The following is a 70,020-nucleotide window of genomic DNA, read 5'->3' as shown; positions in this document are numbered from 1 at the left end:
GGAGTAAGAGAAGAGGAACCATCGTACAATGAACTGTATTTTCCCTGAAACTGAGAGCGGAGCTGTATGAAGCATGGAGTCGTATTTTCATGAAAATCTATAGCCTGAAGCTGCATCTAAACACAATGGTCTTTAAAGCATGGAAGTGATGCAACCCCTCCCTCACCCAGGCATGTTTACTTAGAGACCTGGTTTTAAACAGCCTGCTAAGGGTTTGCAGTTGCAAAGTCAAACAAGATTTTAAACTGGCTTGGACTGTACCCCTAGACTGTGAGTAAGTGCATAGCAGAGTTGGTAAGACAGGGCAGTGCTGCTGTGGAGAATTGCAGCCTTGATCTTCCAGGAGAGGGCGGTTCAGCTTTCAAAAGCTTACAGGACCATGGATTCACAGCAGTGTGAGCAGCCAGCTTCTGCCTAGCACCCCTCTTTCCTTGGTTTTCCCCCCCCACCCCGTTTGGCCTGACGCTGCATTCAACTTTGCTCTGAGGTCCCACTTTGGGGTCCTAGAGCGCGGTTGAAGGGTCAGCACGTGCTGAAGTGCTTTGAGTCAAGCTTTGTAGAGGATGCAGCGTCCCAGGGAGTCCCTGGAGAAGGGGCTCAGCACACAACATGTGTGTATGTGAATGACAAGAGGCAGCTTTCTCTCTCAAAGGTGACGGTTGTCTCTGCGAGACCAAATCCTTGTTGCTTTAGCCTTGTCTTCGCACGCCTGGAGAAGTCCCTTCCCCAGGCGCTGCTGTGCAGGCAGTCCCAGTGCCCCTCACTGGCAGCGGAGCTGGGAAGGCTGCCTGTGCTTGCTTTTGCGGGGATTGATTCCTTGGGCTCTTATTTGCATTGCTGCTGATCTCCTCCTTAGCAATGACAATGACTTGAAAATTATTTCCTTTTAATTCCCTCAAATGGCTCCAACTGTTGAAGTTTTCTTTTTTCTTTATCCCCCTGCTGATCTGAACTCCTTGCATCCTCCTCTGTCTATCTGGCATCTGGAAGGGAGAGATAAGTAAATATGGCATGCCAAGACTTAATAAGGCACGCAGATTTCAATTGGATTTACAATGCCTTTGTTACAGTAGTGTGGCCAAAATAACAAAAAAAATGTAAATAGGATTCTTTATTTGCTAATGCAGTTTCTGAGGATCTAAACAGTCCAGGATGTGAAGTACCCAGCTAATAGGTGCTTTAAATTCACATGGACTGCCCATAGCTTTTATTTTAGAGGGCTTAGGCTGCAAGGTTGAGTACAAAATTGCTAATTCAGAAGGACTTGCTGAAGATGAAATGCATTCCTGAAATGTGATCTTCCAGTCTGTAGGTCATTTGCTGCAGTTCCTTTCCTGGTATTTTGCCTTCCAAATATGAGAAGCAAAAGCCCTTCTGCAATATCCAGTGTGAATATTTGAGATACCCAGAATAAAAGATCCTTCTTGATTCTTTTTCCACCTTGGATGTGACCGCGTCTGTTACTGCAACCTTAAACCCCAGCCAAACAGGCGGTTGGTAAGCGCTGGGTGTTAACTTTTGTGCTAAAGCTGTAGCTCTGTGTCTGTGCCTCGTCTGGCTGCTGTAGGTCCCTTGCAGGCTTGGAGAGGGTGGGTATGGGAGCAGGAAATCCCAAGGGCAGAGGAATCCGAATCTTGTCTGGTTGAGGGGGTTTGCTGCTGTGTGCAAATCCTAAATTGTCTGCTTGCTGCTTCAACAATTATAAAAATACCAAACGAGATAAAAGCACTGAGTGGAAAAAAGATCAGGAGAACAAGTGAGTGATAAGAGGCAGAGCTTTTATCAACTGGTCACTAAGAGCTGCTGGAGGTAATGGCTCCTGGCCCTACGAATCAGTTTTACCACTGCTTTCAGCGGGGGGCAAGGTGATACTTCCAGCCCAGCTATGCCACACTGTAGATCTGGAGATTGATCTGCTCAACCCTACAGCAGAATAATTTTGGTGATTTGATTCACCTCCCTACTGCTAAATGCCAGACAGCTTGAGGGGGGGGTCTGTCTGTCTCTTTTCTGAGCAAGCCAATGACTGGGAATAGCAGAGCTGAGTTTGCTCTGGTCGGGATGTCTGACCTGCCTCAGGGAGGCATGCTAGCAAGGCAGCAAGTCGCTTATTCTGGAGACTGTACAAAAGAGAGGTGATGAAGACATCAGCCATGCAGCGGAGAGGAAGCAAAGCTGTTTGCTGCCTCCCCTGAGGCTAGGAGGAGATGTAAAGGGAAATTGAGATTAGACAGAGGAAGAGCTCTCTTTAAGCCTAGGGCAGAGCTGGAACAGGCTGCTGAGGGCAGGGGTGGAGTTGTTAGTGCTTTCAAGTACTTGTCAAACATCTCTTGAGTAGTGTGGGTACAGAGCTGAGCCAGTTCTGGGGTGGGGAGGTGGATCAGATAACCTTTTAAGGGTGTGTGTCCCCAGCTTTGTCTCCATAATGCTATGGGAAGGGGTGGGAAATACACCTGTACCCTACACTCAGCTGATATAAACCAATTATTGTGTCCAACTTGTTAAGTATTTCACCAGACTGACTCTTGATTGTGCATGTGGCAAAGTCCTTCTGAAAGTGTACCTGAGCATCCCCTGCCAAGCTTCAAGGAGGTCACTGCATTGCTGGGATTGGAGTTGGCCCTGTGGCACAACTGGGTTCTTAGTGGTGCCTTTAATAGTCTGCAGTGGCGATCAAGGCAGGTTCTTGTTACTGCTGTAATCCCGTACATGAAATGACTCTATTTTGGTGCCTCAGAATCCAAGTGTCAGATGATTTTGTCTGGATCTGGCAGCTTGCTGAGAAAGCAGGTGACTCAAGGGGGTTGTTCCTTCTTTGCGAGTTAGCAGCCCTGTTCAAGTCGTGCTCCTGGACTGAAAGGTCATTAAGGCAAAAAGGACTATTATATTATTGAATGCCCCTGTTGGAGTCCTAGAAAACAGCAGCTTTCCTTCTGCCGTGGGGATGGTACTAAACGGACTGTGCTGAGATTGCTTCTTTCCCTGCAGGATTACTTCCACCAGGTCACCTGCATCACGGAAAGGGAAAAGTTCGTTGTGCCGATCCGAGCTATAGGTGCCCGAGCCATCCTGGACTTCCCTGACCAGCTGAACTTCGGTGTCTGTCCAGTCAAGTACAGCACCCAGAAAACACTGCTGGTTCGCAACATCGGGAACCGGGAGGCCCGCTACCGCATGAGCACTCAGAGGTAAAGGAACTCAACATCTTGCTTGTGCAAAACACTGTTGCGTGATAATAGATTTGGTAAGCAGTAACAAAAAAGAACCAGAGCATCTGAGCTGCTGTATTGCAGGCATAGCTGGAACTGGGCAGGACATGTGGGTCTGGCAGTTGCTTACAGTGTTTTAAGCATGATACAACCTTCGATGAAACTCGGCAAGCTGCAGGGAAGTTTCATACTGCAGTGGTGTCTCCAGCACAGCATCTCACAAGACCACTTCTGTTAGTTTGAAAGAGCAAGTAAAGGAAGGCAACCTGACCGCCCTTGGGCTGTATGGGATAGTGCGTGGCAGATGACAACTCTAGGAGCTCAGTTCGTGTAGACCAAATGAGTGTTAGAAAATGACCAGCTATGAGCTGGTGGAAGAGACATTGAAGAGTTGATCAGCAGCTGTGTCTCTATTGGCAAGTAATTCTGAGCAATTGGAGATCAGTCGATCAAAGCTGAGGGTACTGAGGTCCTGACAGTAACAATGTGTGGTCCAGGAACTTTGTTTTCCGGTAGGTTTGGTCTGGTCCCTGGGTGCAAATATTCTTACGTAGAATGAGCTCTTAAGTGGAGACGAGCAGACACGGGCTTCAAGACTGCACTACAGCCCCCAAGCAGAATGCTACTGAGGGCACAGGCAAAAAATGCAGCAACTCTGTGGTGCAGGGGTTGGGGGCATTTTCTCCTAGAGCTTTATCTCTCCTAGGTTTCCTGGAGAGTGCTAGAATGTTAGTAGCTAGCTTGCAACCTGCTGATGGTAAGTACCTTCTGAAATGGTTGCATACCACTCTCAGCCAAATACACCCGTGCTCTGGGAGGCCACAGCACAGGGTATTCCGGTGGTCCCCTATCAAATGCCTGATGTGAGTGGTGTTGCAGTCAGCCTGTGCTGTTCCTTTTGGTCTCAGAAGGTAGTCACCCGTTTTGGGGTTTGCTGAATTGGAGAGGGTAATGCGTTTTTGACACCGCATCTGCAAGGAAACCAGTTCAGTTGGTTGATAACGGGCTGAGAGTTGTTTGGTCCCAGAGGTCTTGGTGTAGGAGCCGAGGTCAAGAATGCAGCAAAGACCCACTGTCTGACTTGGTGCACCTGAGTAGCCTCAATTTCTTCCCCAGGAAAGCAGGGCTCGAAAGAAGACTTCTTACTTTTGTCCTGTGAAACGTGAGGGTCCAAGAGGAGCTTCCACCAAAGCCTGGCAAAGCTATTTAAGCAGGCCTCCAGGATGCTATTTCAGCAGGCTGCTGCTTATCGCTGTGGAGAATACATAAGCAGGAACTTGCAAATCGGTGTACAGTTTTCCTCGGGGCTGTCCAGATCTAGTTGTCACCACCAAACTAAATACCCAGTAAAGTCAGGCATGTTTTTGCAGTGTCCTTGCCAACTGCTCTATTGAGTGCAATGTCATCAGCTGTCACTACTTAGGTGAGCAAAGTTCAGCTGGCGCATGGCTCCAGTTGTCCTCATTATTTTGGTGTGCGCATTGCGTCCTCTAATCATGGTAAAACTCTCCAGAACGTGGTTTTAAGGTGACGAATTGACCACCAGCAAAGCACTAAACCCAGTAACTTTTGTTTTCTAAGTGTGGCTGTACAAGAGCCATGAAGCGCAGCTGCCATTGTGCAGAAGCATGTTTTATCTGACTTAGCCCTAAGCAGCATTAAAGCATCGAGTTTTGTTTCTATCAGCCAAGAGCTGTTTACCTGGTGACAAATCATAACTGCTCATCTTAAATCCACAGTATGCCAACACATTTTCATAATTATTTCCAAGACATTGCACAGACTTTGTCTGGTGGGCCAGGCAAACAGTTACCGAGCTTGGAGTACAACCCGGAGTCCCAGATTGCATTGCTTGTGAACAGAGAGAAGACCTCCTGTTAAACTCGCCTTGATATGCTCCTGTTAATGGCACTTCATTTCGCTAGGGATTTAATTGTTCAGGCTGTAAATGATATACTCCTTTTGTGTTTTGTTTCCATGCTGTGGTATCACTCCATTCTGCATTTGCATTCAGATTTTTCCTGTTGTTCTTTTCTTCTTAGAGCAGCTTTCATTGAAATGCCGATAAAACTTGCCCTTTCTTAGGCTAAACCAGGATGCTTTCAAGGTAAAAAAAAAAAGGATTCTGCAAATTGAACCATAACTAGTCCCGGGTCTTCAAAAAGACTTTTATTCTCTGTCTGATTTCTAGGCTGTGATCTCATTGCAACAGGTATTGCCTTGACATTTGCATCTCTTGAGGTGAGGTTTCTGGGTGGCAGGAAAAGACAGATTCCTGAGGAAATCAGCATCAGGTTGTGCATGCGAATAGCTGTTACCATTTCTGTGCTCTTCACAAGCCGTTCTCTGATGGTATTGCTAGCAGTTGGACTCCTGAGGCTGCAGAGAATCGGACGCAGAGCATGGGGGAGATGAGGTCATTTTATGCCATGGGATCTTCTGAGGGCTGGATCTCTGCAGAAGCGGGAGTCAGTCGCTCTGTTTCTGATCCTGTATGTTGTGTTTGTCTTCTGCTGGCTGTGGTTTGTTTGCTCCTTGCTTGCGCAAGTGAGCTGAAGGGAACTAGACTGCCAAAGGAATACAGTCCCCAAATCTCCCGCAATAGTCCTGATAGCTCTCTTTGCCTTGCAGCCCTTTCTCTGTCGATCCCTCCGTCGGGACTCTTGGGATTGGTGACGCCATGCAAGTGACAGTGGAGTTTCACCCACTGAAGACGGGGCACCATTCTAGGTCCTTGGTAGTTCACTACGACACAGGTAAGTGCTGGGCGCTGCGTGGTGCACGCTCTCTGCGTCCTTCAAAGCAGAGCCCTTTCTAAGCAGAATAATGTTAAGTTTGCTTTGTGGGCAACTTCTAAAACATTTTTTTCCAAAAGCTCTGCATGTTTCAGTGCTTAGAAGTGAGCAGATAAGGGGCAGAGGCTGAGCCTGTCCTTGTTCTGTATGTCCTGTGCACTGGTCCCTCGCTGGGGGACCCTGGTGTCAGCATGGTGTTCTGCACCCAGCACCTTCTCGTGACAGTCTTCTGCCATCCTTCCCCGTTGTCCCAGCCACCTCAATTCCCTCTCCAGGTGTACCTGCCCTGCCCCAGCTTTACCTTGGATAAAAGTGAAGAGTAGTTGGTGTTGAGGGGGTTGTTAAAGTAGATCCCCTCAAATGGGAATGAGATTTTGGAATGCTGTTTTTCTGGGAGTTGCTGAGTGGAGGAAGGAGAAACCTTGACTCACCATTGCAGCCTGCATATGTATGCGTGAGGTTTTATTCCTAGACAATGCTATGTTTGAAGTGTAACACAGGGAACACATGTCTCTGTTAGACTCTCTCCAGTGCCTGCTGTCTCTTACACACCTCTGTCCCATGTACTGCTTCTCCATCGTCTTGCCACAGACCTTTTTTTCCATGTTGCCCTCTACCCATCTACAGCCCATGCTTCCCAACATCATGACTAAAGTAGCCAGGAGTTGAGGACTCTTGGGATTTGGCAGGAAGTGCTCAGTGCCTCCCGAGATAGGTGTAAAATGTATGCTAGGGTACGAGAAGCCAAGATCAGGCCACAGAAATACCGTCAGCTTTATAAGTCGCTTTAGGAGTGAGTGGGGAAAACTCAAGAAAAAGGTGCGACATGTTAAAATGCTTCTGTCGGCCTTGGTTCAGCAGAGGTATCTTGTGATGCTGAACGAGACGCTTTCTCTGTTGCGTGTATGCATTTGGTGTGCGTTTTCTCTTGCTTGAAAGAGAGGTTTGTTTTGTCCCTATTCCTGACTGTTGGTCCTGGGGAGCATGATGTCCTAATCCAGGTGATAGTGTGATGCTTTAGCCCAGCAGTGAACATTTTAGTTGTCTCGAGTTTGTAGGGGTTACAGAAATGCTCCTGTATCTTCCAAATGCTCTTTGTGGCTTTATGAGTTGTCACAGCTTTGTTCAATATTTGTCAGTTAATGACATATTCCCAGAGAATGGTTTATGCTCACTCTGAGAAGCTCATGGGATGGGTAGTGCTTTCTTGAAAGAACTACTGAAATTTTGGGTAGAGAAGCACAAAAAAGTGCCTCATTTGTTTGCATCTAGAGAATCTATAGGATAAAATTCCGAGGGCTAGATCTATCTTTGACTCTTGTTCTTACTGACAAAGAGTACTGGAAAAGTACTACTTTTTCCCTGGAAAAGTACTAGTACTTTTGTGTAATTTCTGACTAATAAGATTATTTCAGGCCCTCAGGTTCCTGTTTTGTGACAAATCATGACAAGTCTTTCCTTATTCACATTTCTTGGGCCATTCGTGCTTTTACAAACCTCGCCCATCTATCTCCCATACGGATTCCTCAACCGAGAAATCTGTTCAGTCTTCATATAGAAGCTGCTCCATACTTTTAATCGTACTTTCTGCCCTTCTCTATTAATTTCAAATGCTTCAGCTAGTTTTTTTGAGATCAGAACTATACCCAATACTTCAAGACCCACGTGGCCATGGGTTTAGACAGTGAGGTGACAGTTTTCACGGTGTTTATTTTGTAGTAGTTTGTCTTGATCGTTGTGGAGGATTAGCTTGTGTTTCCATAAACCTGAGTTGTGCATGCTCAAAGCACTGGGCCTGTCTCCCATTTCTTGGGTCCTGGCTCATCTGCTTGCCAACGTATGCCGAGGATTCAGCGCAGGGGAAAGGTAATGCTTATAAAGCATACCTGCCTCTAACTCCTCTGAACTTCAGTGATTTTTATATGCTAAATTGTCCATTCTAGGAGGCAGATTGTCCAGTCCTTGGAAACATTGCTGGTGTGTTCTCCCAACGTAACTCAGCTCTGGCCACAAATCCCTGCCACTCCAGACTCCCTTAAGAGCAAAGAAATGGAGGATTGTACAGGCATGAAGGCTGAATTCTCCATGTGCAGAGATGAATGACTGACCGTAGAGATCTACTGTTTTAAGGGCGAGTCTTGCCTCATTCCCCAACCCGGCTCCCAGAATGAATGTGATTCTGCTGTGTTGCCTGGCTTAGGATTTAAGGAGACCATCCAGCTCTCCCCTTGTGGTGTGGCATGGCAGCCTTTTAAAGGCAGGTCCATCCCCTGGCTGCCTTGCTGTAAGCCCTGCAGTGAGGAGAAGGCTCTGCCTTTGCAGACGGATGCCCTCCAGGCCATGGCCGGGCTGCTGCGCTTGTCAGTTGGGGCTGGCTCAGAGGCTTTAAGCACCACTCCCTAGAAATGCCATTTCTGGAGAGCATGTCTGATGTTTGCTGTTTGCATCTCACCTGGGAAACACTCACCCACAACAGGAAGAGTGGGCTTGGTAGTGACGTTTGAGCTCGGTTGACTCCCAGGAGTTCCTTGGTTGGGAAGAATGAAGGTTTGAAAACTCTGGGAATGAGGGAGCCTTTGGTGGGAGTCTGTTCTGGAGGGTGAAATGCTGGCAGGTACCCCAGCAAGACTCCAGCCATTAATCAGTTGATGTGCACAGGCAAGGCTCTCTCCTCTTCAGCTTGGTCTGAGTTGGAAAGCAAAGATGTCCTCACTCTGGTCGTTGAACAGCTTGGGAATATTCAGCGTAGACTTGCACCCTCAGGCATAAGCAACAGGATCCAGGCTGAAGAAATGGGCTTGCAGGACTGTAATGGGCGGTCTGGTGTGGACCGTGCCCTGCCAGTCTCATTGACATATCTTCACAAACAGCAAGTTGAGGGTACTGCTTCTACAACACAGTGAAGTTCTCTTCTGCGTGCCATCCTGCGGTGGGCTGTCCTTTCACTTGTTCCTCTGAACCTCCCTTTTCTGCCCACATGCCCCCAGGCATCTTTGCTTGCCAGCAACAAGGGATCCTCAGGAGAGACCCACCACTAGTGGTGTGCCTGCAGGAGACCCTGGTCAAGCTATGACTGTGGTGGGACTCCTCAGAGTCACCTGAATGACTTTGATGCAGAATTCCCCGTGACCTGAGTGGGATGGCAACCCAAAGGCCACCTGGGCACGTCTGAAAAATCTCACTGTAAATGCTGTCACCTTGGGGATAAACCTCTACAAACACACCCAGAAATAAGGTGGTTTAGATGGTGTCCAGGACATCCTTGTGCTGTACACAGGCAGCTCCTAGGATGAGATAAATGTGCTGATCCGTGGAACTGCTAATACAGCTAAAAGCTGTAACGCTTTCTTCTGTTACCTGTGGTTTGCTCTCTTCCTGGTACTTCCATCAGCAAGTGAGGTGAGCAAAGACTGCCCTTTGCTTTGTTGCAGGTGAAGATACCCACACGAGCCTTTATGGAGCAGCTGGAGATGTCAACATCAGGCTAGACAGGAACTCCTTGGCAGTTGAGAAGACTTACCTCTCGCTGTCAAACCACGGATCCGTGGTCATCCACAATCGGAGTGAAATCATAGCCCACTTCCAGTGGAAGGCTTTTGCTACACAGGAAGAGGAGGATCAGCGGAAGCTGAGGTGCGTTTGAGAGATTCGCTTCCATAAGATACGCTGCCCAAGGGTAAAACTGACGTGTGGGCTCAGGGGTGTTGGTGCTTTTGAATGGTTTAGGACAAGTAAACCATCCCCAGCGTCAGGGTGCGTGTCACTGAGCTTCAGGGTACTGGAGCTCAGCACTTCCCATTCCAGTTCCACCCATACTCCAGCTGAGGAAGATGTTTTGGAGAGGAAAGGTTGGTTGCAATGACTGGATAGCAAATTGGTGGTTTGTGGGAGCACAAAGCACTGAGGTCCAGACATCCCTGGGCTACAGAGGGTCCATGAGGCTGAGGAAAGTGTCAGCACTCGTTACCTGGGACGTAATGTAGCTGCAGATACCGTAACTATTACGATAGTCACTGCAGTTTCTTCCCCTCCAGCTTTGATAAGGTGGCAGGCTCCTTTTCCAGCAATGTGCAGGGTAGGGTGGAAGTTGAGGCCACCCTGCTGTAGGGTGTTAATTGCCTCACGCTGCCCTGGTTTCCAGCACAAGGAGCTATTTGTGCCCTTCCTTCGAGGCTGGGGAGAGTTTGGAGGTGGAGGGTTGTGCAGGGAAGGTAGGGCAGCACAGGACCTGGAAGTGCATTTGGGCTTCAGCCACCCATGTCTTCATGGTGGTGAGAGATGGGGCAGGTTCTTGAAAGTGTGTCTTTGCTCAAGCTTTGAAATTCCCATTTCAGGCAGCAGAGAAATACTTGCAGCCCGGGGGGGTGAATTGGAAATGACACTTCAAAGCTTGGGTGATTTAGGGAATCCTTGTGTGACTTTTCAGACTTGGATGGATGTAGGTATATAGGAGTTAGTGTGAACCCATAGCTGATCAGGAAACTGCCTTAAAGTGGAGCACTTTCTAAGAGCCTCTGAGTAAATAAAGTGCAACGTAATTAGGTCAGAAATGCCTTGAAGGCCAAAACTCGTTTTCCACCGTTCTCTCTTTTTAATGACACAGTGTGTGACTTCTGTGCAAGCTCAGTGTGTTGAAAGGAAACCTCCTGACCTTCTCTTGGTACTTCCCTGGCTCATTCCTTTACCATCTCTTCCCAGCTGCCTGTCTCAGCCTGGACCCTGAGTGTTCCTCTTTCCCCTCAGAAGCAACCAGGTTTCCCCACAGTAGACTTCAACCGGATTTTTTTTTTCTTTTTTTCCAATTACATTTGATCTCGTGCCAGTTTGTGTCTTAGAGTCTGAGCAGGAGGTTTTGTTCTTCCTTACTTGGAAGTCTTAGGGATGGTCATAGCTCTAAGGCCACTGTCCTGCTGTCAGAGAAGCAGGGATCCCCTGGTGGAAGGCAGTATAGGGAACTGGGAGCAGGCTTTGTTTGCTTATCCCCGCAGGTCCAAAAAGAAGGAAAAAGAGTGATGCTCGTAACCTGCAGCTGAACCCCAGGTGCTTCTCCCCTTGCCAGTGAAGCCCTGCAGTGGGTGCTCCTTGATCTTTATCTGCCTCCCCTGAGCAGCTCTATGGTGGGAAAAGGCAGTTGAGGTTGGTGGATTCTCCATCAGTTGTGGCAGTGGCTTTGAGCCAGGAGGCTCTCTTGAGGGCTGCTAGCTTTCCAAAACCTCTTCTTAACTTGTGAATGTGGAGTAAAACTACCTGCCACGCCAGGGAGCAACAAGTGATCATCTGATCCATTTGGGACCCCATGGCTCGGGGTCAGCCCCTTGCTGAGCTGCTGCTGGTGCTGCTGTTCCTCCCCGAGTGCATTGCTGCTCCTGCACTTACCTGACAGTCTCTGCAAATATGTTGCTTATTGAATTATCTGTTTGGTTTGTCTCTCCCCATGGCCGCAGGCTGTGTTGCAGGCTGCAGAGGCAGGAAGAGGACAAGACGGATTGCTTCCTCAAGGAGTGCACGGTGGACCCCGCTCTCCGAGAACGCCTTTCCCTTCTCTCCCGCACCTTCCGGAACCAGAGGGCAAAGGTGCAAGGAGACTCCATGCTTTTCTCCGATGATGTCTTCACCATTGAGCCGATGGTAAGCTGTAGCTGAGAACCTCCCCTCCTCCTCCTCCTGCTCCTCCCTGAATGAGGTCACTTGGCAGACCCCTGCATCAGCTGCCTTGACGTGCCGAGAGAAAACATCAGGTTTCTAGCGAGGCTGGGAGAGCTTGTTACAAAAACCACTTCTGAACTGCGGGCTCCTGACAGGCAGCGAGAGCCTGCCTAAAGCTGAGCTACTGCAAGGGCTATAAATAAGTGTTCTTAGAGTGCTCAGAGGTATTGATTATTATATGTAAGGGCACACCTGACGCATACTGTATGGGCAGTAACAAAGGGTATTAGAGCATTGTCAGTTCACATATTGACCTGAAGAATGAAATGGTCCTGTGTGGAAAGGAGGCCAAATTCAGCCCAAGTTTAGTCATGGAAACACCAATCCCTTTGTATAAGCTGGACTTACACCATGTCGGAATCTCCCTTCCAATGGCATCTGTGAGCCTGGACACAAGACTGGCAGGTTTTTTTTGAGTTGTATGGCACATAGGTACAGAAAAATCTTTGCTTTTCTGTTTCTGCAAGCAAAACCCCATGTCCTTCAATCAACCAGAGCTCTGATTCTGAGTATTTGCATGGTCTGAGACGAAGAATGCCTGCTGCCTGAGCAGTGCAAAATCCCTTCTCATCTTGGAGTGAACCCTAGAATAAGCCCAACCTCTTCTTTTTTTTAAAATAGGTGAAACTAATTTTTTTTTTTAACCAAGGAAGGGGATCATGTTCTCTTCTTGGTTGCTCCTTTAGCCCATCGAAGGCTGAGAGCCAGCAATGTCAGCACAACTGCAGTTTCACACCACTGTAGCTGACAGCAGCATGGTGTGACCAAGAGACTGTGTCAGAGCAGTAGGAGTATTGTAGAGTGGGAGCTGATGAGCTGAGCCTGAAGGGCATCGTGCGATGCATTAGTGTTGATTTTGGAGTGTGTCCCAGGGCTCCTGCTTCGTTACAGTTGGAGTATGACTCCAGAACTAGCTCAACCCCGCCTTGAGCTCCTGAAGTGCATTAAGGTGAGGTGCAGAAGTCTGGCTGCCCACAGTACTGCGTGCTGGTACTCCATGTAATGATGTACAGACATGAAGTGTAGCCAGGTCCCTTTTCCTTAGACTGGCTGGTACCTCTGAAGAAATCCTGCTTGATTTGCTGGAATTTGTTTGCCAGTTGGGTTGCTTCGTTGTAGCCCTAATTTAACAAAATGCCTCTCCCGGGTGCCAGTAAAGGTAAGGGACTTGGGACAGTTTTTTGCAACTGCTTCCAGACTCTTTTATAAATGTTGTTGGCAAGTGTTGCTTGCTCCTTGCTCTTCACTGATGCTCTAAATATAGGCTACAGGGCTGTGGTTGAAAACAAGACATGTAACGTTTAAAGATAAATGGTTTTCTGTCTGCTTCTGTTTTAGGAGGGAGATGTCTGGCCAAATTCTTCGGCTGAAATCAAGGTGATCTTTAAACCCCGAGAAGCCAGAGTGTATCAACAAGCGGTCTACTGTGAAATCTCAGGTACAGCTCCTTTCTCCTGCTTCTGTTACCCATGGTGAAGGCGAGGCACAAATAGTCTTCCAGCCCCCTCGGTTCTCGTGTAGTTGCTGGGAAGGGTGGGTGGTCAGCAGGTCAGGGCTGGCACATGCCCGCTGTCCCTGCGCTTTCCAGGTGATCTCCTGTCCAAGGCCAGCCCTCGCGATGCCTGGCTACAAGCTTGGATCACTGATCCCAGACCAACCAAGGCAGTGAAGGGATAAGCTTTCATGCCATGGGTTTGCCAGCATTTGCTCTGCTGCAAGGTGCCTGGAAAGGCCAAAGAATGACACAGCAGAACAGCTTTCGTGGACGAGCACTAAGCTCCTATAGACTATATACTTCCAAGATGAATCTTTATTACATGGATGCATCATCAGACGCCTGAGGCAGCAGGAGCTGAGTTACAAATGTGCTCCCAGATCCTGGCTCACCTCCCGCTCCCCAGATGCTGTCAGACCTCAGGTGACTGAGCCCCGCTGAGTGCGGGGTGTCTGCGAAAAGACCACTTCTGGCCAGCACGTGCTTCTCTCCCTGTGTGGGAATTGTCACCTCGTGGCTCAGAGTCTATGGTGCATACGGGTAGCGTTGCACAGGCCTTGCTGTACTGAGCAGGGTGAACGTCCTCCCTGGGAATCGGAATCCGAGCAGTCCGCTAGACAAGCTTTATGCCCATCCTGTCTTAACGGAAGTGCTGTCAAGTCTTCTTCTGGGAGCGGTTACTGTTGATGTGCGTATGGCCGTTAGCAGGGAGCTTCGCCTTGCTTGGGCTCGTACTTCTCGGCTCCTGTGCTGTTGTCTCTGATTGCATCAGTATAGATGGCAGATTTTTATCTTCAGTTCTGTTTTGTGAGCTTTGTGCCTTCACTGCATGGATTTCAAAGCTCATCTAAGTGTGTGGGAAGAAATTCAGAGATCGTGTTTTAAACTCAGCATCCCGTTTTCAGGGTGCAAACTGATCACTAAATTAGAAACCAGCCCAAGGGCATATGTCCTGAGGGAGGAGAAGGGTCCTGTACCTTCTCCCTGGAGCATCTAGAGCTGGTCCCATCCATCGCGGAGTCAGGGACTGGCATTGAGGCAGGCTGGAAAATCCAGGGCAACAGAGGGAATTACTGTACTGAAACGGCAATCTCTCCCCAGGCCGAGAGGCCAGGCTGCCCCTGCACATCAAAGGTGAAGGCATAGGGCCCCGGCTCCGCTTCAACTTTGACCAGCTGGACATCGGGAAGGTTTTCATTGGATCAGCCCACAGGTATGAGGTGAGCAGGAGGGGTTCGCAGGGGTTGGGCTGGATCCTCACAGCTCCCGGGGCAACGCTGAGCCTCGTGGACCTGGGGGATTCCTGGCAACTGAGGCAGTTGTGAGCAGGGAATATTTGACATACTAGTCAAGTTTGGGGGGTTTCACAGAATCTGGATACTTTTGGTGGGGTCTGAAAGGTGTATATTTTCGTGAAGCCCTAGTCCCCGCTTTTTGGCAATGTCCATTTGAGATCAGCTGGGAGGCTTCATGCAAAAAATCCCCCCTTGACACATGAAAGCAGCACTGGGTCAAAAAGAGAAGTATCCAGAGGCTTTTGTTTCAGCCCTAGATGCAAAGCACCTTTGTACTCTGGCTCTTAAAAAGCAGCTGGAACAAATTTACTGTGTTTGAACTCAAGTCCCTTGCAAAGAGTTTTCAGTTAAGTGCATCCTACCGATTCCTGGGAGTCAGAGGAAAGCCATCCAGCCTCCTGGCTCCAAGCTGTCCCTAGGAAAGAAATTGGGAGTGCTTCCCCTCGCTGACGAGCCCCTCACCACGCTTCGGGCTTGGTGCACCTCTGGCTCTATGAAGAGCAAAGCATTTCTGGAAATGAAGCAAAGGCACTTTCTACATATTTGCCTCCCCCCAATGGTCTTCTGCAAAAAAAAAGATAGAGCAAGTGAAAGAGGTAGAAGACGAGGCAATACATCATGCCAGACACTTTCAAAACCTTGACTGTGGCAGGGAAGGACAGATTAAGGTGTTTTCTTACGGAAATATTGTGTGCTCTGTGCATTTTTAATGCTGATACTTTATTGATTCTCTCTCTATCAATTTATGATTTTCATTACTTGAGAAAATGTGATGAAGTAGATGAAGCTGTTAGTGCTTTCCTAAGCAGCTAGACTGGAGGTAAACCTCAGCTCAGCGTAGGATCCCTAAGTGCAATTTGTAACGAAGGTGTAAAACACACAAGAGGCGAGAGTAGTGTTCAAGTTACCATTGTGGAGTTTGAATACATGCCTATTTTCAGCAGCAGCTGCAAAGTTGAAAAACAAAGGATGTTTCTATGCTTCTGTCTCAGTTTTTCTGACAGGTTTTGCAAGGACAAAAATTAGGGAAAAGAAATTCAAAGCAGATAGCTAAGTCCACGGAGATGGCAGGATTTCACCCTGCAGCAATCAGAAACTACAGCTTTGCTTTGGGTAGGTTTGTTGGTGATTGACAGCGTGCCGGTACTCACAGGCAGATGTGGGCATTTCTCGCCCAACATGAAAAGAGCTGAATTTCAACAAACGCTGCGGGATTGTGTCACTTGTTCGAGGCAGTAGATCTCTCGAGCATTCAACAAAATATGGCTTGGTTCTAAATTTGCAGTTTATTCCAGTAATGGTAAAATCTTAGATGGTGGCTGTGTATATTTAGGAAAGAGAACTTCTTTGGAATAGATGGAGCTGCTATGCACGTCACGCTCATTCTTTCCTGACATGTCTGTTGGAGCAAAGACTAAGAAAGTATCACCTTGAAGAAAAAAGAAGAGAAACCTAACTTCTATACTGTAGCAGAGTTGGGGAGTGCTTCTGAAGTTGGTTATAGTGCTAGCCTGAGGGGTCTTCTACATGCAGTGAACTTGTTGGCTGCAATGGAAGCTGCCCATGTTCTGCCCTTGGCAGGACCAGGCTCATCAGGAGCAGAAGCAGTTGTGTGATGATCCACTAGTAACTGCCCTTCGTTGCCCTTAGGGACGGGTCTGAATCAACTCGCTGATGCTGAGCAGGTCCTCTGCACTGCAAGTCAGAGTGGACTGCTCTGTATCAGTAGAGTAAACCCAGCGTGACTCTGTTTAGATGAAGTTATCACTGCTTTGCATGTAAAAACCCAAAGGCAGAACTTGTCCTGTTGCATATTCTTTGGCTTCTGCCAAGCAGCAGCACACGGCATCTTCTGTCTTTTTACAGATGTTACTTGTTTAATGGGAAAACAAGTCAGCCTTGTGTAAGAAAGGAAGATTCCTTATGTATTTCCATTTTGCTTTCTTGCTGCTGCAGGCGGTCCTGTTTAACAAAGGAGCCATCGATGCTTTCTTCCGGTTGGTCCCTCCAGCTACAGCTCTGGGCTCCTGCTTCACCTTTCTGCCCCAGGAGGGCACCATTTTGCCAGACGGGCTCCAGGTCATCCGGATCTCCTTCAGTTCCACCATCCTGGGGCAGTTCACAGAAGAATTCAAGTTCAGTGTGAATGGATCCCCTGAGCCTGTGACCTTGACTATCAGGTGAGGAGGGTTATAGGAGCTTGGTGGGCACATCTGTAGCTCTCTCTGGGTAATCAGCTCCCCCCTACCTCATTTTATGATGGAGCAGAGAAAAAAGGGGTTGTCTAAGGTCTTTGTCTTGGCTCAGATCCTAGCATCCCCCCAGTAAGAGCCAAGACTTTTTAACCTTGACTCCAGTTTGAACCTTGCAATTGCAGCAGCCAAGAAAGTGTAATTGTCTGCGAGAGGAAATCATAGAATGGTTTGGGTTGGAAGGGACCTTTAAAGGTCATCTAGTCCAACCCCCCTGCAGTGAGCAGGGACATCTTCAAGTAGACCAGGTTGTTCAGAGCCCCGTCCAGCCTGACCTTGAATGTTTCCATCTACCACCTCTCTGGGCAACCTGTGCCAGTGCCTCACCACCCTCATTGTAAAATATTTCTTCCTTATGTCTAGTCTAAATCTACCCTCTTTCAGTTTAAAGCTATTACCCCTTGTCCTATCGCTACAGGCCCTGCTAAAAAGTCTGTCCCAGTCTTTCTTATAAGCCCCCTTTAAGTATTGAAAGGCCACAAGAAGGTCTCCCCGGAGCCTTCTCTTCTCCAGGCTGACCAACCCCAACTCTCTCAGCCTTTCTTCATAGGAGAGGTGTTGCATCGCTCTGATAGTTTTCGTGTCCCTTGTCTGGACCTGCCTCAACAGGTCCATGTCTTTCCTGTGCTGAGGACTCCAGAGCTGGACCCAGTCCTGCAGGTGGGGTCTCACCAGAGCCGAGTAGAGGGGCAGGATCACCTCCCTTGAGCTGCTGGCCACCTGTGACCATGCCTCCTCTGCTCTCAATAAGCAGTTTAACTTTCAAAGTCTTGGGTTCCTCTGGGAAGCAGCTTTGCCTTCATGGTTGAGCCAGGGTGGCTCTGTGACTTTCTAGGACACTGCTTGCCCAGAATTTGGCAGCAGCAGATTCCTTTTGTGACCCTTTGACATCTCTGTGTGAGGACCGTGGGGCTTTAAGTGACTACCCATGCTGGAAAAAAGTTTGACTGGAGGCCGTACGGGAAAGGTGTGGAGATGCCTGCTGCTCTGTTCCGGTACCCAGGAGCTGAAGTGACTCCTTGCTACAGGTAGCTCATTCCCCCTTGGGCCATGGCAGACAGTGTGATGGTATCAGCTTTGGGCAGTAGATGGTCTGGGATGTCCCCCTGAACACCCAGCAGGGCCAAGAGGGCTTTGGAGAGGGGCCAGCCTGGGTGATTCTGCAGCCAGAAGCAGTGTTTTTAAAATCCTCTGTTAACATTCCATACAAAATGGGTAGCAGCAGCATCAACATCATCTCTCATGCTAATGCGTTGGGACAAGCTGTCCTCCCGGCTCTTGTGCAGCGAGTGCTACAGTACCTCCTTTCTGCAGCCAGAAATGTGCTGATGCAGGAGACAGGAAGCTCTGCAGCAAGTACTGTCACAAGGACTCGGGCATCATCCCCTGGGCTGGTGCCATTGCAAAAGATAATCCTCACCGAGCAAGAAGGGAGAAGGGGGAAAAAAAAAAGCTGATGAAAGGAGAGGCAAAGCTCATTTCTCAGGACCACAGCAGCATGCGAACTTGTCCCAGCAAGTCTTAACCACGAGCTGCTGGGCTCATGTGGTGTAGGCAGGGAAGCTGATGCTGGGTGCTCTGGAGCTTTGGGGCTGGTTGAAGTGGTCCTTTTTTCCCCACTGGTGCCCTGGCTGCCAGTGCCCAGCACGTCCTCCCCTTCTCTGTGGCCGCTCTGCCCTGTTCTGCCAGCATGGCCCTGAGCTCGGTGCAGACCTTATGTCTCAGTGAAAGAGGATTGCTGGTCCATTTTTATTTATTTCTTCCCCATCCTTGTATTCCTCCTTTCTAGGTGGTGGCTCCTATGCAGCCCATCTGAGGGTACCCCAGCATGCCCACCTGCTCCGGTACAGCTGTCCCTCAGCAGTAATTCCCATTGCAGTCCACTCTGCTCTGAGATGTCATCTGCCTCCTTGATTTCTGCCTTGCCTTAGTTTCAAGGATCCCTATCCAGTCCTTATCTCTCATTCTCCAGCCCCACAGCTCAAGCTGTTTGTTTTCAAAGGCCTTTGAGATGTCCACCCACCAGGTGAAGCTGAGCCTCCCTCGTCGGGAAGTTTTAAGCATTGGATTTCGTCCTCCATGGAGAAAAACTCCCAGCTCTTTTGAATGGAGGCGAGCTGGCTGGTGGGAGACTGGGCTGCAAAGGAAGGAAGGAATGGGGATGAGTGTTGAAGCGGTTCCTCTCCCACCTTGCGTTATCCTTCGTGCTCTGCAAGGACCCTGATCTCCCTTCACAAGTGCATTATCTAATGCTCCTGTAAAACGCGGTAGTTGCCAAAACCACTGCCTTTTCCCCCATTTTTTTGCGAACTGTACTGTTGTGAGCTGTGGTGCACAGGGCTCTGGTTGGCTCCTTGCTCAAGCCTTCTGGGCAGTCATTCAGGTTTAACTTCCCTGAGCACAGATACGGTGCACTCAGCAGAAATGGCAGTCATTTCTCCGCTTGCCTGGCAAGGCTCATCCTTGGCAGTTTCCCAGTGTGATCCCCAGTCATGGTTGGTTTGGAGGTAGTTTTCCATCGTCTCGTGGCAAGTGCTGTGACGGAAAGCATGCCTGCTCCCTTTGCTGTGTCCAAAGCAAGGTGTTAGGGCTTGGGCAGTTAGGTCTGGTTATGTGAGGTCCTTGGAGAGGGAACTTCATCATCATCATCAGGGATTTGCTCCCTGACTTAGTCTCAGGAGCTGCTTCAGCTCCAAGAATCGAGAATTAGTATTGGATTGCAACTCCTGAAAGTCAGTTTTTGAGTGCTTTTTGGCTATGCAATCAGAAGATGCCCAAACCATAGGTGATTCTTCTTGGGAAGGAACCCAACCTTACAAGGTCCTGAATGCTTGTTTCTTTGGTGTTTAGACAGGGATGCTGGAAATGGGACACCACAGATGAACGCAGGTCCCTCCTGCGGGATGCTGGGGTCTGTTCATGTGCCGAACAGAGCCAGTGGCAGTCCTGTGACTAAAACTAGAAGGCAGCGTTCACTGTGGTCCTTGATTTTTAACTAAGAGGCAGAGCTGGCATTGATTGGCATCAACCATGAAATAAATTAATGGCTGTTGTGCAGCTCCAAGTGCTGATTTCAGGGGATTTTGGTGAGTTTTGGAGTTTGGAGCCTGGCTGCTGAATTTAAGGACAGGTGAGGAGGTGTGGTGGGTTCAGGACACCCGTGTTCGGTGGTTGGAGACGTGTGTTGCTCTTGGATGTGTCAGCTGGTGCACTGGTGACAAGCTGATCCTTTCCCCCAAGATTCAGCTGTCTGCTGTGTAGAACTGTTGCTGCTGTTGTTGTGGCCAGTGGGTGTCTGGGAGCTCCCCTGGCATCATGCCTCCAAATCCTGCATGCCTCATGATTGCATGGGTCAAGATGATCTGAGGACAAGATGTTCATATACTCCATGGGAATACCAGTTCCAGCAAAGAAATACCAAAGCAGAGAACCTGCAGCTGGCAAAGCTAGTACAGTGGGTCCACTTTTGTGTGGAGACCTCTGTGTCAGCACGTTACAGATGGGGAAACTGAGGCACGGAGCCATCACTTGTTCAGGGTCCTTCATCAGGCCAGCAGCAACTTGGGGGCATACCCTGCCTGACATGGTGCCCTAAGGCACATCAGCAGCTATCAGCTGCTGACCACTTTGCTTTGGCTGTCTCCTGTCCACATGGATGCCATGCTGAGCAGAAAGGCGACAGGTTGATTTGAAACCCGCTGTGGTTCTGAGACCAGCTTTTATCTCTCCGAGCAGTAACGAAAGCTGAACACTTTGCATTTCTCTTTAACCAAACCAATGCCTCCTCTGCCTGTCTTTGTCCTCACAGGGGCTGTGTCATCGGACCGACTTTTCATTTCAACGTACCTTCCCTCCGCTTCGGTGACGTCTCCTTCGGTGAGTGTTCCCTGGGCTTGGAGCATAGGTTGAGAGGTCTGTGCATCACCAAAACAGAGCACCTGAACAGAAGAGCACCTGTCACTTGTGTTCCTCCGTAGCAGCCTTCGAGGTGTTAAAACCAGGGCTGCTGGTGGCTTAGGCAGTGTTGTGCCATCATGAGGTCAGGTAGGACCAAAGGAACAGAAAGTCAGTGTTTTCTGGTGTCCCTCATAGTCTGTTCAGCCCCAACCTCCCAATGCTTGGCAGCAGAATGGCTGTGAAAGTCCTTGTGCCAGAAGGGCCCAGGGGATGGGACTGCAGGAGAAGGGAGTTGAAGCCCCATGCTAGCCTGTAGCTGCTCTGGGTGAATGTGCGTGTTGCAAGGGGAGGACACCATTTCCCCACCTGACCTTCAGTGTGAGATGTTGATGAGTGCTGTGAGGGCACCTCATTCTCACCTCCCAGGTAATATGCCCAAGCAATAGCTCGGCATCGGGCACTGATGTCCTCTGAGATCTGGGCTCCTTCTCCTTCCCTGCCAAAAGCCCAGGTCTGCTGATGGAGCCAGTGGCTGAGCGTCCAGAGCATCTCCATTAAAGTGCAGATTCTCATTCTCCACCTCCATCTCACAAAAGGCTTTTTACTGAGATGTTCTAAAGTTGAATTGTGAAATCAATTGTGATTGAAGGGCCATTATCATTCTGTACCCAGGATGCCTCTGTGTTTTCATGCTGCTCATGGACTTTCTAAGAAAACTCATTACCTTTCCTGAGCTGCTTCCTCCCCTCCCTACATCACCACTCTGCCATTTCTTTATTTCCTTTTGAATAAATAAAACCAGAAACGCACCAGGCAGAAATATGGTTATGTAATAGGAGCTTCATCCTACTTAATCTGATTTCGTTAATAAGGCCTTTTGAGCTGAAGGCAGCTACTGTATTTTTGCTTCTTTTAGCTCTGCTGCTGACTGTTACCTGCATCTGGAGACTTCGGTCTCCTTTGGGACTGTGAAGTCTGTGTTTGTCCTTTCTGTGCGCCTCCTGCCTCCCTGCTGGAGTAGTTGCTGGAGGTGGGCAGTGGTCACTGTCGATGGGCATGGATGAACTACCTGCTGTGTCTGCAGTTGGTTTTCCTCCCCATTTGTGTTCAAGTAACACTTGGTAAGCAGGCCATGGGAGATGTCTCCTTCTCACAGAGCTGGCCATCCAAGGCAGATGTCCACTCCAGAGCAGGCTGTGGGCTGATGTCCTGTCTCTGCAGCACATCCCCACCAGGTGTGGTTGTATCACTGCTTTTCCATTATGGAAAGCAAGTATCAAAGGTAAAGTGATGTAAACCCTTGCAGGCAGTAACCAAAGCCAGTGTGCAGCATGGATGTGATGTCCCTGTTTGTTAGGTAAGGTGAGACACGGTTCCTGCTAATTTCTAAGCAAGCATCAGGCTTGCCTCCTGTGAAGTGGGCTGCAGGTTGTCACGAGCTGAGTCTGATTGCCCCCAAACAGGAGATGCCTTGAGGATGCTGCCTAGAGAAACTGCATTAGAGTGCTTTGCATCGTGCTGTAGTAGCCAATTGCATCCATCCTTTCTTTTACTGGAGCTTCTCCTCGATGACAATACACTGCTTTTATATATTGAAAACTGGGGGAGTGTTCGTGGAGTTAACAGGGAATGTTACGGACTGAATTTTCAGAAAAAATGGTCTGTCTGGATGTACGCTCATAAGCGAGAAATAACTGATGCTGGTTTTGGGGCATGTGAGAGTGCTCCTCAGGTAAAGAGAGACAAAATTCTGGTGTTCAGCATCGCTAAGAGTGGGCATTGCCAAGGAAACAATCTCTGTGATCAGCATAAAAGAGAGCTTAAGTGACGATGAATTCCTTGCTTAGCTTCTCAACTAGCTGTGGTTCAGATTGAAAAGAGCTGAACTCCAGGCACAGTTTTATCCTAACAGGATATTCACACCAGGAATCAGGGGGATAACTGGGGTGTAAATTCATATTTGTGTCATTTCCTAGGCTTTCCTCGCACGTTGTCGTGTCGCCTCACTAACACCTCCTTGGTGCCCATGACCTTCAACCTTCGCATTCCTGGGGACGGCTCGGGAGAGCCCAGTGTTACCAGTTTTGTTCCTTTGTCGGACAACACTCACTCATCCTGGAGAAGGGGAGCCCAAGGTCTTGTGAAGCCAACCGAATTTACCATCACGCCATGCAGAGGGACCATCCGCTCCCAGGGGGTCGTGGATATCCAGGTATGGGAAGAGTCCGGCCATACGTGCTTCAGCAGGTGGAGCTGAAGCTTCACTGATGCATGAGAGGGCTTTAGTGCTGCCAGCATAATGCAAGTAAGATATATGCATTAGTGTTAGGCTTTTGTTGGCTGGGTTACTCTGGGACATTTCAGAAGGAGCACCGTTTTGTTTCCAAAATCCTAAGCGGAAGGTCTTGTACCGTATAGTCAGGTACAGAAGCCACTCCTGTGTTTTTGAGAGCTGCTTAGAGCGATCTCTTGGATTTAAAGTGGTCAGAGGAAGGATGAGGACAGAAGGTGGCTGTTAAAAAGAGAGATGTCATTGGATAAAGCAGTTTGCCTTTCTTCCCAGTCTAATTTCTCCTGTCTTGTTGAGCAGGAGGAGCTGTATTCACTGCAGCGATCCCCAAGGGGGACTGCAAAAGCTCTGGCAGCCGTGAACTGCACAGCATCTGCTGGGCCACGTTTTGCTCTCAGCTTCCCCCTGTAAAGCTGAACTCATTCTGTTCAAGTCAGCAGATTTCCTCTGGATTTATGCTATTCTAGTCGAGATTACAAACTGGTCCCTTAATTTTAATACAGTGGTGAGTAGAGCATTAGTCTAATTGTGCTTTAATTTAGCTTGCATATACCCTGATAACTGCACGGTGTATTTAACAGAGCAGATCTTGTCAGAAGACTTTTATTACTCGCAGAGCCTGTGCTCTGTACATGGACCAGCAGAAGAATTAGGGCAAAATCCTCCCTTTCCTTACTGTGGAAGGAGAACCGGAGGACACCACACAGGGACGATGGCTTTTGGGAGCGATGAAGTATTTGATGGTCTTCTCTTCCGCCAGGTCACCCTGTGTTCCAACACCGTGAAGAGATACGAGCTGGCACTGGTGGTGGACGTGGACGGTGTTGGCAAGGAGGTGTTGGCATTGCCTCTCACAGCCAGGTATCGCCGCTTCCCTTGCAGCTCATTGTCTCTCCTCGTGCACCCCCCACCAGCACACTGCCTTGCACGCGGTTTTCTGGCTCCATCTCCAAATGAGAAGCGTTGCTTAATGAGCTAGTTCTACCCAGCTAGCTAGGAGAACAGCAGTGCTTTGAAAGCAGCCCACGTTGAGAAGCACCTGTGCTCAACGGACAGGCCTGGGTCTGAGCCTTTTTCTAAAGGGAACAGTAATTATATTCATGTTTGGCCTGGCTTTTGGTGCTTGAAGTGTAAGAAATTTCCAAAGGGCTGCCTCTCCTTCTTCCTGCAAGTGGTGGACTTGTGCTGGGTTGTGACCAAAACGCAACATTTGTTTGGGACGCAGCGATCAGCCAGCTGAAAGCTGGTGTCTGGTTCAGTTAATGAAGGCATGTGCAAATGGGGAAGGGGCTTGTGTCAGGATTGGTGAGGGGAAGTAGAGGCAAGATCTTAGGACGGAGAAAATAGTCTTTGATGTGGAAGGTGAGCTCAGGTTTCTCTGCTTTCCTCTGGTTCTTCTGAGACGTAATGTTCTCCAATTTAAGCCAAAAGCTGTTCTTGCTGCAGCCAGATTCGATGCTGTCGTGCTGCAGTGGGTGTCAGTTGAATTGCAAGAGGCAGAGTCTTCCAGTCAGTGCCTGGGCTGCAATTCCGTAAAAGAAGTGCAAATGGGAGCAGACAGTGTATGGACCCGTGAGGGTCAAGGAGCAAGGTGGCTACAGAAGTGGGGAAGGGGTGGCCAGCCACTGCGTGAGGCAGGTGGTGGCTTGTGCCCTCTGCTGCTGGGGTAAATGGCTGAGTTTTCAGGCAGGGCAAGAGAGGTATGGGAGAGGAGGGAGTAATTTTTACTGAGATTGTGGGGTCTTGTGTTCCCTGAGGCTTGGTGAGCCCTGGTCATGGGTGGGAAGGCTCCCCTGGAGCTCATGCCTTGCTGGGAGCGTCAGGAGGGTGCAAGGTGTCTTTGCAAGCCTCCTGGGGCAAAGGTGCCCATCAGACAGCTCTGGGACAGGGCACAGTGCTCTGCCTGGGCACTTGGCAGCCTCTACAGTGCTGAGACTCAGGGTTTGCTCCTCCTTTACAAGAGGTTGTTGTATAAAAAGAAATTAAAGGCAATTTATTGCTGTAGGGGTCTTAAGCGTCCATTTGACAGTGACACGTGTTATGCTCCATTTCATGCTATTTGGGGAGTAAACAAATTCTACGTTCTCTCAGTATCTCCAATTCCCTTTTGGTCATCTCTTTGCCTAGATGCGTCGTTCCTCGGCTGCGAGTGCTCAACCCGGTCATGACATTTGGACGGTGCTTTCTAAAGTACCCGTATCGGCAGATGCTGACGCTTGAGAACGACAGCAATCTCCCAGGCTGCTATGCAGTTCTTCCTCAGGTTTGGCATCGCATCTACCTCCTTTCCTCAAATGTTGTCAAGGGGTATATTCGGAAAAAAGGAGTTTTGGAGAAGACCTTGCTGGTTTATAGTCAAACCTAAAGGTTTGCTGAGAACAGGAACCTACCTGGATAGAAACTTTAGAAAGCAGTTAAATAGGAACCTGCCTGAATATAAACTTTAGGAAGCAGTTTATAGTCTAGTCTTTGGGGTGCTTTCATGTAGGAGAACTTAGAAGGTCATGAAAGGCTGCTGCAAGGAGGCTGCCAGCACAGGAGCAGGTGTTTGTGCATGCAGCAGCTCTCGGACCCCTCAAGATGCTAAGCCCATACTAGTCTTGCATCTGGTTTTGTGCCTTTCTGCTTTCTCCTAGGGATTTTTAAAAATGTGTGTGAATTGTCATTGTGGCAGATGTTCAGGAGTTCAGAGTGACCTTTGAGGAAGCTTTAAAGTTGGTTTTGATTGTGTGCCTTATAGGAACACAAGAAGGATGCTCCTGTGTGGTACTCCAGCCCCACGCCATGCGGGATTATCCAGCCTCGCAGCTTGGTGGAGGTCCCGGTTACACTGGAAGCCCAGGTGACGGGAGCACAGGACCCAGTGGCTCGTGTCGCGGTGTTTGGGAGCGAAGGATCCCCGCTGGTGAGTGCTAGGGGAGATGTGTGCCTTTGTGCGACTCATCTTGGTGGGGCATAAAGTGTACAGGGATTCTTCCTGGGAAAACATGAACTTGTAATATATGGCTGGTGTGGACAAGGAAAGAAGGGATCCATGGCATAAGCAATGGCTCATGCCCAGAGAAGAGGAAGGATGGTATTCTCTTAGGTGGTAATCCAAGTGTCTGACACAGCATTTCATTATGGATATGTGAGATGGGATAACAAGCCCAGTCTAAAATGCAGCACGATCCCTGCCTCTCCTACTCTGCTGTATTATTAGATGAGCAGCAACCGCTGCTTCATTAGGACTTTTGCTCAGGAGCTCACAGGGACCTCCCTGAATCCTGCTAAAGCAAGCACATAAGAAAACATGCTGAAGTGATGTTTTGTGCAAAGCTGGATTTAAGCTTTTCTGAAGTCAGGCCCATCATGTTTGAGAAATATCCATCAAATCTCTTTGCCAAAACTCCCAGCCAAAGACACGTGAGTCTCCACACCATCTGCATACACAACAGCAGCAGCGACAACAAAATGTAGTCGAGAGAACATTGTATGTAGTGTCCTGGCTTCATCTAGCTGAAATCTAGATGAAATTTAGTTACACTTTAAATGAAAATGATACTAACTTTTGAAGCTTTTGAGAACTTTTGAACTTTTGAGAGGGTAGTGAAACATTGGAATAGGGTGCCCAGGGAGGTGGTAGAGTCACCCTCCCTGGAGGTATTCAAGGAGCGTGTGGATGTGGCATTGTGGGATGTAGCTTGATGGACATGGTGCTGTGTGGTGTTGGGTGGGTTGGTTTTTGGTGTGTTGTGCCTTGTTGTTGTTGTGTGGTGGTTGGCTTGCTTTTTTTTTTTTTTTTTTTTTTCCCCAGGTTGGACTTGATGATCTTACAGGTCTTTTCCAACCGTAGTGATTCTGTGATTCTGTAAATATAAGGCATGCTTCCCTTCAAAAGAAGGGTTTCCCCCCACTAGAATTTATGTCTGTTATTCATATAATACCAGGAATACACACAAGCACAAATCAGAGGCAAGTAACTTGCATGATCTGTACTCTGAAGAGCCTGCTTTGCTTCTGACTTGTGCTGGTTGTCACAGGTGTTGCTTTGGGAGTGTTAACGAAGTTAGTCTCCAAGTGGGGCTGTGCAGCAGCAGAAGTCAGGGAGGGTGGTTTGGGGCAAGACTGAGCAGGAAAAGGGGTGGGAGCAGGCACAGGGTACAGGGAAGAGAGCTAACAGTGTGGAGGAGGTGTGAAAAAGCAAGCGTGGGAAACTGGGTTTCTTTACCCCCTGATACCGGGAGCTTGTGGCTTTCAGATGGGATGGCTCCAGATCCCACACGTGCTCCAGGCCTTCTGTTTCAGTCTTACCACACTGGAAATTTCAAACCACCCTAATTATCCCTCAGTCTAGGAGTACCCTTAGAGCTGTCTAATCTTTTTAAACTTTCCCTGTTCTTCTTGATCTTTCCTACCTGCTTCCTGGAGCAGAAGATCCATTTAGTGAGCGTTGGAGAAGGACCAGTTGTCTCCGTGCACCCGAGTAAAATAAATTTTGGCCGTATCCAAGTTTTACAAGATGCTTCCCAAACTCTCCGCCTCTGCAATCAGACTGTCATCCCTGCATCCTTCTGGGCAGAGATGGTAAGTATCTGTGGGGCTCTTTTCCAGCAAAAATGGTCCATAGCAGCCTGTGACTTGACCTTTCTATGCAACATTTCCATATCGCTCCCTGAGGGAGAAAGGGAGATATTCCATCACAACGTGGCAAGAGGAGCCTGGCTCTGGGGGCAGTTTTCTCTGGGGAACCCCTCAGTAAAATAGAAAGTTTGCGTAGATGTTTGAGCAGAAATGAGTCTGGATCACTTTTACAAGTTGTCCCTTTGTTTTGTGGAAGGTATTTAGCTCTGAGAGTCATGCTTTTGGAGCTCTAGGCGATGAAGGGAACCCTGTGGCCCTTTGCTCCTGAAAGGGCATGGGTTTCCCTGTGGTTTCCCTGTTCCCTCTGCATCTGCTTTGCCTCAACCTCCAGCTGACGACAGAGACTAGGGTGTGAGGTCTGTCCTCCAACTGCTGGTGGTGAGGCGAGTTTCACACTTATAGGGGGTCACCCCAGCTGGATTGTTGCCCAAAAATATGCTTGTAAGGGTGGTGTAGTGACGGAGTCTGTAGACTCCGTAGGGTTGCAGAGCATCTCTGGAGACTAGCTGCAGAAGAAGGTTATTTAATTCATGGAGGCTGCCTAGTGTGACAAGCTGCGTAGCAGGAGGAGAGCTTGGCTGCTTCCCTGGCAGGGGGAGCAGGGCTGATGCAGGCGGGAAGGGCTCTGGTGCTGAGGCTGGGTGGGATGTGCTCCCCACTGGAGGGGGGATGGAGGCAGGAAAACAGGGTTTGGAGGGGGTTTGTGCTTCTCTGTGCTAGGTGGGTTGAAGTTCTGGGGCTGGTTAACCCAGGCTGAATTTCCCTCTTGCTGCTTTTGCAGCTTGTTCGCTCCAGTTTCTGTGCCCAGGAGCATAAACATAACCTCAAAGTGGGGGATTCCCAGGGCAGCTTTCTTTGGCTCCACAAGGAAAATCTGCTTTCCATCTCTGCAGAGAGCAAGCCACCTCGGATGGGTGGTACTGGTGTATAAATGATGGGGTTTGCATGCTTGTACCCAAGACTGACCTGCAGAGCTCCGTTTAGGTCCTGCCATCGGGGTGTGATGCCTTCCCTCCCTCCCCTGGGCAGCTTGCAGTGCACCCAGGGAGCTTGCAGGGGTATATCTGCCTCTCCATTGCCTCAGTGCCCTAACTTATGGGATTGGGCAATAAATCCCATCCTGCTTCCCGGCGATCTCTGCAAATATTGTGCTAATCAATAACTCGAACTGTAATATGAGGTGGTTCAGGGATGGTTTCTTTCCCTGCAGCAAAGATGGCCTCTGCTGTTCCATAGCCCCTCTGCTGACTCCCCAGCATGGAGTTACCCCATGGTGAGCGTCTTGGCTTCTCAGGATAGCTGCTGCTATCCTGGAGATGTTCGAGGAGGCAGGTGCTGGGAACCTGCTGGATCAGCCGTTTCAGCAAGGGCTCTTCAGACCCTTCAGGACGGTGATGCTGAGCCTGCCTGATGGGAGCAGCACCGTGGCAGGCGAGGTGTGCTCGAGCTACTCCCTTGCCCCCAGCAGCTGCCTACTTTGGTGCTGTTTTGTTGCCTCGGTTGAAGTTTTGCCCTTTGCTGCTGCCTTAGGCTGCCTGGCAGTTTATTGATGGGAAAAAGAGGGGACTGAATAATTTTGGAGATAAAATTTGAGGTGCAGTCGGGTGTCAGGGTGACCTGCACATGTAGCTCTGAGAGCAGAACTGGCTCCGGCCGTCCCTTAGCCTAGCTGGTGGGTGACCTGGGCATCCTTCATTCATTTGCGCCCCTGAACCCAAGTCTTGTGTTCTCGAAGATGCCAAAGCTGCTGCTTTGATTTCCTGCTTGGAGACTGCCGCAGGACAGCGAGCTGGGATTTCCCTGTTTCCCGTTTGATGGCTAATCTCAAAACCCTGGCTCTTTGCAGTTAGGCTTCTGGATCACGGTCCCCACTCGAAAGAAAGAGCTCTTGATTGAAATTTTCAGAGCAGTGTTGGATCAGCAACATTACAGCATGCTGACTGGCAGCTCAACAAACTGAATGAGATTAGATTAAGGGGCAGCAACAGGGCAAATAAAAGGCTGGTGTCTTGTTCAAAGCAGAAAAGGAAAATGCTGTAATGCAGATGGCCATGGTGGTATCCTTAACCACCACATGCAAATTGCTGTTCCTGTCAAGTCAAGCTTTCTTCTTGCTTTATGGGAGAAAAGAGCATTATCTGAGCAAGCAGAGATGTTTTTTGTGGATAACTTCACTTTGGGATAGACACTTAAGGAATTACCTGGAGTACTCCTCATCGTGCACAGGCTTCCCCGTACCCCTCTTGTGTCTGTCGGATGAGTTGTGGGGAGCAGCACTGAGCATCTCTGCCACCAGAAGGAAGGAAATAAAAAACCCCTCCAAAGCTGTGCCTTGAGATGGGGCTTTTTGGGTTTGTAGTGGAGTGTAGGGACTTCATACCCTAGTCCTTGGTTGGCTTATCCCTGCTTGCCGGGGTAGCTGCAGGGCTGTGACCCTTGGGGCCAGCGTGTCATCCCGTGCTCACCCACTGAATCCTGTGTCTGTCTGACGTACCTTTCCTTGTCAGATTGCTTTCCCAGCTGCCAGGCAGCCCTGTTAGAGCATCCTGTGGATCCCGCAAGGGGAGGGTTTGCCTTTTTTGTGGTAAAAAAGACTGGAGGAATAGGTCAACATGAAGGAGCTGCTGCAGCTTAGCTGGGGGCTGATGCGACCTGCTGAAAAAAGCAGCCATTTCTCCTCCTTGCTGTCGCTGTCATCTTCTTTTCCTGTTTCCCTAAGTGTCTGATTTTTGCTGTATTGACAAGTGCAAAAGAGTTGTATTGATTAATGGAAGTGTTTGCTTTCCCTGCAGAAAGGCAGAGAGAAAAAAGCATCTTTCTTTGATCATTTCCTACTTGTTTGTTGTCACTCTGTCTCCTCAGGCATCTTTTATTTGGCTACCAAGAATGACATGTCTCAGCATCACAGAAGGCAGCTGCGTATCACACCTGTGTGATCAGGAAGGAAAAGACAAGGCCTAGGGTGCAATTTTTGTTCATCAGCAGCAGCTTTCTTCTGCCTGCATAACCACCGCGCTGGGTGTGTTGTGTGCTACCGCAGGGAGGCAAACGGTGTTTTCCTGGTGCCTTGTAATGAGGGAGGAGAGAGGAAAGCTTTCTTGGGACTTCCCCTTGTAGTGACGGTGCTCTGTTTCCTAATTTTGGGCTCCTGTCTCCTTTGACGGGATCCTTGACCTCCCTAATCCAGAGCCCTGTGCTCCTGATGGAGCTCACTGCCGCGTGGTCTCCAGCAGCGGTCATCCAGCCAGATGTGTTGTCGTCTTCAGGAGAGCACCTGGGGAGCAGATCCCCTTCCACCTTCCCAGGGATGAGCTGCCCTCAGATTCAACTGGAGCTGATGTTGCAGAAGAGACCATGTTTTGTTTATTTAAAAAAAAAAAAAAGAAGCTGCACCTGTTTATCTTCTCACTGGGATTCCCTGGAGAGAATCAAGTGATTTTCAGGCAGCATATAAAGAGTTTTGGTCAAACTCGGTGTAAGCAAGGAGAGAACATGCAGTTCCCATTCCCATATTTGCTTCTCTCCTCATTTAGTGCAGGTTTTGTTTCATTTCCTGATTTCATTGCATATTATCTCAAGCTTTTGATGACATTCCCTTTATTAAAGAAATGGTCATATGGAGAGACAGCAGAACAGGGAGATAAACTTCAAAACAGTGCCGATAAAGAGATGCTGTTTTAATGATTCTGTTTTTTGTTCTTGCTGATGTGCAATTTTGTTGTTATCTGAGCAATTTGTGCGGGCTGTGGGGAGGGAAGGCTTTGAAGAGCCTGGAACTGAGTTTATTAGTTTTGCCAGTGCCTGGAATAATTTTGATGCCTTTGGCATGCTCCATCCTGGGATGCAGGCATGCAGACCTGACGTGCAGTCAGCCTAAGGAGTTTTCATAGCTGGGGCACCTCCCCACGCTGCCGGGACCCTGAATGCTCAGCAAGTTACTGCTTCCCTGTCCTCCCGCTAGTCTTACCCTTGTTAGCAGAGGTCGTTTTGGGGGGGTTATTTAAAATGCTTTCCATGACTTTGAAGTGCTGCTTGGTTTTCTGGTGTTCTTCTCCCTTGGGCTGTCTGGTGTCCTGTTAGAGCTCAGTGCCACCAGGCTGACAGATGGAAACTCAAGCTGACTTCACCTGGATCAGGCACTTGGATCATGTCAGGCCTCCAAGCTCATCATTGCTTTTCATTAAAAAAAGAAGAAAAAAGCCTTTTCTCTTAGAATACTGAGGTGTTTTGGGTGAGTAGTGCCTGTTGTCCCAAACACAGCACTGAACTGTGGGGTGTGTGTGCCACTAACACTGTGATGGACGCTTTGAAGCCGTACATCTACATCCCAGTGCATTTCATGCTGGCCGGGGAACATTGCATGCATTTCTCTTTGTCCGCTGCAAGCTTGCTCCCTGCGACTGTGCTTTTAAATGGACCGGGGGTCCAGCCCCCTCATTGCCCCATCTGTAGTGCAAGGTGCATGAGAAACCAGAGGAAGAGAATGCTTGGGAAGCCCGGGCCATGCCCACAGGGCATGTCTTGCTCTTTCTTTCTGCTTAGTTCTTTACTGCCCTGCTGTAAACACTTACAGCTGAATGTTTCAAAGCCAAGGACAGTGGGACACCTCGCTGCAGCTGGTGATCAGTGGGGACCGAGTGCTTCAGTCCTTCAGGGGCTGTTGAGAAGCACTGCCTAACTCTTGGGAGAGACGACTTTGGTGTTGGGGTTTTGATCAACCAGTTTTGCAGAGTTATTCTTCAGGCTCTCAGCAGTATCCCCCAGGCACGTGGCTGCCACGGTGGGATTTGAGCAGTCCTCTGGCTTCCTCTGGCCTTGAGCCTTCATGCAAACCCGGCCACCATTGTTGGGAAGCCAGGAGAGAGAAAGTAGCTTCCCTTGGTGTGCACTCCGAACGAGAGACCAAAAGAGGAGCGGGAATAACATTCTCCTGAGGATGAGCATCTCTTGGGTCGGGCAAAACGGGGTTAATGAAGTGAGTCTGTTAAAGGAGGGTAAACTACAGGTTGTAAAAGCTCCTGCAGAGTTGCTGTTTGCAGACACCGTAGCTTAGATTTAGGGAAATGAAGCCTTTCTGGTTTTTACCCTCATATCTTTTAGTCCTTCCTTTTCCTGCACCCCACAAGAGACCAGGGTCCATGGCTTCCATGCTAAGTTAGTGTTTGGCTTGTCTTGCAGGCTGGCAAACGCTCGCGCTGGAGGATTGAACCCAGTAAAGGAGTGATCCCCCCCGAGACGGAGGTGTCTGTAACCATCATCGCAAACTTGGACGACACGGAGAAATTCAGGGACGAGGTGAACCTGTTCATAGAGAACAGCCGTTCCTATGTCATCCCCGTCCGGGCTGTCGGCATTGGCACCACCATTGTCACCGACAAACCCTTTGGTCCGGAGCTCAACTTGGGACGCCACTTCAGGTAGGCTACCTCTCAGCTCCCGCTTCTGCCGTGGGCTCAGCCAGGAGGAGTTTTGCTGTAGTCCTTCAGGCTAGTTCTCCTTCCGTGCTCAAGGTCCTGGCTCTGTTTCACTGAAGCCACAGGAATTCCTTTAGAAGCATTTTGTGGCCATTTGAAAGATGTTAGATGCCCTCAAAAGCCACCAAAATGGACACCAGTTGCTACATTGTCACTGAATTGCCCTTACTTCTAATACCTTTATTTCCTCACTTCATCAGATAAAAATACAGAGGAAAACCAGCAGGTCCCATAAGCCTCCTGCTGGAAAACACTACATCACGAGTATAAACATATTTCCCTTTGCAGTAACATGGCTTGCTTTTTCACTCACAATGGAGTATCGTCTTGCAACAGCGGAAAACCATGGAGGTAACTTGTTAGCAACTCCTCGAGTAAAGTGATGGTGCTGCTTTATTTCCCCTCTGCCGGGAGTCCTGGAGGAGCAGCAGAATTTGTCTTTGCCCTGTATCATCCCTCAGTTCACTCGTCTTCCCTGGCTCCCCTGCCAGGCTGCTCTTTATTAGACGTAGTTGCTCTTTCCTGGTTTCTCCTGCCTGCTTTCCTCCCTGTCTCCTCCGTCAACACCGCAGCAGCAGCCCGGGGCACGGGCAAGCGAGGGTGGCTGCAGGCCCAGCTCTGAAAGGGAGAGGAGGAGAGGTCTGCTGAGGTTGGGCGGGATAAATTGAGAGTATTCATTGAAAGAGCTTGGCTCGGAGGAGGGGATTTGTTGATGCTACCGTGTGTGTCTGAAACCAGGCACGTCCTTCTAAACAGGGGAGGGAAATAAGCCTTTGCAAAGTGCTGCTTGCCTTGTGTTGGAGACCTTTTGGGGCGAGAGGCATCATCTTCTCGAGGTGCCTGTTGCTTTCCCTGGCCGCAAAGAGGGTCCACAGTGCTCCGATACCTACATTTTTGGTTAGAAAGAGCAGGTTAATCCTACCTTAAGCATTTAGGATAGATTTTTAGCAACTTAAATATGCATCCACAAGCCATCCACATCAGCAGGGATGTTGCAGGGAGGTTGGTGCTTGCCCAGCGTGTCCTGTGCTCTGTGCAGCCACAGATTGGCTACACAACACAGGGGACAATGTTGGGGTGGCTCATGTCATTGTGCTCTGCCCCCCTTCACCCGCAGGCTCTGTTTGGAGTTGTTGCCGTTGGTGTCGGCTGCAGAACTGCCACCGAGTGAGCTGTGGTGGGACCCCAGTAACATCTCCGATGAGTTGGGCTTTCCCAGTGTTGTGGTTTAAGCCCAGCCGGACTAATCACCACACAGCTGCTCACTCACTCCCCTTCCTCAGCTGGACTCTCTTTACCGAGAGAGTAGTGAAACATTGGAATAGGCTGCCCAGGGAGGTGGTAGAGTCACCCTCCCTGGAGATATTCAAGGAGCGTGTGGATGTGGCATTGTGGCATGTAGCTTGATGGACGTGGTGCTGTGTGGTGTTGGGTGGGTTGTGGCTTGTTGTTGTGTGGTGGGTTTTGGTGGTTTTTTTTTTGTTTGTCTTTTTTTTTTTTCCCCCAGGTTGGACTTGATGATCTTACAGGTCTTTTCCAACCGTAGTGATTCTGTGATTCTGTGACAGGAGAGAGAAAATATGAGGAAAAGGCTCGTAGGTCGAGATAAGGACATAGGGAGATCACTCACCAATTACCATCATGGGCAAAACAGACTCAACTTGGGGAAATTAGTTTAATTTATTACAAATCAAAACCAGAGTAGGATAATGAGAAGTAAAAGCAAATCTTAAAAAAACCCAACACCTTCCCCCCACCCCTCCCTTCTTCCTGGGCTCAACTTCACTCCCGATTTTTCTACCTCTCCCCCCGAGCGGCGCAGGGGGACGGGGAATAGGGGTTGCAGTCAGTTCATCACACGTTGTTTCTGCCGCTCCTTCCTCCTCACGCTCTTCCCCTGCTCCAGCGTGGGGTCCCTCCCACAGGAGACAGTTCTCCATGAACTTCTCCAACGTGGGTTCTTCCCACGGGCTGCAGTTCTTCATGAACTGCTCCAGCATGGGTCCGTTCCACGGGGTGCAGTCCTTCAGGAACAGACTGCTCCAGCGTGGGTCCCCCGCGGGATCGCAAGTCCTGCCAGCAAACCTGCTCCAGCGTGGGCTCCTCTCTCCACAGCTCCACAGGTCCTGCCAGGAGCCTGCTCCAGCATGGGCTTCCCACAGGATCACAGCCTCCTTCGGGCATCCACCTGCTCCAGCGTGGGGTCCTCCACGGGCTGCAGGTGGATATCTGCTCCACCGTGGATCTCCATGGGCTGCAGGGGGACAACCTGCTTCACCATGGTCTTCACCACGGGCTGCAGGGGAATCTCTGCTCCGGCGCCTGGAGCCTCTCCTCCCCCTCCTTCTTCACTGACCTGGGGGTCTGCAGAGTTGTTTCTCTCACATATTCTCACTCCTCTCTTCTCCGGCTGCCGCTTCCCGTTTTTTCCCCCTTCTTAAATATGTTATCACAGAGCCGCTACCACTGTTGCTGATAAGCTCAGCCTTAGCCAGTGGCAGATCCGTCTTGAAGTCGGCTGGCATTGGCTCTATCAGACATAGGAGAAGCTTCTAGCAGCTTCTCACAGAAGCCACCCCTGTAGCCCCCCCTGCTACCAAAGCGCTGCCACGCAAACCCAATACACCCAGAGCCACAAATTCTGCATCTCCCCAGAGCTGCTCCGAGCTTTCATCCGTTGCTCTCCACAACACACACCATTTCATATTAAACTTGTAAACCTCGTTATTTTTTTTTTAACAGTCTGTTTCACAGACTTGTTTGTTCTATAGTATATGCTTGTGTGTTTGTATTTAGCTGTTTATGGCAGACATGCATTTTGTAAGCCACATGTTCTGTACCTTTCAAAAAGACAATAACTGTTCCAGGAACTCTTCATTTCCTGGTCATGCTCAGCTTTATAGAGGGTAAAATAATGACTCCAGACTAGCCTGCGGTTAGTGTTTCTTTACCTGAAGGAATCAATTTCCATTGAATATTCATCTGGCTTTATATCTAGCTCTAGTTCTTCATCTCTGGTTGTCGCTCCGTTCCCTCAGCAGCTAGAGCTGGTCTTGCTGCCGTGTTCGTATTGGGAAAACTTCTGTTGATCCTGTGTTCTCAGAGTGCATTTATCTCCCTAAACTACAAAACCAGCTGCACTGTTGAGGCAAAGGGCGATATGTTGGGGGCGATGAGGGTTGGCTGCTCTCTAAGGGATGGGGGGATGAGGGGGATCCCACCAGTGAGGCAGGTGGTGCCCGGATCACCAGATGAGTCTGTATACCCTGCAGCCTCCCCAGTAGCATCTTTGGAGGAAGCCACCTGAGGCAGCAGCTCCCAAGGGGAAGGTGAAATGGCAGCGAAGCTGTTCCTCCCTCCACTTGCAGCCAGGCCAGGCCAGCTCAGTGTCTGATGCAGCGAGACCTGCAGGAAGCCCCTTGGAAAAATACTCTGATTATTAAGCCCCAAAGGCTGTTGATGCTCTGTTTGCAGCAACTGAGATGATGTTTGTGTTGGGTCTGGCTGAGATGGAGTTCATTTTCCCCGCAGCAGCCCTCATAGTGCTGTGCTTTGTATTGGTAGCTGGAAGGTGTCGATAAGGCACCAGTGTTTTGGGTACTGCTGAGCAGTGCTCGCACAGCACCAGGGCTGTCTCTCCGACACTCCCCCCTCACCACTAGGCTGGGGGTGGGCAAGATCTTGGGAGGGGTCATAGCCAGGACAGCTGACCCAAACTGCCCAAAGGGGTATTCCATAGCATATGACGTCTGCTCAGCAATAAAAGCTAAGAGAAGAAGGTGGAAGGGGGGGCATTCGTTATTACGACGTGCGTCTTCTGGAGCAACCGCTAAGCGTACTGAAGCCCTGCTTCCCGGGAAGTGGCTAGACATCGCCTGCTGATGGGAAGCAGAGAATAAATCTTTTCTTTTCCTTTGCTTCTGTGCGCGGCCTTTGCTTTTGCCGTATTAAACTGCCTTTCTCGTGACCCACGAGTTTTTTTCCATCTTATTTTCTCCCCCCTGTCCTGCTGAGGAGGGGAGTGATTGAGCGGCTTGGTGGGCACCTGGCGTCCAGCCGAGGTCAACCCACCACAATGTTCTTCACGAAGCTTTTCCCTGCTGTGCACAACCAGAGCAGCTGCTGGATGGTGATAAACTTCGGGGCAGCCAAGGTCTGGCTCTTGCTGTAGCTTTGAGCTAGGTCAGCCTTTTGGGAGGTGCCTTTATTGCTGAGTGTGCAGTTGGATAATGCCTTCAGGGTACTGAAGCTGGGTGATCGCTGGGAAATGACAGCTCCCGTGACATTTTCCATCTCTGCTTCTCTTCTAGCCTGGACCCCTGCTGCTACCACTTCAAGATGACGAATAAAGGGCGACGCACCCAATACCTGTATTGGACAACAGAAGGTTTCAGCCCATTTCACCGGCATCGTCGTCTCCCTGCCATTGGTGCCACCAAGGGCAAAGATTCCGCCCAGAACCCCAAACCTGCCTGCCCCGTGTTTAAGCTTCGGCCTCTGAGGATGGAGCTGATGCCGGGCAAGACTGTGGAGATGACGCTGGAAGGCTTCTCCAGCACTCCGCAGGTGAGGTCCCCCATGAGGGCTGAGCCTTTCCCATCAGATCACGTCCACTGGGACTTCTTTTGCAGCCCCTTGACATTTGCCTGCGAAAATGAGCAAGAGCTTTCCAGAAACTGTTTTAATGCCACAAGTTACGATGGGAGCACCAGTTGCTTTTCTTGCTGGCCACCATCAGTTGCTAAGGCTTTTTTGTGTTTCTAGAACTACCATAAACCCAACTTGCTGACACCAAAATGGGGGCTGAAGGAAGTATTGCTACTTCAGGGGCCAAGGGCAGCTTATAAGGTGTCGTGTGCTGGGGCAGAAAGGAAGGGCAGGGCAAATAAGTTCTACTTACACTAGGGGCACAGGCAGAAAGTAGATTAAAAAATGCAAGGTCATCTATCTGGGGGAAGCAGTGAGCAAAACAAACCACCTGTGAAGGGAGGGAGTGTCTGGGAGCAGCATCATTTTTCCTCTGTAGACAAACGTAAGCAGAGGGCTTGTCTAGCACTGAGTCCTGGAGGAAAAAAAAACGAACAGGGTGTGTCAGCTCTAATGATCATTCCCCATGTGGGAGCCTGTTCCCAGGGACCTTTATAATTGGCAGCTTGACTTTTGTCAGTATTTCCATAACAGCTCGCCCCAGTCTCTCAGCCAGCCCCGGTGTCCCAAGGGCAGCCAGGTCTTGCAGCAGCCTTGGATGGCAGCTGAGAGGGGGGGGATTTCAGCAGGGTCACTGGGCGTTCTCCCTGGACCCTTCTTTCCAGGGGGAATCCAACTCTGCAGAGAAACTGCCAGCTACCCCTGGTGTGCATTCCCTGGCTCCAGGACCACTGGGCACAGATGTTTAAGCAACTATGGACTAAATCTGCATTAAGCTCCTGCTGATACCAGTGCTTTGAAAGGTTTTTTTAAAGGGTTGCCCCAGTGGCAGCTTGAGGAAGACTTGATTACTCACTCAATTGACTGTGATGGGATTGTCCCTGTGCAGTTCTGAGCCCAAAGGTTTTGCTGAAGAGGGAAAAAGGTACTGGAAAGGAAACAAAGTGATCAGGGCACTGGTGAGGGTGTCTTGCCTGGAAAGGCCAAAGGGGATCTGTGAGCTCAGCTGTGGCTGCCTGGCTCATGCAGTCAAAGCCCAGACCCTGGGAGTGGGCTTTCCACCTTACTTGGGTCTTGGGAACTTAATTTTCTTCAGGTTGGTCAGAAGCCCAACTGCCTGCACTGCCTGTGCAACACAGATGATTTTGGAGGCTGTAGACTCCGAGGAGTTGTTGGGTTGTGGTGTTGTACCAGAGGGAAGAATGAGAAATGACAGGAGGAATTTGGGAAAGTGAAACCATGAGAAATCAGGAAAAAGTCTTGAACATAAGAGCATCCAGCTTCAGCAGAGGGTTTTTGTGTGGAGTGCAAGACATCTCTTTCCTAGGGAGATTTCTTTTCAAAGCAGCTCTAGAAGGGCACAGTACATCCTAGGAATGAGTGATCCCCTCTTTACCTGAAGGCAGGCTGGCTATTTGGGTTTTTGCCATGTATCCTTTCCACTAAGCTTCCAAGGGAGGGTTTGCTGCCATTGGCCCTTCTACCACTTGTTTCCCTTAATATAGTTATATATTTTTTTAATCAGTTCCTACAGCTTTTTGTAAGGATTATGCTTAGCGATGGGGCACATCAAAACAAGCATCATTTGGGGCAGGGATTATTACGATTGTAGACAGCACGTGACTCAAGTGCCTTTTGTGGATGTTGGGGTGTAGCGGTATGGATGTTTGAGTGCAGCATAAATAGGGTGTAGCATAGAAAGAGAGAGGGCTGTTGAGGAGACGAGTGACTGTCACTTTAGGGCAGTAATACCTGTTGATGGTTGATGGCCAAGATCCCATGGCACAGTTTTTATCCAGGCTATCAAAATCCTTTATGTCCACGGTCGGGTGGCTAGCAAATGCGGGGTGTTTTCTGGACGCCCTGCTAGCACCCGCTGGGTGACGTGTGACTCTTGCATGCAGGTGGTGAAGGAGCGGCTGCTGTGTCACGCCATGGTGGGGAGCAAGGCAGGGAAGGCACAGATCATGCAAGTGGACGTCACCTGTGAGTTCGTTGCTCCCATTCTGCAAATATCCTGCAGAGAAATCACTTTCCGGGTGGAGAAGGTAAGTCTGCGGATTGCATGCTGGCATTGAATAGCTTGGCTGATGACTGAGAGCCCGTGGGGTGTGTGTGCTTGTGTTCAAAGGGGGAAGTTAAATATCTTGTCCGAGTCCTCAGGGCTTTGACTATTGATTTGAGCAGGACCAAGTTTTTGCCATTAACACCGAGATCATTATTTCGTTCCTCTGGGCTTGGGGACAGTCTCACCAGCCGTATTCGGCCTTTCTTGATGTGGATACAGAATTGAGCTGCTGAGCCAAGGGCACAGGGTGAGACGTGTGGGACCCACGAGAACAGCGTGGGCTTTGCGCAGCCCCCTCGTGTGCTGGGGCTGTGGGTGGGAGAGCAGAGAGCTGCAGCTGAGCAATGCTAAACCCCCTCCTCACCCCTCCTGAGGTGCTTTGTAAAGTAAGTGAGGACGTTTTCAGGGATGGGACTGGTTTTTAACTTCACTGATGTAAAACTGAGATTACAGCTGCTCTGCTGAAGGGGGATCGTGGCCACTTCTAGAGAGACACCAGTTTCTGTACTCAGTATAAAGGGAGGTTTTTGAGGATCCTCCTTCAAGGCACAGTGAAGTCTGAACACTGATCCTGTAGGGGAGCTGAGAAAAACTGAGAGAGCTGTCAGCTCCTCAGGCTGATGAGGGAAAACTGTCATCTCTTGTCTCTCTTTGCCTTCTCTGCTCTTGGTATGCTCTTTGCATTTCCCCAAGCCTCACTTTCTTCAAAGGACCCGCAGATGTCCTTCAGCTGCAGTGATGGTAATATCAACACAAAGGAGGAGCCCTCTAGTCTCTGGATCCTGACTCCTGCATCATCTTTCTCTCTCCCATGAGGTGTCTGAAAAAGAGAAGATACTTCATTATTTAGTTTCTGTGTTTTCAGGTCTCTCCTCTGGTTCCCAGGCTTCCAGAGAAGCACAAAATCCTGTGAGCAGGGAGTTCAGGTTTAATTAGAAGCTTTTCAGCTCTGCCTGATGTCTGCCTGTGGTCTGCTTGATGCCACACGCTCTGATTTATCGAGTACTACGAAGCTGCAGCTGATTGATGTCAATACACCCCAAAGTAGTTTCCCAAAGCCTGTCTAGTTTATATAAACCACGCAGAGACAAAAGCTCTGGGTTCACGTTCTCTTTTGATCTTGTTCAAGCAGCTGCCTCCTCTCGGGGTCCTATCCCCCCATCTGTACGTGAGACTGTTTCCCTGTCCCCCGGGGGATGCTCTAGTTTCTAAACACGAAAAGCATCTGATCTACTTCAAGGAAACCTTTCTAGAAGGGTAGAAGTGAATAAAAATAGTAAATAGAGATGTATGCTCTTTTGGGGTTGAAAACCTTGAAATGCATCAGAGAGGGGAAGGAGGTCCGTGGCCGCTTCAGGTTGCTTTTTTTCCTTGTCTCCTGTTTCTGTAGCAACCCAGTGATGTCCTAACTCTTCAGTACCAGCCTCTTTCATTAAAAAACATGTCCTCCCTGCCACTCAGCGTTGTCCTGGCCTTGGAGCAACCCTTCGTGATCTGCGATGCGGACCGGCAGCCCCTCCCCGCAGATGTTCAGGTGAGCAGCCGTGGACCTTCCTGCTGGTGGGGTTTGAAGAGGGAGGAGAGTGGTGGTGCATTTCTGTTGGGAGGTCCTCTGGTAGAGAGGTTTATTCTTTAGAATCAGCAGTAGACTGGCCTGAACTAAATTAGATTTGAAACGAGTTGCTGAAGGAAACGAAATATCATCTGAATTGGGGAAATGCGTCCTGGCTCTAAGCCATGAGGAGAGGGGAGCGTGCAACTAGGTCTGGGCACGCCATGTAGTAAAGGTGTCTCCTGGAAACCATCCTAGCTCTCCAGCAGCCATCCTTGGATAACCTCAAGAGCAGCTTGCTCCCTTCAAGGGCAGCCCTGCTTTCAGGAAGGCTGAGGATGCTCCTCCAGCTGCTCCCTGGCACCTGCCCCATTGTTGGTGGAAGGTGTTGGGTATGGACTCTGCTAAACGTGTTGTGGTAGGCACGGCCACCATTTCTGTGCCGTGCCAGTGACTAGCACCTGCAAGGGTGAGGCTGCAATGCCGTTGCGCTTGTGCTGTGAGGAAAAAGATGTTCCTCTAGAGTTGGGGCAAAAGGCCCGGGCTTGCCAGAGTGCTGGTTTGGTTATGTATTTAGCGTATAGCTTCTGTGGGTCCAGAATTCAGGAGGACAATATTTCTTTCCCTCTTGTATGGATTCAGAGCCCAGAGGCATGAGCGTGAGATAGTCTCAGACCAGAGTGTTGTGGTGCTTGCGGGCAGGCGCACACTGTGAAGAAAAGGAAGGATGAACTGAGAAGGCCACGTTGGGGTCACACGTTGAATATTTACATTTTCATGCCGTCAGACCTTGGGACTTCATCACACTGGTGGTTAATACTCTTCATCTCCTTGCAGCCCATGAAGCTGGAGATAGGAGAGGAACTTCATCTCTCCATCAGATTTAACCCTGCTTATGAAGAGGGTTTGAATATCTGGGTAGCAGAGAAGGCTCTGAAGATACGCTTTCTCGAGCACCCTCAGGAGGAGCAGGTCACCGTTCGGGGAGAAGTCTACTTCCCCAATCTCCATTTCCCGACCATGGCCGTGGACTTTGGGTGCCTCTTGAATGACACCGAAGCTGTGCGTTATGTCAGGATGACAAACTGCAGCCCACTTCCTGTCCGGTACCACTGGTCCTTCCTGATGGACAGCCACGTGGACCAGATGAGGTATGTGCGCCTCTACCCTCTCCTTGAAGCTCTTCTTCCCAGTGTCCTGTTTGTACTTTGCAAAGACCAAGCTGTTTGCCTGGCATCCGACGAATTGCTTTCAACTTTCCCTTGTGGAAAGAACACCTACCAGCTGTGGTCAGGCTAGATGCGCAGGGAATAGGTGATCTCCACCAGTTTGATGCTGGGAAAGAGGCAGCATTCTCCAGGAAAGCTGGTGTGGAAAGCTGCTTTCTCAGACCTTCATGGCCTGAGGCAATTACCACCTTGGTGAAGTGAGTTTTCATCTGCTCAACTGCACGTTACATTCGCCAAACAGCTCTTTAGTGTTTTACAGCGAAATGGCAGGTTCTGCTGCAGCTTTGGGTACAGCTGTAGGTGTTGGTGGGAGGACTTGTCTGAACATCCCCTGGGAGCAGGGCCACCCAGCGCTGGTCTGTGGTTTCCAAGCCAATCATGCAGTCCTGCTGGAGCAGATCTATAAACACATTTCTAGCAGTTCCTCCTGCTGTGGCCTCTCTGCATAGTACAAAAGTCTAGTCTGGGCAGTTTTGATTACAGTAGCAAATGGGTTTTCCATAATGCCTTAGGAAACCGAGCAAAGTTAGCCATTGTGCATTGAAGTGCTGCTATTACAAATAGTAGAGATCCTCAATAAACAGTTTTGTTTAGGGCATTGGGATCTGTCTCAGAGGAGACAACCTACTGGGAAGTGGAAATTAGCTATGGTTATGAGGAGGGCTTGGGGGAGAAGACCTGGGCATTGGGGTAGCCCATTCACAGCTGGCTCTTGGCAAGTAACAAGAAGTCTTTAGTGTGGCCCTTCTTGATGCATGGCACCTTCAAGAACAGACCCTAAAATGCAGAGGAAACTCTGCAAAAGCAGGTGGAGAGAGGTGGGCAGGGGAAGAGGAGCAGGGCTGTAAGCTCTGCTTGGAGGCCCCTGTCATCTCCTGGTAAATGAGATTAGGGTTTAATTACTAGCTAAAGGGAAAATCTAATTTTGATGATAGAACAATGCATGTATTTTATAGTAAGAGAAACAAACGTATTACAGCAAAGCCTGTGTGGAATTAATTTCCTCTGGAGCCACTTGTTGGCCGATTGCCTGTTTATCTTGACTCTTCTTTTTTTAGAACCAGTTTAGGTTTTTGGAAATGTAAATGCTGAATCAGTTTTCAGCTTTTAATTACCCCGGTCTCCACCTAAAAAGGCTTTGCTGGACCTGAGCCTGCAGGTGCTCATTCTTCCAGTGGACACGGAGTCACCCAACTCTGCTGAGTCGGTAGCAGCTGAGGGTCCAGAGCATCTGGCAGGATAGCAGCCTCGGCTCCAAAGGGTTTGGCATAGCCCCTTTGCTGGCTCGTTAGCACTGTGGATGTTACAACAGCTCCCTTTTCTGCTCTGCATTTTAATTAAGCAGTAATGTACTCTCTCTGGGTCCCTCAGCAGACACCATGTGATCCTCTGTGGCAGAGCTGGAAATGAAGACTGTCTCCAAGCTATTCACACCTCAAATGGCTCGTGAAGAGCCCTGCAGAAGGGCAACATGTCAGATGTTATTTCTGGTCCACATTAAGCACTGTTGGTATTCTAAATTGTCCGATCAAGGTCACTCAGTCTGACACTGAGGGAATCAAACACGAGGTCCCATGAAGGTGAGATCAATAGAATTTAACCGTCCATACATCTAACCTTGCTGGAGCCAATCATCAGAGGCTCCCAGCGTCAATCAGACACACACACACATTTATTTTGGCCAGGAGAGAAAAGTGTTGTTTCTCTGCCTGGAGAAGATGCTGTGTGCTTGGATCTCTTTTCTTTTTTCCTCTAATTGTTCAACCCATTTTTTCCTCCTTACTCTTCAGTCACTGCTGCTACTTTGAGCAGAGCAATCATAGAAGCAGCAGAGTCCAACCGTTGCTGTGTGGCTGGACATGCCCAACTCACACCAACCCATGCCCCTTCTCTGACACTGCTGAGCCATAAATCTCTCCTGGGTACTCTTCTTCTCTGTGGTTAGAGACAGAGTGAGAATAGGCTCTCCTTACCTCTTGGACCTTTGATAGCTCAAAGCTGAGTTAGGCCTTTGCACCCAGATGTTTTCTGTGGTGTTGGAAAGGATCTCCAGAATGGCCCAGCAGGAGATAATAGATCTGGAGTCAATTTCAAACATTCCATCATCTTTCTTATCTTAAAGGTTTCTTCTTGAAAGACAGATTTGTCCCCCTTTCTAAGGGCAGTACCCAGCTCCTCAGCTTTGTTTGGGATTCCCATCAAAAGGAAGACATTAAATCCAAGGGGTATACAAGGATTTTCTTAGAGACCTGTGACAAAGGCTGCCAAAGGCTCCTCCCCAAACTTAGCTGTTCTCTAGAGTTTCCATCCTTTATTAAGGATCCATGCCTTGTCATTTCCTTTGAGCATTGCTGTTCCTGCATCACCTCTTCATCCCCTTCACGCGAGACATGTTCCCTCCCTGGGATAGAGCTAACACACGCCTTGCGCTCCGTGTGCCAGGGTGGATCAGCAGGGGCTCTGCACCTCCGTGGCACATGTCAGGTCCCCTCCGTGTGTTGATCCGACGTCTCTGGAGAGTGGGAGAGTCTTGGCTACAAATCCAGCATAATGAATTGCCGGTAGATTCTTTGGGGAAAGGGATTGTTGGGCTAAACATGTAGAAGATGACTCTTCCCTTTCCATCCAGGATTTTTTCAGCCAATTTGTTTTGAACAAACCAGCAGCCTTATCTCCTCCCAAGTGGATCTTCCTATAGCATTAGGAATTCCTCATGCCGCTGCCATCTCTCCGTGCATGTCCCTTGGCAGGTTGCCCTGCAGGGACCCTGCGAGCCAGATCCCAGCCTTGGTAGTGACAAAAAAACCCCACAACCCCAAGTCTGTGTTATATTTGATGAGTTTTTTGCTTTGCTGATGTTTTTATAACAAGGAAGATGGAAAACGTAGAGAGTGAGAAACCGGGCAAGGCAAAAATTTGACAGCAGTGCTCTGTCAGCAACCAGAGGGGAGAGGTAGCAACATGAGCAGCGAGAATATACATCAGAAATGCATACATCCACCGTGCCCCTGCTGCTGGGGAGTCTGGGATGGGTGACAGTAGAGCATACCCCCTTGTCACCCCCCAGTGCTATCAGCTCCTTGGGGCAGTACGTTTTGGGCTTTGGTAGCCCTATGGGTGCTCATTCTCCTGCTTCAATCCCATGGGTAACTCAGAAAAGGAGGACTGAGTCATGATGGAAATGTGCTGCTGAAGGAGTCTTTCAGCTGCGTGTGGTTTGGCAGCAGCCGAGAAGCGGTTTGCTCGGTGTAACACAGAAGTGGCCTCTTCTTTCTTGGAGACGAAGTCTCTTGGAGCAAGGGCTGGGTGCCGGGCAGGCTTCACTTCTGGGGTGGCAGTCCGGCTGCCGTGAACAGCTTATGGAGAGGCTCTGTACTCCTGGACAGAGGCACTGGGGAGCTGAAGCAAGGGAGACTTGGGGAAATTTGCGACCTGTTCCCCTCCAGAAAGGATGAGAAGTAAATACAGTGAGTGCCAAGGAGGGGTTTGGAGCCAGGAGTAAGTGAGCATATGTTGTTACCAAGTCTGTATTAGAGACATAAACCCATATACTAGGTGTGTACATTGATGCTTTATCAGAACAAAGGTTGGAGGGTGATGATTTCCTATTTGAAACATGTCTGTAAGCTTGCTGCTTCTCTGCGTTCCCCTTCAGCATGGTGACCCTCACCACGTACCCTCCAGCTCTGTGCCTTCCAGCACGACACTGCTTTTTCCCAGCTCATTTGCTGGGAAGCTGCAGGTTTGAGACAGCTTCTGCTGCCCCGGGGCTTCTGACCAATGGTTTCACTGTTGAGCACCTGGAGGACTTTTACCTGGGCCATCGCGATGGAGGTTGGAGCCCAGAACGGCTGCGTGGGAATCACTTCAAGTATTACACTTGGGTTTTCTGAGGCTCAGCCTCCTCCTTTGTATGAGGGTGACAGACCCCGAGAGCTTTCCTTTGCCCTGGCAGATGGGGGAGCAGCCCCAGGGAGTTGGAGGAGTGGATTTAGGGCAAGGGAGGTGAAGGAGAACCCATTGCTTGGGTGAAAAGCGCTGCACATCCCCCCTGAGGTGCTGTCAGGCAGCTGATTCTCTCCCTGGCTTTGTCCTGTGCCATCAGGACAAAGCTTGGGAGATGTCCATGTGTCATCCACGCCCTGAGTGGGCTGCGGTTAGATGGGGGTTGCCTTCTGGTTTTACAGCTGGCCAGCAAACGCTGGTTGGAAGGTGACTTCTTGCTGTGCCAGCAATGTTCAGCTAGGGAACCTGGGGAGCAGCCGACTTCTCTCTTTGCTTTCTGAACGTCTTCATTACCCAAGGCTCACAGTGGGAACCCGCGGTACGTTTGCACTGCAAACGCATCCCTCTCCATATAAATGCCATTACGCCTGTGCTGCCGGGATGGCTCATGCTTTAATTGCTGCTGGGCTGCCGCTCAAGGCCCCGTCTCCGCAGAGCTTTACTGTTTATGAAACAAAATGTTGATTTTTTTTTTAATTTTTTTTTTTTAATTAATTTTTTTTTTTAAGGCAGATGAGGAGAGTACCAGTCAGGGAGATCGTTTCCCAAGACATCATCACACATTTCTTTTTCAGAAAGGGCGGGATCTGTCTGGCATGTGCCAGTGCTCTGTTTTCCTGTTGTATCACTGAGGAGGCAGGAGGTTGTCCCGGCGTGGAGTAGCAGCAATGCGTGCTGTTCCTCTCAAAGTCAGGTGGCCAAAGCCAGTGTTTTGGTCCTCAGTGGTTTCTTTGCCAATGATTTCTTTGGCCACCGCCACCAGCTCCATGTGCTGTACGTGAGGAGCCACTCTGTGCTGCGATAAACTCTGTTAAAGGTCCCTGTGAAAAAAAAAATAATCTCTCATCCAGCTGGCCCATCTCTTCATCCCTGAAAATAGCCACAGTGTGAAGAACTGCCATTCCTTCTGCCCTCGTAGCTGCACAGGAGCATTGATTCACAGAATCATAGAATATCTCAAGTTGGAAGGGACCTGTAAGGACCATTGAGTCCAACTCCCTGCTCCTCGCAGGACTACCTAAAACTAAACCATATGCCTAAGAACATTGCCCAGACGATCCTTGAACTCTGACAGATTGCCGTGCTGCTCGCAGAAGCAGGTGGATTGTCTTTGCCCACTCAAAAAACAAGTAGCAATTGTGTTAAGAGTGTATGGCCCCTGTGTTCAAACAGCTCGGGTGAGGACTTTGGGATGTTGAGGAGGTATCACCATAAATCTACATCTCCTGACTCGGAGAGGGAGGCAGGCAGGGGCAAAGAGAGGGGAACCCTTTAGCTCTCTACAGCAGAGCAGCTTGGGGAGGACTTCAGCTCACAGGGAGATTTCATGGGGCTCTGCAAAGGAGCTGGAGTTGTTATTAACAACTCTCAGGAGTTGTTTTTAACCCGCAGTATTCATCAGAAGCGCTCTAAGAGCCGCAGTTTCATTTCCTTGCTAGGGTGGATCACAGGTAGCAGTTTTGGGACAGCCACTGTGATGATGGCCAGGCTCATGCGCCGAACTGGTGCGCGGCCTGGTGCGTAGCTGGAGGGCTTCAAGGTGCTCCTGGCCCTGGATATTTGTACTCCCATGCTGCAGGCATCTCCCTTACCACCCAGGAGAAGTAGTGTTCAGTTGCAGGCTGCCCAGAGGCACTGCTGTTGCAGCTGAGCTCAATTTATTTCATCCTTATGTAGATGCCCAAGATCGTGGCTGCTGGAGGTGTTGAGCAGTTTGGTCGCCCATCGGTGCACCCCAACACATATTAAGGTGCCTCGAATGAGAGGAGTGAAGGTTGTGCAGATGGGCCTGGAGATGGGCGATGCTCTGCAGGGGCAAGCGAACGCCTTCGTCCCCTCCAGTCCTGGTTTGTTCTTCCACGCAGACAGTGCCGCGGTTGTCTTTGGGGTCCCCCATGGGGTCCCAGCAGGAGGCAGAGGGAGGGCTGGGGAGGGGTGATAGCACCGCTGCTCATCGGTCCCTGCTTGGGGAAGGTCACCTGGGCCAAGCCTTGTTCTTGCATGTGGTTGCAGGAAGGCCAAGTCAGGTGAGACCTCCTGGGGGTTGTGAAGAGCAGAGCCTCTAATCCAGAAAAGAAAACTAGCCTTAAATAACAAGCTACAAAGCTAAAGAGAAATATTCATTTGGGAGCGTGTCATTAAAGGCACCAAATTCCCATCTGGGAAGGAAGCACCCAGGCTGCTGTAAAAAAATCTGCCTTGTTTGCCTATGGGGAACACTTGCAAATAGGCACAGTGACAGGCAGGCATGGTTCGAGTGCGTGGCATTTGAAATAGGAGCAGAGTTACTGTGCGATTTGAAACAGGGAACATAATCTGAGTCACCTGGGAACATTTGAAAAAGTTATACCATGTACTTTTTCCTGAGAGATGTTGGTCAAACCATAAACTCAGCTCTGTTTGTAAAACGAGCCGTTGAACTGCTTTGTGAATCATTTGCCAAATTGGTCCTCAACCGGTTTGCTTTTAGAAACTGCTGGGGAGGTAACCACGCCATCGGTAAATGCCACGTCGGTTCCAACCTTCTTTCAGCAGAGCTGCTGCCCTTTTAGCGTGAGGTGCTGTTGGAGCCATTGTTCTGGGATCGGGGAATACCTGCGGCACAGCAGGGAGCTGAATGATGTCATCGACGTTTGCTGTATATTGATTAAAAATGGCCAGAGCTTCCTTCCCCAAAGTACTAATCGCTGCTGCTTTGGCACTCATCAGGGATCAATGGGCTGTTTAATTGCGAGCCCCTGCTTGGAATTGTTTGACGTGTCTTTCCGTGTTGCCGTGCGCGTGCGAGGGTGTCCCACGCTGGGCTCCGTGGGTGCCCCGAGCGGTGCTGGGCTCTGTCCGGTCCGGGCACAGCAGGCTGCGGGCTCCACCCCTGCTCCTGCCTGATGGAGCTTTGAGAAAGCCACCAGCATCCCTGCTTGCTCGTAGTGACCTACGGCTGCGGGTAATTATCAGGGGAAATATTCAGCATAAAGGTGTAGTAGAGCTGCAAAATTTCTTGCTTTGGCCCTCTGGGTGAGGAAGGCATGGTCCGCGGCGGTGGGTGCTTTCAGGAGGGCACCGGTGGGTCTGTACTGGCTCATCGCGGTCCAGATCTGCCCCTTTGCATCTCAGCCTCACCTTTTTGCACAGTTTGTGTCTCTTCTCCTTTTCTGCTGCACTTTTTACCTCCCTACAAGCCATTCCCCTCTGTCCTCTTCCATTTCTCCTTGCAGCTAGTTGCCAGCTGCCTGCACAGCTGCTATACCAGCATCGTCCCTGGGCAGCCCCAAGCGTTGTCCTGCTCCATCCTGGTTTCGGAGCTGCTGGGTCAGACCCATCACTGAGCTCACACCACCAGTGCCCACCCAGGGGCCGCATCCTGCCAAGGGGCCGCTGGTGCAGGCTCCCCTCCCTCCCACTGCAGGTCTGTGACCAAAGTTACGTTCTTTTCCAGGTTCAGCCCTCCAGCACCTAAATTTTTCATCAAAGCCCAACCACCTAAGAAGGAGGGAGGCCGGTCGGCGTGCTCAGCATCTGCAGAGAGCAGCTCCAGGGACGGGGGTGCGGAGGAGCCAGCCGAAGCCCTGGCAGCAGCAGTGGGGGATCCTGCCCAAGAGCCAGCAGCTGGAGATGACTCCCTGGAAGCAAAGGTAGATTTTCTTCTCTGCCTACCATCTGTGTTGCCTCCCCCAGCTTTCCACTGAAAAGCCGTGCTCGTGCCAACCTCCCTTTTTGCTGCCCTGCTGCCACATGCCCTGAGAGCGGGCTGGGCATCAGGGCCAGCGGCTGGACGCGGGGCTTCTGGGGAGGGAGAAATAGGACAGTTTTGCTTGGAGAAGGTCACTCAGATTCTCCTGACTCACGTTGGGTTTGGGGTTTTTTTGTTTTTTGTTTGGTTTTGGGTTTTTTTGTTTACAACATCAAAGGAGGCTTTTATCTGCATCATGATGTGAGGGCTTTCAGTTTCCTTTCTGTCTCAAGCTGTGCCAAGTACTGATCTGCATGTAGCACCTTCTCAAGCCCAGCTGGAGCCACCCGCTTTCACGCTTCTGCCTTCCCCCAAGAGCCCGTGTTGCAGTGATGGCCGCAGAGATGACTTTTTATAAAAGAAGGCTTTGCAGACAAAGTTGCCTTTGATGTGCTGACCTTCCTGGTGAACCTCGCTGCTTTGGAGCTTGACCTTGGTACTAGTGGGAGCTGGCATGTTGTTGTGCATCGTGTGGGACAGAGGCTGCTCCTAGGGCCATGGAAAAGGATGTAAGAGAGCCCGAGAGGCTCTGAAAGTGCCAGCGTTGACATTAAGTTCAAGGAGGGGACCTGCATGTGCTTACATCCAAATATCAGCAGTTTTAATGTTGTAACTCTGCACATTTTTTCTGAATCAGGAGAAATGATACCCTGTAGACGTAAAGAATAGTGTGGCTGAATGTTTTTTGGATAGAAGCATGAAAAGATCTTTATTTTGTGCTCTGTTGACATGTATGCATGGGAAGTAAACCAGGGAAATACAAGTGGACGTGGCTAAGTAGGATCCAAAATTGCTTCAAAGGATTCTTCTGGATTCAAAGGATGCTTCTAGATTGCAGTTTGGTCTTCTGCTTGTGTCACTCTATCAAGGCAATCGCCATATAACCTCCCTGGGGAGGTGGGAGACCACAGGCCTAGGAAAGATGTGGGTTAGCATCTTTGGGAATATACACTTGACAAAGCTTTGCTAAGCTTGAAAACGTAGAGACAACAGAAAGAGCATCGAGATGAGAGAAAACTCTTCCCTCCCCAGTGCTTTATCTACTGGGGAGATGGAGCCTCTGATTAGGTCTAAGGATGTCCTGTAAATATTCTTGCAGATTCTGCTGAAGTCACGGCCACAGCACAAAGCACTTCTTGACATTAGTGAACAAGGGGGTGTTCTTAAACGTCAAGAGCAGTCGCAAAGCCCTCTTTTATAAATAGCGGTCAGAAGTCCAGGGATGAGTTTCCTCTTGAGACATGGTGCCTTTGAGGTTCAATACCAGTTCTTGGCTGCTGCAAGACAGAAAAACATCTCAGCTGCCTTCTTCAGGAAGGTGCTGTTGGAGAAGAATGACCGAGCAGAGATCTTCAGCTCTCCAGCACCGATGAGTGCATGAGATGAAACCTAAGCGCCATCTGAAACAAGATAGTTGTGCTGAGCACTTTCTAAGTCCTTATTTTCCTGTTTTTAATACATCTCACTTGCAGTTGTGTTCCTCTTTTTGTCACAGAAAACCAAACCTGTCCCAGCATGGGGTTCTCGGTGTGTTCCTTGGGCAGGAGTGAGCAAAGCCAGGCTGGCACGAGGGTGCAAAGTACCCTTGAGGTCTCTGCCAGGACTCAGTGCTGGGCGCACGCAGCTTCCTCGTGCAAGCTTGCATGTAGGAAGTGCAGATGGAGCCCGTGTCTCATCTGTGGGTGGGCTCGGACCCACGCTCAACTGATGTGAGGGACATACCCCTGCTTGATTTGTGCCCAGGTCCCATCTCAGCTGCTCCTGGCTTGGTGAGGTGGTGGAGCCTGCAGCAGAGTGGTCTCACCCAGACCAGGCAGCTGCTTTCTGCAGCTCATGGTGCTTGTTTTCCAGTTGCTGCCGTCCACTGCTGCGGAGCTGGAAGGTACTGCAGAGATGGAGGGTGCTGCGGAGACTCAGAGCCGGGTGAAGATCAAGGAGTTGATGCCGTTCACGGAGGCAGAGCCCCTCACCTTGGGAGTGGAGGAGGTAAGTGGGAATCTGACTTGCTTATGTAGCCCCCGCTCCCACTGGTGGCCCTCGGCGCTGCTCACAGAGTGGCGTCACAGCCCTCCCAGCACGTCGCACAGCACTGCTGAAGCAACCGGTCATTGGAGAGGCCGTGCAGGACATGTCGTAGGGTTGGCCAAGGACGTTACCTGTGCGGCACCTATGGAGGGCATTATTCGTCCCGCTCTTACTAATCAAGTGGTCGATAGGAAATTTTTGCAGTAGATTTTGCTGTGGCATCTTGAGAGAGCAGCATGCAAATCAGAGAGAGAGAGGAGACGTCCCAAGTTACTTTGATGTACTGTATTAATGAATGTATTAGTTAGTGAGTATGGGAGATTTTTCCCATGGTTTCTCCACTGGAAAGTGTCATGGATGCAGGATGAGATTAGGATGATTTTGCCTGTGTTTGAGGAGCAGGCCCCTCCAGTCATGTCTGTCCTTTGCTTCAAGCCATGGCTCTTCTTCTGCATCAATTTGGATGCTTGACATCTTGATCTCTCCTGTCCTCCCCTCCCTCCAGGTTTTTGACATCCTGCCGCTGTACGGTGTGCTGCAGCCGGGCGAGAGCCAGCGGGTCACATTCACCTTCTTTGGCCACGCAAACATCGTGGCCAGCGTCACGGCACTGTGCAAGGTGGAGGGAGGCCCGACCTATGAGATCGCGCTGAGTGGGGAGGCTTCGCTCATTGACTACCTCCTAGACACCACGGAGATCGACTGCGGGCTGAAGGTACCACGCACTTCTCTTGGCAGCGGTCTTTAAAACCATCACCGGCGGGTTGCTGCTGACCTTGGTCTAGGGGTCTCTCCCCTTCCCAGCTACTTTGTCAGCTGTACAACCTTGGAGTGATAGGTCCTGCATCCAAGGTGGTTTTTAATGGCCATCTCCATTCCCCCCCCAAAGCTGGGAATTGCTCCTCTTCAAGGTTCCTAATGCTGCCTCCTGGGGCAGGCAGGATCCCAGCGGTGATCTCCAGAGGGACGTGCCTTGAGACATCCATCCACTGATCCGCTCCTAAAGCCTGAGGTGCAAGGAGATGCTCTTTTTCAGTGCTCTCGATTAATCAACAAAATAAACCAGGGAGGAAGTTAACTTGGGCTTCCTGTCACTGAAGCTGGAGAGAATGTCCCAGAATAATCCCCACTTTACTTCTTTTTGGTTAAAAACCCCACAGATATTTCCAGCTGTTGGCCCTGCATGTGTTGCTCTGTCTGTCTCCCTTTTTGCTGGTATTTTGCTTGCAAGTACTTGTATGCAGGTAGCTTTTCCTCTGAAATGCCTCGATGCCTCCTGCTTTGTTTCAGCTAGATGTTGGATGACACCTTAAAGGGCAGAGGGCTTGTATCCCCTCGTTTCTTTGTTACTGGTCTTTACATGGTTGTTATTGCACCTCTGCGTGCTGCCGTAAATATCTATTCCTGTGTCGGGCTAAGAGGTACTCTGTGGCTGTGGGCTCCCCAGGTTAACCCGGGAGAGTCAAGTGCCCATATGTCCTCTGCGGTCCCTGCTGCTGTGCTGTGTTCATTTCCTTTCAAGCCAATGAAAGAGGAAGGAGATGCCCAGCATCAGGCCTGTGTCTGTAACTTCCCGCTCCTCTGTCCTCTCTTCAGCTGTTTAACAAAGTCACCAAAGCAGAGGTCACCCTGCAGAACAGCGGCAAGGTGGGCTTCACCTTCGCGGTGCTCAGCCCCAGCGCGGCCACTGCCAACAGCCCTCTGCCCGGCGTGCCCCTGGTTGTGCCCAGCACGGTGAGTACGGAGGTAGCACAAGCGATTAACCCTGGCCCTTTGTCAGGCTGCCTAGGAGAGCGTTGTAGATGCCCTCTTCCTGCGAGCTTCCCAACACACAGCTCTGCTCAGACCCGCGCAGTTGTTGCCGTAAGCAGCATTGTCGGCCCTGGCAGCTTGACAGGGCTCGCTTTCGCTGCAGCTGTGTTGTGCGCTGGATAAGGGCTCGGGGGACCAAGTGGCAGGATGTGTCCCGCTCAGGAGCTTGTCCCTGCAGCGTGGAGGGGAGCGGGGAGCTGAGGGTCCAGCCCCGCGTGCAGAGGGCGAGCCGAGGAAAGCTGCGGCTGTGTCCTGTCACCCCGAGCCATGTTGCCATCTGCTTGAGTTTGCTCTCGACCTGGCTGGCGTGAGCCCAGCCCGGGGATCGGACAGTCCTTCTGGAAGCCTGGAGAGGAGGTGACCTTCCTGGCAACACCTTCTTCCTGAGATCTCATCCTGGTCTCTGCTCCTGCGTTTCCAGAGATGTATGTTTGCAGGTCATTGTGAGTCCAGATAGGCTCGTGCACCCTCGGTGTAACCGCACAGGCAGGAGATGTTTGGTTGGGGTCGTTAATAAGGGGTGAGGCCCTTCGACAGCAGCCTGGGAACCACTGACATGCTGTGAGAGGAGCTGCTGGGTCTGCTGAGAGTGCAGGCAGTTCACTCATCTTCCACAGCAGCTGGTAAAAGAGCTTTTATTTCTTCGGTCTGGCTCTTGCTAGCAGAGGTGTGCTCATGCTGAGGGTAGTCTGTGCTGTGAGAATGCATCCCTACAGGCCCTCTGAAGGACACAGTGCATCCTGGTGTAGGAGACTTGAGCTTTTGGGTAGAAGAGAGCTAGAAGGCGATGTTGTCTGATGCTTTTTTCTCTTTGAGAACCTGCCTTCTCTTCTCAGCGTGTCTATCGTCTGAGCCATCCCTCCACCAATCCCTCTTTGGTTTGCATTCCCTCCCTCTTCTCTCATGCCCTGCAGGGTTACATTGGACCAGGAAAGGAGCAAGTGCTGAAAGTCTACTACCTGCCAGGAGTGCCGGGAGTCTTTTGCAGGACTTTCCAGGTCCAAGTGGGTCACCTGGAGCCGAAAGAAATCTCCCTCAAAGGAGAGGGCATCTTTCCCAGGACCTACTTGGACCTGCCCAAGAACACCAAAGGTGAGCACTGCCTGTCTGCTCCCCAGGTAGGTCCCCGGCTTTTTCCCCCATGTCATATCATATGCCCATAGGGCAGCTCCCACCCATCTCCACCAGGCCTGGAGGTTTCAGGGCTGTCAGACCAACACTCAACCCTCTGGTTGCTTCCTGAGTGTCTAGCAGATGAGCCCATGTGGGCTTTGCCCCGGGAACCATCCTGCAGAGCTTGCCAGTGTATCTGTTGGTGGCCTGCAAAGATGATGCCTAGACAGAAAAGCTTGGGAAAGCTGTAATGCAGGCTGGCAGGGATTTTGTCAGGGTTGGCTTTGCATCGCATTGCAGGGGATGAGATGCTCCTCTGTGGGGCGCAAGATGGGTGGGAGTGAACATCAGGATTCAGAGAGGAGTAGCAGCATCCATTTTGCATAGATTGCTCGAGGAGTTTGTTTCTGGGAGAGGCCAGCATCGGGGGAGTGGGACTTCCCAGCTTAAGTGGGCATGGTGCTGCACCCACACTTCTATTTGTGGATGTTTTCTTCCTTCAGGAAACAAAAAGTATGAGAAGATCCTCCGAGGTGACAGCAAAGGTGGAAGACGACAGCCAGAGGGTCGAAGCAGTGGTTCTGGGGGAGCCTGCAGCCGTGGAGCCACCCATGAACGACTCGGGCACCGTGGTGAGAATGGCTGCTGCCCCGTTTGTCACGTGCCACCCTCCCGCCGTGTCACTTGGGCCCCTTGCACCCTGCAGCAGGCTTCCTGGTACCCTGCTGGCACTTGGGACCTCCCTGCCCGCATCTGGCCATGATCACGCATCATCTCAGCGTTGCCCCGGGGGCTGCCCACCTCTGGTAGTTGTCCCTCCTGTAGATGCACCAGCTTCCGGACTACCCCAGGGAGAGATCCTGAAGACCATGCTCATGTGATTGAATTTATGGTACTCTGTGAATGGAGATGCAGGTCATTGCTGGGGTGTTTGTGACTCACACGCCAAGCCCTGCCAGGTTTACAGAGCTTCATAGCAGCAGCCTGACTGCGCCCTGGGACCGCGCTGTCAGTGTTCGTCCCCAAGAGGCACCAGCTTCGTTGTGGTTCCTTTTTGGAGAGAGCTTTTGTCCAAGCTGCTTTGGCAGTGGCTGGGGGCAGGCAAATACTTGGAGCGCTGAAAGGTTCCTGGCTTGTCTGTCTGTTTGTCTGGCCAGATCAGCTTTTATAACAGTGACCGGACAGGCAAAGATGCTGGAGTTCATTTCCCCCCAGTTCAGGTCCTGTCTAAGAGAGCAGGAGGTGTCACAGAGACTGAGCAGCGAGACAGGAGGACCCCATCGCCCCTCTCAACAAAGCAGGGTGGGATCCTCTTTCAGAGACAAGCCTCTCCCTTGGGAAGGGCCTTTGCTAACCAGCCACTGTCTTTGCTTTCCTCAGTTCGACACTCGGCTGCAGATGCAGATGGAGCAGGTGCTGATGGAGGAACACGCCCTGGAGCAGCAGAAAGCTCTCGCTTCCGGTCCCTCTGAGGAGACTGCCTTTGACCAGCGTGCTCGTCGGAGGCTTCTCAAGTTAGTGGGGACTCCCGTACCCTATCTCCAGGCACCCTGAGGGTAACACCCGGCGGCACACCCCTGCTCCTGAGAGCTCCTTGTGCCTGCAGAGCTGGGAATAGCTGGGCACTCAGCTCCCCACCGATGATGGGTTCTGTTCTTAGAGCTGAGGGGGTCCAGTGCCGACCGTCAAGCCCATCCAAACAGCACAGACAGCATCCCTGCTGACCACCTCTGAAAGAGGCAGCTCAAAGCTGGCGTCTTTGTTCCAACTAACAGATCCCACTAAGCAAAAAGAGCAGGCAATGGCACAGGTTGATAAAGCCTTGACAAGCCCTACATCAGGTGGCTTGGGTGCTGGTGGGACTGCAGGGCTTACCTAAGTAACTTGTCCTTCCTTTTGCTCCTTCATGAGGAGGGACGGGCACCGTAGGCTCCAGTTCAGGAGGAAGAGGCTCTGCAAAACAGATTGTTTAGGTGTTTTCCTGAGTGGGATTACTCTGGCAAAGGACCTTCCCATGAATCTTGTAGGTGTTGATTACTGCATTTACCAGTGCTCCTCTGGGGACAGATCTGGTTGCAGAGCAGTACAAACGAATTTTTTGTTAAGGTCCCACTGGTAGTGGAAAAAGCCTTGGACCTACACTCCCCATGACTTACCAAAGACTTATTACCAGGTGGTAAGGCTCGGGTTTCACTGGCTAGAGTTGAGTTTTTACAGCAGTAAATACAGAAATACCCACTTTATTTGCATCTTCCATCCACTTGGAAACATAGCCAGGCTGTGGTTTAAGGGTGCTCCTTACTCCTCCTTTCAGAGCTGAGCTGCCGGAGGAGTATGTCCTGGACTTTGGCTATGTCATTCTCAGGAACATCCACACACACGTCATGAAGATCACCAACACCAAGCAGTTCCCTGTGTCCTTTCACACCGACGGACGTGTCCTGTGTGACACAGGTAACCAGTGCTGGGGAGACTTCACGTGCGCTTGAAGGAGCTGCCTCTGACAGATTAGCTTAAGCCACTGGACATGGGGAGTTTTTCTGAGTGCTTATTTGTATAGCTTTGTCCTCCTTAGTACGCCCTGCTTGGTGCCTCGGAGCCTGAGTTGTCCTGGCCAGCAGTGCTCAGAGACCTGGCCTGCCTGTGGCTGCCCTAACATGTGATTGCAGGGGCTGGATGTGCTGATCACTGTGGTCACCTCTGAGCATCTTCTGCTCTTGGCTACCGTGAGCATCATCTGAGTTTTTGTGCATGCAGTGGGTTTGCATTGCAAACAGATGGCCCCTTGGTGGTTTGGAAGTGCTTTGGTTTAGAGTTCATAATGTCACAGCACTTCTGTTCAGCCTTTATTGAGCAAACAGCCTGTGAGGTCCTCTGGTGTATTAAAATAGGCTTGCGAAACAGGCCTTGAGGTAAGGCTGCAGTGCCATCAGACAGTGACTGGCTGTGTCTGAAGGATGGTCAGGTGTCTCCTCTAAGTTGTTTTCCAGGGAGCACCACAGCCTGTGGGAATCGTAGTTGGAAGTTCTCCTTTGGAGAGGCCTGCGCATCCTTCCCTGGGTTGCCTGATAAAGGAATTACCGGTGCTCGTCAGCTATTATGTTTCCTTTTGACCATGCGAACCTTGGATTCTGGCTGTGAAAAGCCTTTATCCTTGAGCAGTGGCAAGGGAGAAAGAGTGGCAGGCTTCTCCAGAGAGGCAAAGAGCTGCCCTCTTCTTCACAGAGCTACCAGCCAGGACACCCGTATGGCCTTAACGTGCTTGTGACACATTTCCTGTCGCTTGAGTGTCTCAGCTGCTTTATTTTCATCTGTTCAAGGTTTCAGCGTAGACCTGGACCGTGTGAAGCACCTGCCCTGCTGCAAGACCAAGACATTTGAAGTGCGCTTCGACCCACCAAGTGCCAATCTGCCACTGGGAGCCGTGGACGTGCTCCTGCCCATCAAGGTACCTCACGGTCCCTTGCCTCCCTGTGCCCGCACCACCTTTTGGGGCAGGCAGCAGGTTGGGGACAGCAGTAGATGTCACTTGGGCTCTCAGCTGGATGCTCTGTCCTTCACTAGGCAGCAAGAGGCCCCACGTTTCACGTCCACCTCCGTGCCAACGTGACTGTGCCATCCCTCTGCCTCTCCAGGGACAGACTGGAGTTCTCCGCTGTCCAGTGTGGGCAGTGCCAGGAAGAAACCGCCCAGCTCCACAATCAGCTCCAGGTCCCCTGTAAATGGTTCATCACCATGAATGAGCCTGTTAAGAAGGTAAAGCACAGACAACGTGTAGCGCCTAACTTCTTGGTTGGGTTTTCTTTGCCTCTCTTGCCTTTTCTGCCCCTGTGGCTGCCTGAGCACTTGGGCTACAGCTCGTTGAGGAAGCTTTAGAGAGTACCGAGCAAATCGGGTTCGCCTGGACCTGTTCACTAGCTGGTGCTTCACTTGTCTGCCATCTTCCCCCATTCCTCCTCCAAGGACAGTGCCTCCCCATCTGCCTGCCCTGCCTATGTGTCTTCCCTCCAGTTCTAGACCAGTGGTGGCCGCGGCTGGTTTGAATGTGGATGCTCTCAGCACCGTGACAGTATCTCAGAGCACTGCAGGACCTGAGGGTCTGTTCTCGCAGACCAGGGAGACCTCCCACAATGTTTTTTGTGCTCAGGTGGACAAACGTTTGCCAGCGAGGGTGCATCAGAAGCTGCTGCAGGAGTCGAAGGCCAAGCCCTGTGTTTTCAAGGTGCTGCCCTCGGCTGGAGCCCTGGCCCCAGGACAGCACTGCAACGTGCAAGTCAGGCTTTCCCCCCCAGAAGAGGTGAGATTGGCAGGTGTCACCCCCAGGAGGTGTGGCAGGGCAGTGTGGTAACAAGAGCCCAGCACAGGGAGGAGGAGATGAGGTCTGCCTGCACATGGAGCTTTCTGCAAGCCCCGTACCCACGGTGCCTCAGTTTCCCCTGCAGCGCACTCTTCTGAGAGGGGCTTTGAAATGCCAATGGGGAGCTGGCACAGAGAGCATCAGGGCACTGCGGTGTGGCTCCCTCTCGGCGCATGGGGGGAAATCTGCCTGTTTCCCCTCATCTTCCTCCTTGCATGGGCGTGCTTGCAGGCTGTAACCATCTTGTCTCTGGCTTTAACCAGAGCCAAGCACTGAGCATAGAGGAAGACCCTTATTTCTAGCCCGTGAGAGCTCCTCTGCCTCCTTCACGTAGCTGACGTTTGCCTGATGCAGCATTGCCAGGACTGTGTCTGGGCAACATAACCCTGAAGAAGGAGGTGAAGCAGCCCCTGAGTCCTGTGGGAGCTGAGTCCACCCATGAGGACCTTTCTTATGAGCATTGCGTTCCCTCATGACTGACTAGGTGGAAACATGTGGTAGTCTGTTTTAGATCCATCTGATCCCCAAATATGCAGTTCCACTTCACAGCAGGATGCATCCCAATTACTCAGAGCCAGCATGCAGGTGCCGTAGCCCCTGCTGTAAGTTACTATCTGTTTTCCATTCACCTTAGAGGTACTGGTAACATCCCTGACCTTGGGGCAAGGGTTGAATTTGAGGACCTGTCACCTGGGACTTCATGGAGGAGCTCTCTGCACTTCTCTCTTTTCAGAATTCCTACAGAAGCGAGCTGAAGATTAACATTTGCTAGAGCAGCCAGCCCCTCTAGCTGCAGGTCTCGGGGCAGGGGCTGGAGCCACAGCTGGAGTTGAGCCCCGCAGTGCTCGAGCTGGTAGCGGTGCTGCTGTACAGCCGTGGGGCGGAGGGGGACGGTGGTGGTGAAGAACCCATGCGAGTTCCCCGTCGAGTTTTACTCGCTGGAGTTCAACCAGCAGTACTTGCTGAGGAGCAGGTGAGAGGGAAGGTCTGGTCTGCACGTGCATACTCCTGTAGCTCCACAGGGCTCCAGCGTTCCCAGGCTTGTGCCGGGGAGATGGAGGCAGTCCCCAGGGCAAAATCTGGTGGCATTTGAGGGTTAGCCAACTGGGCTGGCAGGCTGTGGCGGGGCTTGGATAGTCTGTGTTGTTGGGAGGAAGAAATGAGGGAGAAGATAGGTTGGCTGGGGAGTCTGTTCATGGGATGGAGGTGAAGAAACACATCCCGTCTATGGTTTCTCTTCCCTACGCACACAGATCCTGCGGATGCTCAAGGACTGCGTTTGCCACACCACCTTCTTGCTGCTTCCACACGCCCCGGGTGAGAAGCTGCCCCCAGAGGTGCTGGAGTACTATCAGGACCAGAAAAGACTGCAGGATGAGCAGGCAAAGCGCAAGACTGGGGAACCAGCAGGCCAGGACAACGGTGAGGGTTTGGCATTGGCTGTCCTGAGTGTGGACACAGCAGGGAGTCCAGCCCACCTCCCCTGAGCTCTCCGTGACCTCATTCTCCATGGAAAGCCCATGCTTTTAGCAGCCACCGGTTCCCCAGCTTGGTGGAGGAATTCCCAGGTGAAAGTCTGTGGCTTGGAATGCGCACCCTCTACCAGCCCTGCGTGCAGTCTAAGCAAGCTCATATCTGCCTACCATGGACTGGGGGAATAATCAGGATATCCCCTTGTGTCCCTCATCCACAAAGAGTAGGACTGGATGAGTTCTTCAGCCGGTAGAACCAGGTCTAATATCACAAGCTCTTTTGTATTCGCTCCTTCCCAGTAACAAAAGCACAAGCTCAAAATTCTGAGGGCAGAGACAGCCTGGGCAGGGAAACTCTGCCTTGGGAGTTTCTCTTCTTGGGAAGTTTTCCGTCTTTTGCACGTGGCCGTGCAAAGTGATGAATGGCAAGAGCAGATTGCCTGGCCACATTCACCCTCCTCTTCCCTCCCCATGTCCTTCCTCCTCAGCAAACTTTGAAGATGTCCAGTCTGTGTCAGACCAAGGAGGAAAGCACTCTGCTGGGATTGTTCACACCATCTCATCCCATAGCTCAGTCGTTCCCTCCTCCATTCTTGATGAAAGCCAGTCCAGCAAGGTGGACTCTAAAGTTGAATGTGGAGAGGAGGAGGAGGAGGAAGGCGCTGAGGAAAGACGTGGGACAGGTAATAACGCAAAGCCCTTCACCTATTTTATGTCTGTTGTGGCAACAGGGCCTCAGTGGAGGACTTCAGTGTCACCTCCATCACTTCACTGCAGCCTGGTGCCATCTTCGCTCCTGTGGGCCCTGAATGCACTCTTGCATATGAAGTCTGTAGGATCCTGAGAAGAGTCTGGGGCAGGGACAAGGGAGGGGCAGGGACAAGGGAGAGGCCAGGGAGGTTTTTCCCAGCTGGCTGGGCTAGCATCCCTTTTTCTCCCAGCAATTCCCAGTCTCTTGCTCACCATTCCTCGCTGGCTTCGATATCCTATAACAGCCGCGAGCTCCATAGCCCCCCAGCAATGCTGTGCCATGGGCATCTCGATGCATTTGTATCTTGTCTGCTGGTTGCAGAGCAGTCCAGTTGTTCCTCCTTATCTCCCTTCTGTTGGATACACTTGTAACACCAAGCTGCCCCCCAAGGACCTCACCTCTCAGACTTGTGACATAGAGAAACCATTAAAGTATGGTTTCATACACATGGCTAGGGCTACTCCAAGTTGCATTCAGTTGCAAGGCTAGCATGACCGTTGAGCAACCGGTACTGAGTGTCTTCTTGTCTCTACAGGAGGGACAGGGAGACCCTGGTGCTGCAAACCAGTACCCCACTGCCCGTGGCCTGGTGGGTCAGTGGGCTGGAAAACCTCGGCGAGGACTTCTCCACGTCACAAGATGAGGGCATCGTTGCTCCCCGCACAGAGTTTGGTGTGCATCTCTATTTCAAGGCCACAAAGGCTCTAAGCATTAAAAAGATCATCTGACTGGAGGTGAGGAGGACTGTGCCCTCCCTGGCAGAGCAGGGCAGAGTGATCGCTGTGCTTTTACGGATGGAGACTGTGCTTGAAGGGTACCCTGCCAAGAGGGCAAAAGGATGAGCCTTCCCGAGATTCCTTTCTACCTGCATTGCTGAGGGCCAGGCCCTTAGCAGCAAGGGACTCTCACTGAAGGATAACGTTTTGGAAACTAGGTGACTCCTAGGGTGCTCTTGTAGCTGAGCTTCATGGGGCAAGTATGCTGTGGAGTCTGCAAGAGATGTACTGCTGTACAGCACCTCAGGAAGAGGTGCTGCCTCTGCGTGGCTTACGTCTGGGTTACGGGGCTTCGTCCTGAGCCCGTACAACACCAACTTTGCTGCTGTGCATGGTTGAATGCTGTTGTTTGGTTGTCCAGACTTGGGTGTGCTCCCTGCAGCCATCCTGGAGTCCATCTGGGGCTCTTAACATAGAGCAACAAACTCTCAGCCTGGGATTTTGTTCCCCACGGTTTAGGGGCTGTGTTTCAGTGAGGGTGCTGGGTGGTTGAAGAGGAGAGGGTTGGTCGTCAATGCTCTGGGACACCTCACACTTCTTGTGGTTGCTCTAACATTGCCTTGCTTCCCAGGGTGCTTTAGCAGCAACACTGCTGCTAGAGGAGTGCCGAGGTGGGCTGACAGGGTTTCTTACTGTGTCAGAATCTCCCTGGGTCAGCCCATGAGATGAACAGGTTAGGAAAGCTTAGGAGTCGCACAAATGCTTGTCAAGCAGGGGAGGCCAGGGTGGAAGCAGCTGGCAGAGGCAAGGCCTCGTATGTTGTCTACAAAAGAATTGAGGAGAATGGTCCAAGCAGTGTTTGTTTGCTTCCACCTCAGGTTTCAGGTGCAGAAAACGTGCTGGGGATCGTTCAGATTGAAAATACCCAAATCCTTGCGGAGGTGTATGATGTTGCTCTGAGCATCAGCATGTCTAAAGGTGAGTGGATGCCCCCGAAGCCAAGTAGTCTGGGTGCATTGCATTGCCTTGGCAGGTGGGCAACCAAAGCACTTGGGACAGGATGAGGTACCACGCAGGCGTGGCACGGATACATAACGCACGTATCCTCCAAGCTGCGTGGAGTGAAGCACTGTCAGGGCACAGAGAGAGCCTTGAGTCTCCCAACTCTAAACTTTGAAGTGTGCAGCTTCATGTGCAGATTGATTTGGGGCCTTTGAAATGACAGTGATGTGAACAAGCAGTTGGCAACTCCTGAAGGCTCGGCATGGCACAGAGAGTGGTTGGATCTGTGCTTGGAAGCAAGGAGATGGAAAGCGAGCTCCTTAGCTGCTAAACCCTGCGGATATTCTCCGAGTAAGGGAGAGGGCAGCAAAGTAGCTAGAGAAAACTTCCCAGAAAGGAAACTTGCTGAGAAGGGTTTTGTGCCACCTGAGAACTCCAAATCTGTAACTTGTCACTTGGTGTAGTCTGCAGCAGCTCTCAAATATTCACCATTTCTTACCTCTCTCTGTGGGTTTTCTGCAGGTACAGGCAGCAGCGTGGATTTTGGGATGCTTAAGGTCCTGGATGATGCAAAGCAAGTGCTGACTCTGAAGAACCAAGGGAAGTACGAGATTGCGTACAGGTGGGTCCAGCTGCGGGGTCCATGAATGCATGGTGCCACCACCTGCCCAGGCCTGCATTCTCCTTCTGTCCATGGTTAGAACCTGTTCCCATGCTGGCTACCTCACGGTTCAAGTAAATACAAAACCGGGGCTCTCTAATCTCAAATATTTTAATAGAGAATCCAGCCACACACCAGCAGTTGTTCACAGCTCAGCAGGAACCAGAAGGAGAGACCCTGAAATGTAAGCCCCTCACTGCGGAGGTTCATTGCCTGTTTTGAGGGTCAGCTCATTTCTCTTTATGAGACTCTTTAAAGGAGGGAAGGAAAAACTTTGGTGTCAGTTAGCTTACAGCACTGCTGACTGTCTGCACTCTGTGTCAAGATCTGGGATTCCCCGAGCAGAGCTGTACCCTTTCCCTTGTATTATTTTTTATGGTCCTATGCAAAGTCCCGGCTGTGCTGGTGGCACTGGTATTTTTAACTGCAGAGGTCTGTTCCTTCCCTTTCACCTCAGTTTCGAGCTGGAAACCGCAGATACCAACGTACGCGACTTGGCATCCCGCTTCACTCTCCAGCCGCAGAAGGGCGTGCTGACTGCCTCGTGCAGGTCCGGCTGCTCTTCCACCCCAAGATGGAAATGAGCATTGAGGACAAACCCATCCTGCAGTGCCAGGTGAGCTGCCTGGGCCAGGCGGTGTTAGCACACCGTGTCTTGGGAGTGTAAGCAGGACCTGTGTCTTCGGGAAGGAAGGCTTTATTTGGGGAACCCTCTCTCATCCATATGAAATCAATCAAGTCTTTCAGAAACCATTTGTGATGCTTCCTAAGCAGAGCTGAAGCTCTGGCTCTGGAGGAGGCGTTTAAGCAGGGAGGGTGAGCTGATGGGGACTTGGGGTGGCATCAGGGGACAGAGATAGAGGCTGTCCTCTGCTGTATTTACCAACCCCTCCTCCGTTTGCAGGTGATTGAGCCCAGCATCTGTGAAGGAGGCGAGACCATTGCCATCATCCCCGTAAGGGTGTCAGTGAAAGCCCTGTTCAGCAAGTCCAGCACTTACCCTGCCTCGCTCATCAACTTCAGTGCCAGGATGAACGGCAAGAAGAAAACCTGCACCTTCTATTGCAAGCTGAGTCCTAAAGCCCTGGGTTAAAGGACAAGTTCTGTTTTGGTTTTGTGATCCCCTGCGGAGAAATAAAGGCGAGCTTAACACCAAGCGACCAGGCGATTCCATAGAAATCCTTTATTGATTGCAGACAAAAGTGATAAAATACCCCTTACTACCTTTATAGTTATAAAATTCCCAAACGAGGGGTAAAAGGAAAAAGAAGGAAGAGTAAGAACAGACAAGAAAAAGCGAGAAATAAAAAAGAAAGAGATATCACCACCCTTGGTTCCAGCGATGTCTTCTCCTGCGTAGTGTCTGGTTCGTGGTTCCTGGATGGTGGAGTGCCATTACCCAGTCTGTCCTGGTGTCTTTTGTAGTCTCTTTCTTCCTGGGATCCTCCCTTCAGGTGGAGTCTTGACACACAGGTGCACTATGTACTTGGAGTACTTGGAACGTTCTCGAAATGAGTCTGGGGGTGTGTGGGGTCTTGGTGGTCAATACAGCCCTCCTCCGGTTCTGACCACGATGTGACCTTTTCCTTGTGTATGCGTCTCATCAAAATGGGGGAGTTAAGGCAGGAGACGACACCGCCCTGCCTCCGCGAAGCTCGCCACTTCCCTTTTTCCCACTGACTTGCAAAACCGGTTTGTTTAAGGCATATCTAATAGGCCACACATCCTGTTTGTTACACCACCCCATGACTTTAACAGACGTTTTGTCAAATTTCGAGCCTCAATTTCTTCCTCTAGGGTGGTGATCCTCAGTATTGGACAGATGGAGAAAAGAGAGATGAGATAGAAGACATCGTACAAGTACGCGAGACATCGCACTATAGCTATCCCTATCAGTAAAAATATAAATCTGATTACCAATGTTAGCCCAATTTGTACTAGCCATCTTCCCCACCCTGTGAGTCCCAGAGGTTTTAGCACAGATATAACCCATGACCCAGGGGTGAGTCCATTAAACCAATCTTTAGGTGGTTGTGATTGGAATAGGTCAGCAGTCTGCTTGGCGATTTCCTTCATTTTGGCACGGGCTTCTTCAGTAGAGGTAGTAGCGCTGTGAATGGTGATACAACATTCGCCATCGGTCAGGTTTAACATTCCACAAACACCCTGTTCTTTAACATAGCCAATGCTAATCTATTTTGTAACGTCATTTTAGACATTTGTTGGACTTCTTGTAAATTCAGTTCTCCAAAAGCACACCCGGTCCAATGACTCAACACATGCAACTGCCAAGCCACATTTTCCAAAACAAATCGATGTCTCTGTGTTGCGTTAAAGGACTGAGCAATTTGGCAGAAAATAAACCCCCTTGCATTCCAGCTTGTCCTCAGATATCAGAGGGGCTGGGGGCGGCTGGGCTTAGATTCTGAGTGATGCCCAATTTCCTGTATTACAAGTCCGATCATGTTCAATACATACAGTGGCACGTTAAAAGGAATGCAGTTTCGAAATTTGTCTGTCAGAGCCCCAGGTCTTTCACTGATTCGTTTAGCAGAGCCCCAGCAAAAGGACTTGCACTGAGCAGAGGCACAGAAATCGCAATCAGTTATTTTATTGAAAGCGACAGAACCAGAATCGAGATGGCCATTGATAGATCCACTGACTACAGTAGTGCTACTAATTAAGGTTAATATTGCTAGCAAACTTGATAGTAATACAAGAACCCGGGGATAACTTTCACCCAGAGGATTATCCAAATTCCACATTATCCACCCCGTGACTATAGTCACTCGGATCGAAATCCAAATCACACTTGCATAAAATCGCTTTTGGGGATATCCCTCACATTAGACGACTTTTCCTCACTCCAGGGCTCACCTTCAATTCTGTACAGCCAGAGATCATACGCACCTGATGAGTTAACACCTGCGTGAACAGAGATTTGACACAAGCCAATATCGTACAGAAAACAGTGACTACAGTAACTACAATAATCACAGATTGCAATAAAGAAGCAAGCCATCCTGATAGGGAAAATCCCAATCCATGTAACAGCTTGCTCAACCAGGTTGTTTCCGTCTCTTCTCTCACTTCACGGCTGGCCTTTGCCACACATTCTATGTGATCTAGTTGTTCGTCAAGGTCTTTAGTTACATTTGGTATATGAACACAACAAGTATCATTTACTAAACCCAAATATCCACACACTCCATTTTCATACAGCAATAGCAGACCTAAGGCTGCTCTGTTTTGCAATGCTGTTCTCGATGTTGCCTGCAGTTGTTCATTTAATTTCTCCAGTCCAACCCGAGTCGCATTAGCCAATGCTTCAATTTGTCCCGTAAGGTTATACAGCATCATGCGATTCTGGAAAGCCATTATCTGGGGTGTAAAGATAGATTCCAAAGTCCATCCAACTACCGTTCCTGTGGTCGGATGCTGCCAAGGGTCTTCTGGTTCCCATCTGATCTACCCCCGTAGGGGTGGCACAAGAGGTTGTTTTCACCAGAGAGGACAATGTGTCAACAATGCCAATGCACGCCGACGTCGCCGACCTTCCACTGGCAAATCGGTAGTCCATCACTAGTAACCCAAACAGTGCGTCCCCTAGAAGGCAATGTTAGCTTCTTACAATTTATATGGGTATCATTAACTGTCAAACGTGACCAGGTGTCATTGATAGAGGTGGCATAGTTACACCAAATACAACCCAGCCGAAGGGCTCGAATTATCAGGCCCAATTTCTGAGTTCCGCTCTTTTTGCTATTGCAATTGTGAACTTTAGTACAGTTCCAATTATAGTGTTTTGGTTTAACCGAACAGGAAATCTTAAAATTGGTATATACATCAAAGAGGGTATTTGATGGTCCAATAGTCCCATCCCAATCAGTGGTCTGCATGTAATGCCAGTCACCCGTTTGGGGTGCGTCCCATATTTTGGGTAAGTGCATTCCCCAGGGAAATTTGTCACATGTGGCTTTGATTGTTGCAGGAGAATATTTACCCTCCCAGCAGGTCTCTTTTTGGCCAATGTACGACCAGCCAAGAGAATATGTTGTAATGTTTCCAAACTTCATCTTGCCCACACTAGTTTTTGTCATGGCTGTAAAGGTTCGATTTAGATCAAGGGTTAAAATTCCCCAGTCCAAACCTGAAGCAGCAGGTAGAGGCAAACATGCAGTTATTTGTCTGACATTATGCATGTGCCTAAAAGCACAGGTCAATCGCAATATAAGGTTTGAGGAAAAAAAACATCCACAGGTAGTCAACAATAGAATACTCAAACTATATTCTACCAGCATCATGGTTAAAACTTGCAGTTGCCAAACTATCATCAATACTACGAAAGCAAGTCAGATTGTTAGAGCTATTTGCTAGCCTTGAGGACACTCCAGCTCCACGTAGGATAGGCCGTGGTTCCAGGTGTAATTTGTTGTCGTCAATGTTTCTGCAAGGGAAAACAAAAGAATGCTCGGTCGTCTTCTGACTGGCAGAGTTATGTTAAAAAGTAGGTACCACCCATCTGGTACTAATTCGGTGTATTTTCCCAGAACCGTCCTTTGCTTCCCAAGCATAGAGGTTCTTTGGGGTTGTTAATACCATTGCCACTGTTGAAAACATATCCTTTATATCTAGGGTTGCCATCCATGTGTGAGATGCTCCCTGGATTTGGGTCACTAACTTTGCAATATTTGGTACAGCGTCAGTTAAAGGTGCTGCATTGGCATTCAGTCACCTATGATCAATTGTAAGCCGCCACTGTCCGTTTGGCTTTTTTACCGACCAGACAGGAGAATTATATGGGGAGTGAGTGCGAGTGATAATACTTCTTTTTTCCAAGTCTGTTACCACCCCGTCAATGCCCAACTGCACGGTCGCTGGCAGTGGGTATTGTCTCACATTAGTAATTTTTGATGGGGGTGAGGGTATGGACATCTCCAATAAATTTATGCTTTTTGCCTCATCCCCTTTTCTGTTAACTTGCCCAGCGAAGCTCCAACCTGAGCCATCAGGGAGTTTCCATGTTCTACCAAATACTAAAATAAATCCCAATACGTTAGTATTGGCTGCACCTACCAATACCTCAGTTTGAGTCAATTTATCTTCTCCCGGGAGCCATAAAGTGATCTTCGCCGTGGGGCATTCCTTTATGATCCCATCAATCCCAGTGAAGTTTAGTTTGCAGTGGCCAGGTTTGACATTTAGGCGTTCTGCCATCTCCTTAGTAATCACTGATATTTGGGTGCCAGTATCAATAAGAAAATCTACAAAAACTCTCCGGGGTCCCACTGGTATAGCAATAATTGGTTCCTGATGTTTCCTGGAAGAGCTGCTGCGTAGCTAACACCCTCCGGGCAGGATGGCTCACTGTCCTCCCGAGGGACATGCGTTTTTTGGCAGGTTATCTGTCACGCCAATCAAATCCCTCTGTGGTGCTGAGGGTGGGGTTTGTCAGGGGCCAAAGGTCTCCTTTGGGACCAACCTCCCTGGAGCGAGTCCCTTCTCCTGCTCAGCACTTTTACCAGAGCTCGGAGATCAGCATTGCGTGAGCCGTGTAACAACCGTCGAGGCACTCCTATCACCACAGCCTGTTGCCAGAGGACATCGCGCTCCTTACCAAATTTAGTTTTGACCTCAGGTTTTGGCTTAGGAGTATGGACTTGACGGACTCAGTGAGGGGGGTGGTTGTGGGGCCTCTCGACAGTCAAATAGACCCAGTCCATCCTGCGTCCATAATCTACCAATTCCTGAACAAACTCCCCCCAAGTAGTTACACGAACCTGTTCTGCCTGTCTTCGTCGTGCACCACCCTGTTGCCCAGCATTGTGGGTGGCCCGTTTGTGA

At 50.2% G+C, this 70,020-nt stretch overlaps 1 protein-coding gene across 1 annotated transcript; it reads left to right on the top strand.

Annotated features, from left to right (window-relative positions):
- Positions 1–25,103: 25,103 nt before the first annotated feature.
- On the top strand, positions 25,104–59,876 carry LOC132320986 (hydrocephalus-inducing protein homolog). Its single transcript, XM_059834609.1, has 19 exons — positions 25,104–25,202; positions 25,680–25,844; positions 32,741–32,979; positions 37,347–37,602; positions 39,588–39,731; positions 41,142–41,285; positions 42,141–42,454; positions 49,974–50,169; positions 52,119–52,253; positions 52,798–53,007; positions 53,889–54,026; positions 55,071–55,196; positions 55,721–55,849; positions 56,598–56,731; positions 57,532–57,671; positions 58,538–58,665; positions 58,782–58,973; positions 59,365–59,514; positions 59,838–59,876. The coding sequence occupies exons 1-19, from the start codon at positions 25,104–25,106 to the stop codon at positions 59,874–59,876; spliced, it is 3,078 nt and encodes a 1,025-aa protein (XP_059690592.1).
- The last annotated feature ends 10,144 nt before the right edge of the window (positions 59,877–70,020 follow it).

Source organism: Gavia stellata, unplaced genomic scaffold, assembly GCF_030936135.1.
Source record: "Gavia stellata isolate bGavSte3 unplaced genomic scaffold, bGavSte3.hap2 HAP2_SCAFFOLD_89, whole genome shotgun sequence".
NCBI lineage: Eukaryota > Metazoa > Chordata > Aves > Gaviiformes > Gaviidae > Gavia > Gavia stellata.
This window is presented reverse-complemented; position numbering and strand designations above follow the sequence as displayed.

Bases quoted from the DNA above. Each gene is read 5' to 3' on its own strand.
- LOC132320986 (XM_059834609.1), top strand. From the start codon at position 25,104: ATGACATTTGGACGGTGCTTTCTAAAGTACCCGTATCGGCAGATGCTG. The intron at 41,286-42,140 runs GTGAGCAGCCGT...ATCTCCTTGCAG, and splicing joins CCCTCCCCGCAGATGTTCAG to CCCATGAAGCTGGAGATAGG. The intron at 55,197-55,720 runs GTGAGCACTGCC...TTCTTCCTTCAG, and splicing joins CCTGCCCAAGAACACCAAAG to GAAACAAAAAGTATGAGAAG.